Source organism: Hyalella azteca, unplaced genomic scaffold, assembly GCF_000764305.2.
Source record: "Hyalella azteca isolate HAZT.00-mixed unplaced genomic scaffold, Hazt_2.0.2 contig45, whole genome shotgun sequence".
In the NCBI taxonomy this organism is placed as follows: Eukaryota; Metazoa; Arthropoda; class Malacostraca; order Amphipoda; family Hyalellidae; genus Hyalella; species Hyalella azteca.
This window is the reverse complement of record NW_025930407.1, coordinates 23-72,111: the sequence shown is the minus strand read 5'-3', so window position 1 is coordinate 72,111 and position 72,089 is coordinate 23. Positions and strand designations below refer to the sequence as shown.

General features: G+C 38.1%; 2 protein-coding genes across 2 annotated transcripts; one reads left to right on the top strand and one right to left on the bottom strand.

Annotated features, from left to right (window-relative positions):
- The first annotated feature begins 30,802 nt into the window (after nucleotides 1-30,802).
- Nucleotides 30,803-49,530, top strand: LOC108670670 (tectonin beta-propeller repeat-containing protein). The gene is made up of 20 exons (XM_047879734.1): nucleotides 30,803-31,027; nucleotides 33,423-33,550; nucleotides 33,660-33,716; nucleotides 34,395-34,423; nucleotides 36,173-36,381; nucleotides 36,817-37,006; nucleotides 37,237-38,053; nucleotides 38,271-38,369; nucleotides 38,988-39,136; nucleotides 39,316-39,452; nucleotides 39,713-40,210; nucleotides 40,422-40,564; nucleotides 40,897-40,975; nucleotides 41,350-41,472; nucleotides 41,985-42,104; nucleotides 42,352-42,502; nucleotides 43,045-43,140; nucleotides 43,710-43,822; nucleotides 44,226-44,435; nucleotides 45,576-49,530. Exons 1-20 carry the CDS (start codon nucleotides 30,803-30,805, stop codon nucleotides 46,353-46,355), a joined length of 4,353 nt encoding a protein of 1,450 aa, XP_047735690.1. The 3' UTR covers nucleotides 46,356-49,530.
- LOC108670669 lies at nucleotides 49,516-68,544 on the bottom strand. The gene is made up of 21 exons (XM_018158152.2): nucleotides 68,058-68,544; nucleotides 67,653-67,736; nucleotides 66,733-67,007; nucleotides 66,372-66,498; nucleotides 65,984-66,076; nucleotides 65,123-65,710; nucleotides 64,523-64,783; nucleotides 63,128-63,153; nucleotides 60,871-60,973; nucleotides 60,397-60,549; nucleotides 58,789-60,061; nucleotides 58,454-58,473; nucleotides 57,432-57,771; nucleotides 57,098-57,214; nucleotides 56,417-56,533; nucleotides 54,798-54,923; nucleotides 53,990-54,145; nucleotides 53,043-53,207; nucleotides 52,695-52,820; nucleotides 51,141-52,173; nucleotides 49,516-50,886 (listed from the first exon to the last, which is right to left on the bottom strand). The coding sequence occupies exons 1-21, from the start codon at nucleotides 68,448-68,450 to the stop codon at nucleotides 50,076-50,078; spliced, it is 6,387 nt and encodes a 2,128-aa protein (XP_018013641.1). The 5' UTR covers nucleotides 68,451-68,544; the 3' UTR covers nucleotides 49,516-50,075.
- Nucleotides 68,545-72,089: the final 3,545 nt, after the last annotated feature.

The following is a 72,089-nucleotide window of genomic DNA, read 5'->3' as shown; positions in this document are numbered from 1 at the left end:
AGATAAATGGTTGTAAAAATAACTGGACATCAGGTTTAATTCATTTAGTGGTAGATTCATTCTAATGTACGTAAGTTTTCTTTTTGCCTAGAATAAATAGGCAAGTCTACAGAGCAAGTCAATTCTGTAGACATTAAGAGAAGGCCAGATACTATTCAAATCATCAATTACTCATATAATATGCTTCTGCACTAATTTATCTTCTTTAAAGAAGATACCGGTAATGAGACCAGTTTTTTAAACCTGGTTTAGATTCTTCAGGACGCGGAATAACTCAAGAGACGAACAAATGTAGACTTGCGCTTCACTCAAACTTAAACCTTAATTTTTAGGAAATTAGAAACAAGTTTTACTCTGTGGCTTTCAAAAGACTATGCAATGATGAATATTGCTTAGTTAGATAAAGATAAAACATAATTGATAAGAGTTTTACATTGATAAGAGTTTTAAATCTTGCCCATAAAAAAATTACTTACATCCCTAAACAGTTGATGCATAAGCAAAGTACTATAAAGATTCCCTTTCCATCCACAAAGATCAAATTTTAGGAGTTTTTTTTAAATGCAAGATGAAAAATATTTTAATATAAAGCAGTCATGAATCTTCAATTTGCGGATTATTCATGCAGGTGGGATCCATGATGAGCGCAATGAAGCACAAGTAAATTTGAACGAAAGGTTTTCTATGTAACAAGGAACTTGAGCGGTCTTTAACTCCGACAACGTCTGTTGCTAGCGTGCGCCGTACGAATAGCATGAGAATGCAGAGCAGTTTTGCTCTCTACCTGAGCTTATCATGATCAAGCGTCTGTGGGCGAGATCTGAACAGAAGGCTACTCTCGAGGTGCCTTAAAACTTTCTCCTGCCGAAAAATGGAGCAAGTGTCGTTGAAAGTTTTTTACGACGATCAACGGTTCGAAGGCAAGCTTTTTCCTCAACATTTCGGCTATAACCAACGAATTATTAGATCAATTGCAATTCAAAAGTATGGAAAGGATACATTAATTTTTAAAATAATGTTCGGTGCGTTCCGTTGTAGATAAACAAAACTATTAAACCTTGTCCAATTGGTTTTGCTTGTTATTGCGGTATTTCGTGTTCGTAGCATTTGTTGTAATATTATGCGTGGTGGCTGCCGAAAAAGTTTAAATTAAATTAGGATCATTGATAGAAAGACAAGTATTCCCAGCAGACATTGTTGTTGTACTTAAACTAGTGAGCTTTTGATCAAGCGCCGCTCTCTCGACGTGCAACGACCTGCGTCCAACGCCTCAAGTGTGAGCCCCGATCAAGATCTGTGTACAGGTCAGCTTAACTGTTAACGGAGGGTTTGCTTTGAACCCTTCCGTCAATATCGTTCACTGTTTAACTAAAGCGTTAGAACTACCATATAAATTGTGCAGGTGTTAAGCCCCAAACACCGTAAGTCTCTGGAGGCCATCGAGCAGCGGCTGGAGCAGCGCAAATGATCGACGTATATTGCGATAGACCGAGCGGCCGGCAGGCCTGGCGTCATGTCGTCTTGAAGATTTATTATTTCGTTGACGGTACTTCATTGAAGTGGGCAGAAGCTGGTGTTTTGGAGGCTCGTACATCTGTGTGATACTTCTTTAGTTGAGAGTTAATGAACATGGCTTCAGTGTCATGAAGTATTTCAATAGCTGCATATTGCATAATTTGACTCACAGTTCTCGATTTAACGAATCGTAAACACCCAAAAATACCCACTTTTCCACTCCTCCAACTTTATCTGTTCCTCCTTCTTTTTTAGTTCATGTAATCCTTTATTTTTCATGCACCTTCTATTTCTCTTTGATCCAACATGCCATCGTTACAGACGCAGTCTCCCTTCAGGTTCCTCTTCTCCCTCTCTTTCCAGGTTTATTTTCTTTTCCACGGGATTTCTTATCTCCTTCCTGGTTCCTTATTTCTCTTAGGACTCCCAGTTTTCCTCAGGAGTGTCTGGCTCCTTCTTCCCTATGACTTCCTGTCTTCCTCACTCCCCCAGGCTACCTGTCACCCTCCTGGCTTCCCCAATCCTCCAGGTTACCCAGTCACTTACCCACTTCCCCAGGCTCCAGCTCTCCCCTAAGACCCCAAGCACTTACTCAAGTCGAGCTCGAGGTTGGCCCGCAAACCGTGCGTTGTCAGCAGCGGTATCATCAGTTAGCTGGCCTAGCGACCGCCGCCGGATATTAAACTTTTCAGGCGATGTTGACCCACGCCGGATGCCCGTATCTATCGAGCCCAATCACGTCCGGTATATCAAGGCCTCTGCCGCCGCCCTCTTCCTAAAATATGGACGGCAGAGCCTGTCTCATCATTGCACTCTTCGACGTCTCTAAGTACATCTGATGAACATATTAATCCGTCGAGTTAATCACCATTCCGATCTCATCGCCCACTTGATTAATGGGTCCTTCAGATTATGGGAACACCAAGTCTCATGGTTAGACTGATCGAACAACTTAATTCACAGTTTGCCCGGTTAATAAGTTACATAGTTTGTCTTATTAAAAAAAATTCGAATGTTTGGAAAGTCGCCCGCTTCATTTGATCAGAAGGCAATCAGTTCATCTGATTATAATTAAGTCTAACTATTCAGGTGATCGTCATATCTCAAAATTTGCCGGTTTAACAGGTTTCACAGTTTTATTCATTACCAAATTTTACATTTCGACTGATTACCCAGTCTTACGGTTTGTCTGATTACCAAATTAATGGCACAGTTCGTCTGATTACGAAAGTCCCATCCCGGTGGTCTGATTATCAATTCGCATAGTTTAACTGATTTCCAAGTCCCACAATTTGTCAGATTACCAAGTTTCACAATTCGTATGCTTTTAAGTCTTACAGATCGTATGATTACAAGTTTCAAAGTTTGTCTGACTATCAAGTCTCACATTTCGTGATATTACCAAGTATCACAGTTCGTTTGATTACCAAGTTTCACAATTCGAATGGTTTTAAGTTTTACAGTTCGTATGACCACCGAATTTCACAGTTTGTCTGAATACCAAGTCTCACAGTTCGTCAGTTTACCAAGTCTCGCAACTACGTCTGATCAATGCATCGCTGACTGCCCGATTATAATCAAGAAATCGTGCTAAGCACGTCGCGTGGAATTTGAGAGCAGAATCTGAAGACTCTTCCTCTGTTTATAAGGTCGTAGCTGGAAGTCAAAAGGCGGGATTTCAGCGTCGAGGCTTTAGGTAATGAGCAACGACAGAAGGGTAGGCTATATATATTGAGCGATATCTGGCCAGCTTTGGTTAAATCTGCCTTCCATTTTCTGCAATTTGGCGAAAGCTGTTTAGCTAAACTGAGCTCCGTCCTATGATCCGCTCTGAAGAAATTCATTTTTGGCAGCAGAAAATCTATTGTGAATCGAGAGCTCGTTTTAGCTAGACCACTTTGTTGCAAATCATGACAAAAATGTACACAACGCGGTTGTACATTTGCATGGCAAAAATGTACACAAGCGATCACGAAAAACCGTTAAGCAAACCTAGTTGCATAGCCACGATGATAGAAGTGGGGCAAGTCAAGTCCCATAGTTCAATAAACTAAACTAGTTCTTTCAATAAGCCATCCAGAAAGTCGAATCTATGCAGCCTGTCCAGACAAGTCTGTGAGTTTAATGGCCACGCATCAAATCAAGAGTAAATTACATTGAACCCCGAAAAACCTAGTCACTCACCTCACCAATTAATCCAATAGATGAAGCCTAGTTAGTTTACATGCAATTTTAGTCTACTTTACATACTCTTTATCTACTTTTCATACTCTTTAGTCAAATAGATGTTAGTCTACAAGCAATTTTCTAAAACATTCATGAGCCCAGCAAGTCCAGTAATCACATGCAGTATTTCCTATAGCAACACCATAAATCCAATGGCTAGCCTTCATGCCTATAAGCAGCACTCTGCTATCCTGGCAATAAACTGAAGATGCATCACGCGACTTGGCAAAGCTATGCATGCAGCCGGCCCACAAGTGTCGTCGTCTTTCATCTTAAATGGACAAAACCCTCGCACCTTTTGGACACTCCGGCGAACTTAAAATTGCATTGCTATCTTCATTCCTACTGCATAAAAGGAACCCGGCACGTGAGGCTTTTCTGCACAGTCGGCCTAGTTCAAAAGAGCTCTTGAGAGGCTGAGACTTGCTTAGTCCGTTGAGTGCTTTCGAGGCGACAGTGCCGAAAGGAGAGATTCTGGGGGTGAAATAATTTAATTAACATTTTCCGAATCTTAACATCATCACACAATTGAATTGGGTGGCAAAAGCGCATGTATGAAACAATCTGAATTCAAAATGTCCTTGGTATTTATTTGCGCAATAGGTATCCATGTTCATGCTGAATGTAAGGAGTGAAATGCGCATGTAGCCATGTACCAGTATATATGTCGTGCAGAAATTTCGGAATTATGTTTAGAATCATAATGCGGAATGTTTAGAGAGAATCAGCATTTCGTTGCTGATTCAGAAAATAGGACGTTAGAGTTAGAGCTAGAACATAAATCGACAGTTATAAATTGAAAACGTTAGGTCAAGTTTGGTCAAGTTCCTTGATATTTAAATATTAAAAAAAGTACTTGGCTGACTGACCTAACCCCAGATTCCTATAGTATAGAAATGCTGATTCTACAGATTTGGCAAGATGGCTGCCGACTCCATAGAATAGGCAATTCCGTGATTTCGGCAAGACATATAAATATTTTAATATGCAGGGCGATTCATGAAAACTTCCTGTTTTGCATTTCGCACCAAGCACCATGATGTCATGGGAAAATAGCGGCAAGTATTTCATTTGAAAGGCAAGATCATGAAGTTTTGTGAGTCGTGATTTGCTGTCAGTTGCCTCTATTTTCACCCGCCTAGTCTGTTGCCACTATGTATTGGACAAGTGAGCAGCGTGCGTTTGGAGCAGCTTTCAAATCAGGAAATTTCCGTGAAATAACCCTGTATATGTGTAAAAAAACAGATACAATCGATTAAAATCATACGTTAATAGATTTATTTGTGTTTTTGGATTGTATTACTGCATAATATACATGATGAATATATTCTAATAGTCCCACCAGCTAAGAGAAACCATTTTATCTTTCTAGTTAAACTATCTAAAACCATCACCGTTTTCAGTTGGCCCTCTACCATAATTCGGAGCTGGGACCGCACTCCTTATCGCCTCTCGGACTGGCGTTGCTATTTGTTATTCAAAGACCAGGCTGCCGCTCTAGCCCTAAGGGTGAGAAGTGTCTGATTTATGGGCACATATTTCAGGAAAAATGTTGCCCGCACTGACACGCCTGCTTGCGAACGTCATGCCTCTTTTACAAACGGCCCACCTGTTCACCTTAATGGTATCATTAGCCAGTTTTGCCTGTGCAGCAGCTTGACACCTACAAGCGTCGTTGAACTACCTCACGTCACGTGTTTATAATAATTAGGAGTATGAATTCCTGTCAAAACTATTATGGTCAGTTTCTTAAAAATTTAAAACTCGTTGTCTAATTATCTCATAACTCTAAAATTGCTCTGACAGTAAATGAATTACATTTGATTACATTGAAACATTAGTCGGAAGAACTAAAAAAGATAACCTTAAAAAATATGTTCAAAGGCATGATTCACCGACTCCTGCACGACAGATAAGTCACATGACATGATTTACAAGCCTAGGCAAGTTGGCGCTAATCACTGAGCGACAACTTCCGATAAAACAGCACTAATTGTAAGGTATCATTTGAAGCTGACACTAAGCATTTGTTGGTAAGCTTTACTTCCTTTATTTCGACCTCAAACAGAAAGGGTAGCACTCATGAAGTCAGTACGGTACTCAATGTAATTCACGAACGCAAATGAGACGATGGATATCAAGCTTGCCCGACAAACCAAGCTTCTTTGCATATGAACGAAGCGGCCGGTGTTGCAGTCGAGTTTGGACGTAATTAGACGACTTCGGAGCATCGCTGTTGCTAAGTTTAGCCAATAGTATCGATTGTCTTCCACTTTCAGATCTAGCATCCAATTATCGGGTATTTGGGTATACTTGGATTACGCTGGAAGCATGATTAATTTATTTTCTGAGCGATTTATATTCTTGCGGCAGTTTAATGAAAGAGAGTAATCGTATTAAAATCACTTGTTTGCTTGAATCGCAAGTTAACCAGGAATTTAAAAGCAAAGAAAATACCACAAAAATTCACCATATCTTAACTGACGATGGAGCTGGACTCCGAAACGTTTTCTCTTATAAAGATAGAGTAATCGTAAAAATTCAATTTATATCTCACGGTCTCACGCCGCCACGCGAATGCTCTCATTTCTAATTATGATCACTAACAGAACGCAAATTATTCCTGACCGAGTTTTGAATTTCAGAATAACCTCATTATAACACGATCATATCTCCATAAAATTATCTCGTCGACATTAATATCGAAAACCTGCTCATGTGTTTTTTTTTTTATTTTCATAGCCCGCGACGCTGTCTGACAGGTGACTGACTTCTGATTAAGTATCGGATCCAATAATGATGTGTCTGATGCACAGCCCTGAGTACAAAGAAGCCACGAAGGGCCGTCAATCCCATGGAGATCTGGCCGGAAAAATTACATCGCGTATCCATGATTGAGCGCCTGCCGATAACGGCTTGGATAATGCGACCCCTAGACCTGTATTAGTCAATGCAACTGTGAGGGTCAGGCACTGCTTCTATTTGTATGGGTTTATATACGGAGATTAATACGCTGGTTCTTGATTCTCTATTTCTATATGCTTCTGATTTATGAAATGATGTACTTGCCATGAAGACATTATTACGATTCATTCACGAATGAACGAGTGATACGTAGATTAATGGGATTGTGATGAATGTTATATGGTTGAACATACATGATTTACTGGGCTGGAGCTGAACGATATAAAGTTTTAGGGGCAAAATTTATAGGCTGACGCTGAATGATGAAACATGTATGACGCGTAAATTAATGGCTGGCGCTAAATGTTTTAATGTGCCTATTTTAATTATACTCAAATTAATTAGGTTTGGAAAAGATTTTAAATTCAATGTTAAATTAATTGTTTGGTCACTATTGAATTTGAATGCACGGTGGATGCCGGTGGTCAATCGTATTCTATCGTTAATGATCAAATATACTATAAATATTTGGTCCAATTATTCGATTAGTCCCAAAACAGCCGTAGGTCCTTGTTTTTTACCTGTTTCTTTTCGAGTAACATAGCAACGATTCAAACCTGGAATTTTTTTTTTTTTGAATGATGCATGCAAGGTCAGAATTTCTGTGACTAATTTTTCTAATTTTCAACACGCGTTTGATTAATAAGAAATCACCAGCACTAAAATGCTCTAAATTCCCTCAGTTTTATAACCCTTAACCCGCACGATTGAATTTGAGCTAATTATATATTTGAAATTGGATCAATATTTAGTTAATTAAATTTAGTTGGATCAGTTAATTTTATATATTAGAAATTGGATAAAATAACTCTCTCCTGACTACTGCCGCATATTTTCAAGACAAATAACAAGATGTATCATATACGATCGGCGCTGCAAAGCGTCACATTTCTTTTATGCATTTGTCCTCCGCGTTATCGGTATAGCAGCTGCAATGGCACCAGCGATGACGTCCATTTCTTGGGTCAACAGAAAAGCCTTCTATGAATTATCGAAAGAATTATCGGAGGTATCTGTGATACGAAGAAATTTTCCGGCACTGAAACATCCGTAGGTTATATAGGGTCCAGTTGGACGCGCGGAATTGATTTTAGAAAAACTGAATACAGTCGTATTTGTAGGAATTATATGATAGAATAATAGAATAGAACATTAATAGAAAACACGCATTTAATAGAATGCCGCATTTAATAGAAAAACACGTATTTAATAGATTAACGCATTTAAATAGAATTTTTATTGAAATTTCAGTGATGTGATTTAGAAGCTATAAGCTGAAAGGAAAATTTTATCTGGTCTTCATTGTTGCATTCTTAGTTTAGTGGTCCTATTTAATAATTTAGTAATAATTTAAATGTCAATAAAAATCACCTGTACATTTTTCTGTTACGGATTTTGATGTCTTGATATTGATTGTAGGCGAAAAAAAAACCTTTCTCAAGGTTGAAATGAAGCCAAAACTATTTTAAAAAGCTACCTGCATCAACTATTATCGTTGTCAAATTATTTGTAATTTGGAATCTATAACTCCTTACTCGTTATCAGTATTGAGAAAGCACTTTAATAAACAGTTTCTTGATACTATATAATCTATAAGTCAATAGACATATGAATTAGATACTTCCATAGGAGCGAAATAATTCTTTAAAAAACATCCCACTGACGGGATAAAGGGGCTATTGCTCTCTAGGATTCCAAGAATCCTTTTCGGTAGGAGTTCAGGATCGGAGATTAAGGCACTCCCGCTGAGGTCTTTTTATCGAAAGGATTTGCAATTATCGGAAGCAACAATGAACCGCCGCTCCTCGCTCGATCGCTAATTTTTTGCGGTTGAGAACAAAATAAAATGTAATGATAGCTCTCAAGCCCCGGGGACTCGAGTATTCACATTGAAGTTGGAAATTTCGATTATTTTTCAATATTTTATCCATTATTTGTATTCTCTTTAGCGCATTTTTTAATTTATGGAAGAAAAGGCGCAATTGTGCTCGTCGTGTCCGTCCGTCCGTCCGTGACTTCACGTTTTCGTCGATATTGAGAAAATGCGCTTTCTGCTACTCACTGCAGTGAATACTGATCTAGTTTTTATATAAATAGAAGGATTTCGTAATTAGTTCTCATTATTGATTGGAGATAAAGAAACGGGAATTTACAGCGTTTCTCTCCGCATACAGTGCTACAAAATTGAATGAATTTGGCACATCATTTTTAAATTTTAGTTTTATAGAATTGTTTCAATTTAGTAGGTTAATTCGAAAACAATAAAAATCACTATTTATTTTAGTCATAGAACAACAATGTAGCAAATGTGCAATTGGCGGCGATTTGTCAATGAAGTTTAGGTTCTATAATTAACTAGGAATCTTAAAACTCTCTAAAACTCTATTTTTGACCTGGAGCCTTAATCAATACCAAAACTCGCTTAAATAGAATAGCGTCCTAAATACACATAGCGGCCGATTTCCCTGATATGAATGGTGTGCCTTGCTTCAAAACCCGTTGGTATTTGGCGATATTTTAAGAAAACTTTTTTTGTTGATGATACGACGCTTGACAGGTCACGTTTTCCACTATAAGTCTAATTATTCTAAGCGTCTTCTTCACAGGCGTTTTGCGGCTTTGTCTCCCGTGCTTGGATAAAATCTATATTTTTTCATTTAGTTTCTCCCTTCATTCCGTTTATTTATTATATATTTTTTATACATCCCCTTTTATTTTGTCCCGATCTCGAGGATCTTGGTCTCCTCAGTGACAAGTGTGACTAACGGCCTCACATTCCCCGGTTATGGATTTGAAAGTGTGAAATATCCGAGGGAATCTCACAGAATTCGTGTGCAGATTTGAACCTTTGATAAGATTTAAGTTCAAAGAGGAGAGCTTGCAGTGCCGTTTGAGCTTATCTGTGCAGAGCTTCGTCAAGTCTGCGCGCTTCTAAGCGAATTTGTCCGCTTCAATACCTGCGAACTTATTGGATGTGATGTGATATTTTATCAAGAAGATTTCTTGCCAATTTTAATAACTAGATTAAATCATTCCGAGCTATAAATGGGCTTTAAGTAGAAATAAGATATTAATGATTTTGTAATAAACTTGCTCCACGTTTTCTACGCAACTTAGAGATTAAGTTTCAGCTAAAATATGTAATTTTAGCAAAACTACTCATAAATCAAATCATATAATTGCAGGAAAAATTCAATCAATCGTTTTTGATAGCAGTCCTAGATTGTTTGGAACAAATTGGATAGATGGATTCACAGATCTATTTTTCCTTGCTGTAAATGTTTTTTCTCGACTTAGCGCCAAGTTTGGAGACCAAATAATTAGCAGAGGTTTCGTGCACTGCGCCGGAGGCCTCGTAACTGCAGAATTGCTGGCCGGCTCCTGGCCGCGGAAATATCAAACTTCCGGAGAAATGTTCCGAGCCTCTAGGGAACTCCGGGACACTGGCGCTGTTTTCTTTACGTTAGAACACTGGCACTGTTCTCAGTGTCAGAGAACACCGACGCTGTTCTCAGTGCCAGAGAACACCGACGCTGTTCTCAGTGTCAGAGAACACCGACGCTGTTCTCAGTTGCTCAGTGCCAAAGAACATCGAATACCGACGCTGTTCTCAGTGCCAGAGAACACCGACGCCGTTCTCAGTGCCAGAGAACACCGACTCTGTTCTCAGTGTCAGAGAACACCGACGCTGTTCTCAATGCCAGAGAACACCGACGCTGTTCTCAATGCCAGAGAACACCGATGCGGTTCTCAATGCCAGAGAACACCGACGTTGTTCTCAATGCCAGAGAACACCGGTGCTGTTCTCAGCGCCAGAGAACACTGACGCTGTTCTCAATGCCAGAGAACACCGACGCTGTTCTCAGTGCCAGAGAACACCGACGCTGTTCTCAGTGTCAGAGAACACCGACGCTGTTCTCATTACCGTCAAACGCTGTTTGCGGTCTATGAAAAATTATTTTGATTAGAAGATGTTCTCACTAACTTCTGGTGCTGATGTGTACTCCATTGAATTTCTGTATTCCCGGAGGCTGTTCTCATGGAAGACTAATGTCCATTGTTATTCCTTTAACATTAACGTATGCTGTTCTCATTTGAGCCTTGATTTGTCTTTTGTTTATTAGAACATCCATGTGCTATGGAACTCCTCTTTTCAATACCTGTTCCTCATTCCAACAAACTTTCTCGGGCTGGGAAGTTGTTCTCGTAGCCCATTAATTTAGCTGTTTTACTTTATATGGACCTTGTTCTAACTATTATGTAATTAAAATTTGACAGTCTGTTTCTCAACAACTATCTGTATGGTCTCCCATTCACAAGTTTAATGATTTTTTTCCGGTGTCATCTAATATTCAGTCCCCTACATATTGTATACAGTGCTCTTTTGCTTCGCATCCCGAAAATATGCGTGTGACATATACGTGAACTCATTGACTTCCATATCCATCGGCAATTATAATTGCTTCGTTACCTTCTCTGCAAGGAACATATTGTGCCAATCAACTATTCTGAGTGAGCTGTAAATCAACGATGTGTCTATGCACCTCCGACTTTCTTGCGTCATGTAGCGTCATGTTGTGTTGCTGTAGCCGTGAGGGCTGAGTGACATCGCCCTTGTTGTCTGTGACGGGACAGCCTTCTGAGAAGCTGCTACCCTCGGATCGTCAAGTTAGTTCTGCTAAGGCACAAACTTTATAGCAAGTAATTTTAAATTATAGTGTTCGTTGTCTCATGCGAATATCTTTATCAAGGAATTTTTGAATTTGATATTACGCGTCAATGTAAGTCGCGTCGTTATTTTATACTAAAGATTAGGAATAAAAATAGTATCGGAAAAGGAAATTGCATGGGATGAAAGATTTCACTAGAGTTGTCTGTCCTAAACGATTTGGTTTCATCACACCAACGCAGTGATGAGTCTCGTCATCAATACGCAAATTGTATACTAATGTATCGGTTAGTATTAGATGACAGAATTTCCTTGTTTATATTGTTCGATTCTTTAAGAGTTGTTCGACTCTTTGAAATTTTCAATGCATTCTCTGGTCATAAATTGTACTCATATTTTGTATAGATTGTATACTAAGGTATCAATTTTGGTGTAGTTTGGCAGAAGTTGTTCTTTAATGCAAGTTTCATTGAAGAATGAAATGAAAACTGCATTAATGTATCAATTGTATACTTTCTAACATTTTAGAAAGAATATTCCAATAACACAATATTTGAATAATTAAATACCTGTGCACAATGACCTGCTTTCCAATCTGAAGCGCTTGCGATCAGATCACACCTTTAAATTATGTGCAGAAAATGTATCGGCATTGTTTTATAAAATGTTTTAGTGACAACCATTTTTCGAATGGTTTGAAATTTTGTGTGTACAATATACCAATGACATGTGGTGCATGCTATACCGTCTGCAAACCAATAAATTAAAGATAGGAAAATGTATGCAAACCGTAGACAAAACGGCCCAATCTACACAAACGAGCGGACAAAGCTCCTGCATGAGTACGCAGCTCCGTAAAGGCATTTATTGATATTTTCCTGGCCAGCATCGCCGCCCTGTAGAGGACGCATGGGAATAAAAACGGCCAACAGAGACCGCCTTCGCCGCAACCCAGGCCCTTATCTTTTGTGACTCCGTATTTACGGCGGTGCATNTAGATATATATGCTGTCTCTTATACACATCTAGATGTGTATAAGAGACAGGTATTGTGCTGCACGTGTGTATTCGGTGCCAGGCCCTTATCTTTTGTGACTCCGTATTTACGGCGGTGCATTTGATACGTAGGACCGTATTGTGTTGCACGTGTGTATTCGGTACGTGGTAGTCCGCATCGCTATCTTGTGCTGGTGTGTTGCACGTGTGTATTCGGTACGTGGTAGTCCGCATCGCTATCTTGTGCTGGTATTTACTGTGGCAAACACAAGCTCCGAGATGCCAGACGAGATCGTTAATGAGGCCCAGGGTTTGATGATCCATATCACGCAATCGTGGTATTTAATGAGGCGTACAGTTAGAGTATACTGCTTCTCCTCATTTAGTGGGTTGTAAGATGTCCGTAGATAATTATTATTAGCTCAGCTAGGCACTCGCATATTCATCAAAATTCATTCAAGGGAGCCCTTATGTATGATGTACCATGCAGGATTTGAAACTTATAGTGTATAGTCACCCTCTCATGACATTTTTCGTAAATAACGTTTGTATGCTTTAGATTATTACTAATAATTTCATGTTCTCACAATAAATATTTTGGAAATGTTTGCAATTGCAAAGGACTCAGATTCTCCTGTAGTATAATAACATAGAATTCAAACATGAACGCTCGGAATTTGAATCGTTCTCAATGAGAAAGACAACGGCCAAACTATGTCGGCAGAATTGCAATGGAAGTTACTAAGGTTTCTGGGTTTCTGTTGGCATCAGCTTTGCAGCCAGATTTAACCGCAGACACTTGAATACATCAAAGTCTTCCTTTGTACTACCAAATGCTTGTGTTTGTCCAAGAAAACAAGCCCAAAGTCTTTGCTGCTTTTGAGATCTGCACTAAGTGCTGGACTCGCGCCTTCTGGTGCCGTGTCATGACATGAACTTTCATTGGATGTGCATAAAACGACAAATTTTGGATAATATATTATATCCTTCCGCCTCACGGCAATTACTTCTAAGAAATTGTCTATTTTTTCATTATTATTATTAATTGCATGTTAATGATCTCGTTGGCTATATCAATTGTTTATTATTACTAATGGTTTCATATCGGTGTTATTGGTCAAACGTAGATTCAGCCTCTAACCTATTTAGAATGCTATTCGAATTTATTTCAGTTTGCTAAAGTTTGCAGGAAAAAAACTTATAACGTCAGTTTATTAGGGCCAAAAAACACTGATTACCAATTTGTTGTGTACACAAAATGGATATAGCGACTTTATTATGGATAAAACACCAAAACTCAAAATTACTCAGAATAAACACTGATGACACTAGATCACTAGGGATAAAAAATCATCTTGAATGATAGTAAAGATCAATCAAGGCTCAAACTTAAACCTTGAGAAGCGGATTTCCAATTGCCGGGTCCTAATAATATTAAATACTGTACAGAACTTATAGCCATTCAAATGTTATTTTATTTCATTTATTCATGTAAAAACAATTAAATCCCAAGCGTCTCCAAGTTTGCATTAACATGGAGAAAATAATTGCTGCTTCCGGAGCAAATGCTTAAGCGCCACTCACCGTATCTTTAAAAGCGTAATTTTTATTTCTCAATTGAGCTTCAGCAGCTCATGCTTTATCTGAACTGACTATGAAGCATTTTTCTTTTCTCATATAATTGAAGCAGGCTCTCAGTCATACGGTAAGTATTTTCTTAGCATTTAATATCAATGAAATGAAAGGATGTGATTAATAACTCGACTCTTTCATGTCGTTCTTTTTGTGCAAAACCAATTCACCGAAACATCGCGTGGCCCCAAAACTTAAAGTATTTTCCCTTCGCTTATTCATTCCCTTTTATAAATGAGTTAAAGCTTAAACATGCGTTAATTAGTATTATTTTCTTTGAATGCATATTAAGTCCTGAGAAAAAGCTTTATTTTTACCACGAATACGCTTGGCTGCAGTGGGCATCTAAAATGTCATATTCAACTTATTATTAAAAGAACCTCCTAAAATATGATATTTTTAAAAAATTTATTAATAATGTACCTCTATTTATCTTGAATTAATGCAGCCATCAACTTTGGCTTTGAATTAATTAGACTTTAGTCATCAGTTTCAGAAACTTTTGCAGTTCATATTAACTCTTTACACTAGTTGATCTCTTGCAAGTCCTGCTTGCTATTTCGACGTTGAATTTAAACGTGGAGCCTGAGCGCAGTTATTAGCTTTGGAGGCGCTGGCCTCTGCCGGTGCATTTATGCTCCGGCTTATTATTTTCCGTGCTCGTTGGCCTCATAGGCCACGACCTTGTCCTTCTTAATTGCTATTAATTGAGGCCAATTATTGCCCGTTATCGTGCGTGCGTCAGTCATCGCAACTTCTGCCGTTGCGTGTCTACTGAAGAATAAATCGTTTGCTGGTGTATGTGACGTGTGAAACGTATAGAATTAAATTTGGTTCTGAAGTAAGTGTTCGTCTGAGCGATTGTATGCATCACATATGTTTCAAGTTCTAATAATAAAAACAAACAAACAATAATAAAAACACTGTTCCTAGTTCTAATAGTAAAAACAATGAAAGATGGAAGTCATATTACTGGAATTTTTGATAGCTTCTATATAAAACTATCTATTTATCCGAGTGGTCACTCTTCCCTTCGTTCCAATTGAAAACTTTGAAAGTTCTCTATAACCATTCATTACATGTTTTTCAAGAGCACAAACTATCACTGCACCAAATGATAAAAATATTTCAATTATTGCTTGACATTTAAAATTTGAATGCCGCATTGCAGTCCAGTTGATGACTTCCAGCGGATTTACAATACATTCTTTGCTTAGTGATTATATTGTCATGAACATAAAAAAGACTGTCAGTTAAAAATGTTTTTCTTACATTATTATGAAGATTGATGAGGTAGATTTTACTGCACCTATTTCGCATTCCTGTGTTCTAAGTACTGCATAGATATATATGTGTGCAGTTTGGTAGAGTGATTCCAAAACTGGCATTTTCTGGAAAAGCGTTTTAAAATTCATGTTCTTTTTCGTGGAAAATATCACGAGTGATCTGAAAAATATTCCATCTCTCCCTCACTGAAATGTGTTAGCTCAGAGTAAAAAAGCATTCAATGCAACACAATCGGACGAAACGAGCTTGCCGATTGGGGGTGACTGAAGTTTAAATCGTAACTTTATAGATTGTACAAAGTTCAAAGTTGATTTGTAATAGTTGATGTAGGGATTACTTGTGGAATTTATTTCTTTTTTTTTCTTGTAATAAGTATTGATTGACTTTTGATACCTTTTAAGGGCTATTCTTTGCTGGATACTTTTATTATGGGCAACGGAGACGAGACTTCGCTGGTGTCAGACATTCCATTGTTATTTTAATTCACATATAAAATATCGTGGAGAGCAGAAATAACAATAGGTTTACGCCAGCGATAACTTGGATGCTTGCCATCTCTCGGTAACAATCACTGATTTTTTCCGCTTATCGTCCATTTGTTCCCTTTTGTGTTTTTATTATAACGCGTAAAACATAAATAAATTTTACAATTTTGCACAAATCGTAATACATTTTGCACAAGCCATACCGAAACGGATGCCTAGATTTCACACTTTAAAATATTTTGCGAAGCGAACGTTACGTTAATGTTGATTATTTGCGCAATAAGTTTATCCTATGGAGTCATAGATCAATTAGATTGCTGACTTAGACTGTTGAACGTCAGCTTATTCTTTATAAATGTTAGACTCACCTTTACTGGAGTGTGTCATCTGAAGGTCAAAAGAAGCTCTAAAGGCCACATACAACTCCCATGTTGGACTAATTTATCAAGAAAATAATGAAGCATGAACTGAAACTAGGAAATTGGGTAAAATTTTAACCCCAAAATAATTATATGATATGTATTAATGAATTGCAATTACTGATGATTATGATTTGTTTTTAAAATGATTCTTTATTAAAATACTAACTAAGTTGTTGATCACAATTCATGATTTGTCGTGAAAACAGTAATCATTTTCAATTGCAACGTGAATTAGGAAAAAATTTAATTTATTTACATAAATATAGATATTTTTATCAGACTATAACGAGGACATGAATGAACGCAAGAAGTAAAGTAAAGCCAAGAGTCCTGACAAAACAGACAACACATCGAAAAAAGTCTACGGGATATACTCTGAATGCGTCACTAACCCTTTAAAGCGATGATCCCAAGTTCACCGACGTTCTAATGGATTTTCACAATGAATAATGTAGCTAAAAATTTACTCGCCATTTACGTTGCATATTTCCAAAGTATTGCACTATTTCTTCAAAAAGTTTTTACGAGTGAATCTTCATAAATACTTTATTGGATTAAGATATTAACTTATTATACTTTATTGAACTTTATTGAACATATACTTATGATACTCTATTGGATTAAGAAATTAATATCTAAATAAGATAATAGACAATAATAATAATAATAGCTAAATTCTCTCGGCTTACCGCGTCAGAATCAGCAACAAACTTTCTTTTAAAACAAAACTAAAGTAAAATATACACGACGTATCGTACTCACCAATGGACGATAATCCAGCAAGAGGATGTAGACGTGACCGCGAGAAGGCAGGCGTAATTAATGGAGTACATTTATCCAGTTAGTTGAATAAATAACAATGTAAGATTTTTCTAGGATTTTTAATATAAATAATTTGTAGACGGAACCTGGAGTCAATCTGATAACTAAAGGATTCACATAATTATCAATAATGCTGGGGACAATATGTTCATTAGAAATGAAGTCCGTTTTCTTCGAATGCAAGACATAATCATTAAAATAAATTTCACTACATTCTCTGATGCTCAGATTAAAAAGTCATTGTTCCTAAACTGAACTATTGTTAGCAAACTATTTTGTAGAGTAGAATGAAAACAATATTTTCAGATGAGACGTTAATTTATTTCCAGAAATTTACATTTTACACAATCGTAGGATATAACGAAGGGCTACAAAAGGTTTATCCTTGGAGCTGTTGAATTTTCTTCTCAATTCTGCCTCTAACCCAATCAATCGAAATAACCAAACTAACGCTTGCCTCAACGGACCATGAATTTAATACGTGAATCAATCTGAAAAAAATCACAAATTAATTTAAAATATTTGACAGCGACTTGACTGTTTGGTATGCAAACATTCAAAGCAAAGCAGTTAAAAATTACCGAACTTCGGTCTTTACTTATTGTCGAATATATGTTTTAACCTCGTTCATAATTGAATATTATAATTGAATATAACGTCGGCCTCGAATGCCAGCACGGAACCTAGATGCCTTTCAACATCAACGAGCTCGTCCAACCTGTTTGAAACTTGGGCAAGTTGGGTTGGCAAGTTCTTTTAAAAATCTGATCCATTTGAAGTTGAGTCGACAGGCAATCGCAGGCCCAGTGTTTCTCGCTCACAAGTTTCTTCTCCGATCATGAACTGGGGAGGCCAGGGGCTGAGTTGCCTTTTGACTTTTGAATGCAAGTAATCCACAGGCTCGACTTTTGGTAGAATAGTTCTCGTAAGTAAGTAACAGTAATTACTGCAGTGGGACGACTTTTGCAGGGATAGTTTTGTCAAGTAAATCAGTCACTGTAATTTGTGCACTGGTATTACTTTTGCAGGAAAATTTTGGTCAAGTGAGTCTATAATAGTAATTACTGCTGTGGTACCACTTTTGCTGGAATATTTTAGGCAAGTACGTCATATAACAGTAATTGTTGTGGTATGACTTTTGCAGGAATAGTTTTAGTGAGTCAGTAACAGTGATTTACTAATTGAATAAATAAGTAGCAGTAAATATGATTTATCGGTTCGTCTTTCATCTTCTCGAAACTGCACTATTTGAATCTCTAGTCTATCAGGAGCACGAATCTTTTTAGCATATCCTGTTTGTTGTGTGTTGTACCAGTAAGTAGTGATGTTGCACATCTTTTATTATGGTTTTTCGCAAACGCTACCATTTTTAACATGCAAGATGAATTAGAATGAAGCATCATGTAAATTCCAATGACGATTTGCTGCTTGCTATGCTGATTAAATCCTAACTAGCAGATTTTTTATTGCATTTTACGTGCGGATGCCTGTATAACCAGTTAAATATTATATTGTGCATGCAGTCGTCAGGCAGCGGGCAGACGCGCGTGGTGCTCGAGGTGGGTGAGACAAACTGCACACGTGCCAACCCATGATCATGTTGTTCGTAAACTAAGTCTGTAAAATTTCAAACATTGAAATTATGAGTTTTTCATTTCTCAATTAGGCTCTTTCATTTTCAGATGAATATTAATTTTGATAAATGAAAATTTTTTTCTTCTTGAATGTTTAAGATGATTGAGCGTGAGGTATAATAAAGCGCTATTAATTGTGAAAAAAAAACAAAGCGCCTTATTTTTCATGGGCTTGCGGCATCAATCTTTTGGTTGTTCTAATATTTATATTCCACTTAGAAACAGAAATACTTAAGGAAAAGTAACTCAAATTAGTATAAGGATTCATATTTGCTGTTAATTGAAAACGAAGCCACACAACACTAAATTCGGATTTCTTTATAGTGTGAGGAAAAAACATGTGTAATGGCTTTATGATAAATGTATGCCACATCCAACTTCGGATATTTGATAGACGAATATTTATAGACGAATCTCTACTTAATGAATTACTGTTTAATCTATAATTCAGAATCTGTGCGTGTGATTGTGTTTGACGCTTGTGATTCTGAATACGACCTGATTTTATGTGAATATTTATGAGAATATTTATTACTATTTAATGCGTGCCTAAGAATATTAGCGATGCTACCGCGGATTTGCCTCAAGGCGTTGCTAATATAATTATTTCCCACATTTAGGTTCATAAATGAAAGCTAAATAAGGATTCGTTTTTAAGGAGGTTTCAGACAGATCTTTCGTAAATTCTCAAGTTTTAAATTAGAGAATTTTAAAGACGAAGGATTTTTCTCCTAGTCAAGAACCGGAAGTCATAATATTGGCTGCAGCTTTGATGGTAAAGATAAGTTTAAGAGTTTTTGGAAGTTTATGAGAGCGAGGAGATGGAGTTTAGGCTTCTTTTAGTAAATAATGTTTTTTGAGTGAGTTTTTTAAACCCATCGAATGGAGATAGTACGAAGTTGGGATGTTACCGTGATTTTCATTTTTATTTTAATGGGCATAAGTAGATTAAATAATACGATCAATATACATTTTAAAAAATGTACGAATAAATGTTATTTTTCGTTAGTGCTGGAGAAAACCTGAGAAGACATGAAGTGGTAAGATAACCGAGATTAGAGCAGCGAATAGCGGGTTCAAACCTCAGTTAAGCTGAAGAAATTATGTTCGAAATCGGCGAGGTGACTCAGTGTTTAAGAACAGCCAGTTTGGAGCCGTAATTTGCGTGTTCAAAACCCAGCTAGATGTAAAATTTCGGTGATGTCTAGAAACGGGAGCAATTATCAGGCCTATAGATAATCTTCAACTCCAACACCACCATATTAATATTATAACCTCTCAGTTAACGCTTGCTTCACCTGCTGTCTAGGTTACTATTCTACTTGTAGTTACTCGGTGGGCTTAATGTTACAATACGCTTGTAATCTAATTTTAACATAGAATCATAAGGCACTATAAAATCGCTTGTGAGTTTCCTTGAAAAAATTATATGGATTTAAAATTTGGGAAGTGTAATTTTGTTCTGAAATTTAAACTTTAAGCTTGAGAATGCCAGGAACGGTTTCCATTACAAAGTTTAAATCCGGAATTATATTTTCCTAATAACAAATTACAAGATTGGTAAATATTAGTCTTTTTAATTTATTTTACATTTAAAATTTTCTTACTTATTACAATTTTGCAGAACTATTAGAACTATCTGGAAAATAAAAATAACGACTGTTAAGATTGTGACTGAACGAATAAGTATTAAAAAATTATTGTTGTTGTGCTCATATGCAGGTATTTCTACTAAAGAAATTTGTTAGGGATTGAATGCCTGACGTATGATTCGTGAATCTTGTAGGCCTTCATCCAAAGCGTCTGTAAATTGCCGTTCATTCTAATGGATACATTTTGCGTACATGTTTTTGGTTTGATTCTCTATTCACTTAAAACTTTATTTTGCTTTTGTTATTTAAACCTCTTGCTTTTTTACAAATATATTATTTGAATTTGTATAGGCAAATATTGATCAACATGTTCAAATAAACTTCTCGCATAGTAGCTTTAATATGGAACAATAAATTTATTAAGAATAAAAGACAATAGATTTAAAATTAATTCTATCCTAGCATAAATTTTGGTTTTGTGTCTAGTGCTACATTCAATCTTTCTGCATTTTGTATCATAAAAAACACTTCGCAGTTGTTGGCATTACGGCTTCTTTCATCCGATCAATCTTCAGTTAATCTCAGCAAAAAAATCAGAATTAGAAAATTAATCACGATTGCCAATAACTCAGTCATTCATGATTTTTTAAAACACAATCGCGCATTATAACTAAATTCAACTATTACAAAGGAGATAATTTCTTTCTTACAGCGACGCAACTGCAGTACAGCTCCAGCATTGCGGGTGTAATAATCTTCAATGCCTTTCATCTCGCACGATCGTCAATAAATTTTATCGCATTGCAGATACACTTGAAAATATCCAGTCTGAACATCACGATGGCGTGCCACACTATGAAGCTAATTTAAAACTTTTAATTACTACTCGCAAAAAAATAATAAATATAGCAGGATATAATTGTCATCTAATTTTCCGACTGTCACGACACCAGAAGTCGAGAGTTGCGTTAGAGTCAAGCAGCGGAGTAACGCTTATTCGCACCCTCCCTCAGTGGCTGCTCACGATCAACTGTGCTTTGCTCTGCACGGAAGGTCATGCAAAACTTCGAATCTCAACGGGAAAAAAGCATGGAATTCTCATACTACATGTTAAATTTTTGTGGTAGAACACCATTGATAAAAATGGCACCGATGGTTGAATAAACTGTTAATTTAAACTGTTTCTTGATGTGAAGCTCGAAAATGATGACTGCATTTTACTTCGCCATCATAAACCTAGAGGGCGCTGACGATTGATGGTTCTTGGCTACGGAGCTTTCGCTTCTATAAATCCCTCGTTGGACAGTTATCAAGTTCATATCCTTTGTCCGACTCACTTCTATAACACCATGAATATTATATTTAGTGCCGTGTTTCCATTAATCTGTTCGATATCGTATTGAAAGTGAAGAGGAAACTTCGAGCATGAATCATACATTTTGTAGCGTGCGTGGCGGTGAATGATGCGTGAGTAGCGTGATTATGATGTCCTTCTTATACTACGACCCTCGGTTGTATTCCTGGAGCAATTTTCTATTTGCGGAACATCAGTCGTGCCGCAGGTCACGAAACTTTTTATCAAGGGAGCCCTGTGGCTGGGCATTAGATGAAATAATATTATCTAGCCCAGGTGCAGGAGTTTTCTTCGGCGATATGGGAAGTTTATTATTATAATTCTGTAGATGAAAAAAATTTACGACAATCATGGAGAAAATCTACGGATATTGCTCCAAATATTCAAGTATCTTTTATTCTCAGCTAAAATATCATAGATAGATAAGTATTACCTCATTTTGTGGGTTCCACTGTCAAGGCATCAAATATTTAGTAAAAAAATTCATCAGATACATTTAAAAGCAAAAGTATTTATTGAATTATCAGCTTTAAATGAGTTTAATAATAGAATTTAATTTACGCTTTCACCTAAAATCGGATTCAAAGTGTCAAATTTTAAGTAATATTTCAGTGGTCTCGTCAATTTCAGTTTTTTATTATTTTGTTCGTATATAAATGGTTCTCTGTCGCGCATTTCTGACAATCTGTGCAATCTAGCGGGTGGGCTCTCCATCACCACGCTCAGGCGAGCTAGCGGGTATTCCTGAGGTTCCATTAGCAGATTGCAGGCCCGACAGCAACGCCGATAAGTTCCGACCACAAACGGCAAACCTAGGCCTTCTGCAACTCCTTTCTCTTGCTGGCGCGACTTGCGCAGTTTGAAGAAACAAAATGCACTCGGAGTAGTTAAAAAAGTATACAAACTTCTATAAGTTCTATTATACTTCGTGACTAATCTTAAAAGTTGTATTCGTTTCATTCAAATATTGGGAACTTTCGATCATAAACCTTAGCCCCTTCCGCAACATTGATTTTTTTGTAGCACGACTTCTGCGGTTTCATGAGAATGCCGTAAAAAAGTATTGGATTTTTTACGAGACTATTCGCCTTTTTCTAGATTTCGTGCGCGATTTCATAAAAAAAAGTATTCATCCACTCTTTAAGATTGGCTTTGATGGATGCTGTTACCTACTTAAAAATATTCACGGGAACCAGAGTAAATTATTATTATGACACGTCGATGTCATGTACGATGAAACGTAGTATTTACGCACCACAAGACTAATTTATTCTCCACATTTTAATTTCTTAGTAGAGCCCTGAATTTCGGGGGCTTTGCTCGGAGCTAATTCATGCATGAATTTCGGTCACATGCTGAGATCCGAGTATTTTCATGGTATATTTTTTGTGATAACAAAGATAAATGTCTGCTCGGAGCTCTCGTTTGCCCGCCTCACCCTTGTAACCGAGTAAGGCATGTCCTAATTGGCCGTTCTTGGTCGCCCAATATTGGTCGTCAAATTTGTTCCTGTTACCAGGGAAGTTCTTCAACATACCTGAGATACCGCCGCCAAACACAAAGATATAAAAATTGTATAGCGGTTTCAGCGTTTTTTGTTTGATGTTTACTGCTTTAAAGCCACATCAAAAAGATCTCACTGCAGTGTTGTTGTTTAACTTGTTATTCTTAGTCTGATTAATGGCAACGTATAGTATTAATTTCGCAGGACAGACACAAAAATAATAAAACGTCTAATTTTGTTATAAACAAAAATGAGAAGTACGGAAATTTTTACATTTTTCATCAACAAAAATACGATGTACAGGAATCAGTATTTTAATTTTGCATTTGTGGTTGTCATTCTAAATTCGCACCGTGATTCAAAATTCGAATACATTTTTTTAGGCGAAACCCAAGAGCCCTTTCGCACGTACCATCTTAAACCACTGGCTGAATGTTTTGCAACCTGAAGAAAATAATGTTAATAATGATAATTTCTCCCAATTTGACAAGAAAGAAAGCAATTGGAACAACTTTTGTAGTATTTAAAAAACAGCAGTCATACATTTCATTTGGATCCTGTTCACCAAATTGCTTTGTACAACGGCACTGCACAAAGTTTAAATTTCAATTCTCACTGTGACATTTGTGGTATTTTTACACTAAATTCCATCTTTGAATTAAGCTTAAGATTTGTCGAAAATTTAAATTTTATATTTCCCTTCGAGTGGACCAAAATGTACGACTCGGCAGACAGGAGTTTCGTTGGTCACTCGTCACGTTACTTATTCACAGCTCGCACGGAGGGACGTGTGGTGCACAATCTTCTTTGGGTTGTCTAAAACGCCGGTTGACGTAAAGTCTTCCAGAAGAATTTCATGCTACTGCACTGCACTTGAATCGTCAGTCTTCAGTAGGAATTTAAGAAAGATCTATTTTGCCAACAAAACTCCACAACGACTTACTATCGAGGTCGAAACTCGGTTGCCTGAAACAGCATTGTAATTATTAATAAGTGCTTATGCGTGCCGTGCGTTAACAAGTATAGTGGCAAAGCAGAGAGTTTTTTAGACTCTCCCTCAAGTTCATTTTTGAGTCCTACAAGTAGACCAGTAAAGTATCCTGGATTCCTGGATACCAGTATTATTATACTCAAGAAAGTGGTTCAAATCTTGAGTAAATGAGGAAATTAAAAATGAACTGATTCTAAAAAAGCTCTGGTTTGCCACTATGGACTTACAACCCTTCAATTCTGATAATGTTTATTCTCAGTGATATTTCTCACTTTCAGTCTCACCCACGGGCACGGCCACCCGGGCCACGGTCCCACACTGACACGGCCACAGCCACACCCATGACCCACGGTCACCCACCCTGCCCACCCAGCGTCCCAGCCTGTGTCCTGTGAGGCTGTGACCCAGGACCAGGAGGGCCAGGCTTGATGTGATATTATTTTTGAGGATATTAACACGTTAAGTGCGGCACGACCCACCGGTGGGTTGTAGCCAATATCCCTCTGCTGCGAAACGACCCACCGGTGCATGGTGGCAGGGAATTATTGTGAGTACTTATGCGTTTGCAAGAGCATCGACCGGTCCGGCTCAGCGGGGGGGGGGTCTCTTATACACATCTAGATGTGTATAAGAGACAGTCTTTGACTCGTATACTATGGCCCTATGGGTCTAGGATTTCAAATGGATGCATGTGTTCAAATTCAAATAAGGCCCGCCCACGGCCAGTGTCAGCTCAGCTGACAAACCGCCCCTTTCTTCAGAAGCAAGAAAGCTTTTGCCGGGTAAGGTTGTGTTACATGATCGGTCCTCGGTCCGTAAAGAAGTGTCGATCGGTTCAAAATGACATAAGACCAGGTTCTTTTGAATAACCTATAGAATTGCACCATGTGCCGCAGTGGCATGATAAATCTCACTCTGGCTGCGAAACGACCCACATGTGGGTCGTGAATTTTATTGCGCTAACATGTAGAGCACATTGACAAACATACACACACAACCTCCCGCTTCAATGTCTGGAGAGGCACTGATGATATAGCAACCCAAACATAGCCGCACCAGCGGGCAGTCGGCAATTTCGGCCCCCGCACTTAACTTGTTAATGTGATATTACCGTATCCATGAAGCCCAGTGCTCAATTATATCTATGACATTTTATGCACAATTTTGTGATGGCCACTGATGCATTAATTTTTTGTTAAATGAATTTTTTTGTGGAGTGAGGTAAATGTAATCAAAATTTTTGTTATAAATTGATTTTTTTCATTAACTGGAGCCTGTGCTAATCAAGGTTCTACTGTATATGCGTTTTTGGGGGGTGTCCATTACCCCACTTTGCAAAAATGGCCACAATTTTTTTAATGAGATACACCAATTCCGTTGATCATATTTTGTGCGACACTTTTGTTGATTGACCTGTGCAATTTACACCTGTGTGCAACTTTTATGTAAATAAAAATTTGTTAAACGGTGAGTATTTTGTTTGCTACAGATCTTCGCAGAAGTACTTTTTCCAAAATCTCACTTTTCACACTTTTTTCAGCCATTTTTAGAGGTAGTAAATATAGGATTTCTTAACTTGATTTATGCTACATAGATAGTAAAAATGTTGAACCTTGTGCCACAATTTTTAGTTATGCAATATTTTTATTTGTTTAGCTTCTACAACATTTCTATGTGGGATGACTCCCGACTTGAAAATATTCTGATTTGGTCAAAGGCCTAATTTGCAGTCTGTAGATACTGTACTACATGATTATCTTTTGTATTTAATTTGCTATCTGTCACTAAAGAGAGCATCTACCCTAAAATTTATCTTGGCTATTTACAGACAGATCTTTCTGAAACTTGGTACACTTGTGTAAAATAGAAGAAAAAGCTTTTTGTTCATGTGAATTTTTTGAAATAAATAAAAGAAAACATGAAATTTTAAGAAAATGGCCAAAAAAGGGGTGCCATAGAAATCTATCTCCTCCTAGGATTTTCAAGCTATGACATCGAGACACATATCATTCGATGCATGAGGATCATATCTACAAAACAGTGTAGGCATTTTTTGAAATTCTAATTTTTGTGGGTGGGGGGGGGCCAATTTTGTAAATTTTTTAATTTTTTCATTTTTCCCCATTTTTTACTAAATAAAATCCAAACTATAACAAAATTAGAAAAAAATATAACTCAGTACTCACTGCAGTGAGTGACAGAGAGCGCATTTTCTCGTTGACAAAAACTTGAGGGCACAGACAGACGAACGGACGGACATGGCAAGCACAATAGTGCATTTTTTCCATAAATGAGAATATGTGCTAAAAAGGCCTACACAACTTTGTAGATCTTTTATTTGCAAATTGAATGATATATGTCTCATTGTTGTAGCTTCAAAACTCTAGGAGGAGATAGGTTTGCAGTGACAATAAGTTAACTTTTCAGGAGAGCCCAACAAAGTCGCACACGCCTCAAAATAGACATTCAAGAGTGCAAGGTTGCAAGACTAGACAATACTGGAGCTCAATTTCTGTCAAGGATGGTGCAAACGCAGGCATGAGAACTATCCCATACAACTGCAGGCAGATAACTGAAGCACAGCATGTTCAGCCTAGCTATTTAGGTGGACTGCTGGTAATTTCAGCCTATCTTAAATGTTAAAGAACTCCACCTCCCCTAACCCTTTCGTGATATGCCGTGAACACATAAATCAACGTACAGAGATGGTTTTGGTACCTTTGGTTAGGTCAGAATGTCAGCTTTAAGATGAGACTAAAAACCGGAAAAGCCAAAATCAAAAATTTTAGGGTAGATGCTCCCCTTAGATAAAGTACAGATAATGCAATAGTAACTATCATCAAACAGGTTAATAAGGGATGGGTGGGGTAAATCAGGACAGTCCTCCCACATTTCGTAGAAATGTTGTAGCAGCTAAACTAATCAAAATACTGCAAAACTAAAAATAGTGGCATAAAGTTCAACATTTTTACTATCTATGTAGCATAAAACAAGTTGAGCAATCATACATTTACTACCTCTGAAAATCCCTGAAAAAAGTGTGAAAAGTGAGATTTTGAAAAAGTATCTCTGCTAAGGTCTGTTGCAAAAAAATATTTGCCATATTGAAAAATTTTACTTCCATAAAAGTATCACACATGTGTTGGCTTACAAACTTGATTGATAGAATTTGTGTGTCTCATTCCGAAAAAAATGGTGGCCATTTTGGCACGACGGGATAACAAAGGACACTCGCCCCGGGGTAATAAGAGCTAGACACCTCTAAAAACACATTTACAGTAGAACCTCAGCAAAGGCTCCAGTTACCCAAAAAATCAATTACCAACATAAAAATTTTAATGCATTTACCTTGCTCAGAGAAAAAAATTTCATTCAACAAAAAATTAATGCATCATCAGTCATCACAAAATTGTGCATAGAATGTCTGGATAGAATTTTGCACAGGACAAGATAGAGTGAAAAGTAAATAACCTAAACTATGATTTATTTTTCCAATAAATAAGATGGTTGCCACTAAAATATTCCTTCCTGTTTCAGGTATGTTTTTACAATCTTCTTTGCTATAGTGAATTCACTTGACCCAATTAAAATGGTGTGAAAGCACAAGCCATCCTGTAAGCTTACAGATACAGAAGAAATGCTATATGGCTGCTGAGATGAAGCTTGCAGTGGACAAGATTGATGTCAGTGCTCAATGGCATGTCCGTGGACACAGTAATATCTCATCAATAATACGATGATGTGTGGATATGGTAATATCATATCAATAAAGGAAAACAAGAAAAAATCACAGAAAATATCACAGAAAATATCATTTATTCCACACCTACATCATCTGCAAAGGAAGAGGAAGACTTCATAGTACTGTTAGTAATGGATGAGTACACTTTGCATGCTTCAAATGTTTTAAAATTGAGTTTTATTGCACGTGTCCCAAATTACCCTGGTCCCAGGAGTAATTTGGGATACTTTTATTTTGCATCTATAATTTTACGAATAGCATATGGAATTTTTTGGAGATGTCATTCGATAGCTCTCACAAAGAGCTTTAAAATGAGCCTAAATTTGTTTTTAAAATGTTTCATGGTAAGAAGTTACTAACAAAAAAACACTCAAAACTGTCCCTTATTTAGAGCCCAACAAAGTTGCACATGCCTCGAAATAGACATTCAAGAGTGCAAGGTTGCAAGACTAGACAATACTGGAGCTCAATTTCTGTCAAGGATGGTGCAAACACAGGCACGAGAACTATCCCACACAACTGCAGGCAGATAACTGAAGTACAGCATGTTCAGACTAGCTATTTAGGTGGACTGCTGGTAATTTCAGCCTATCTTATATGTTAAAGAACTCTACCTCCCCTAACCCTTTTGTGATGTCGTGAACACATAAATCAACATACAGAGATGGTTTTGGTACCTTTGGATAGGTCAGAATGTCAGCTTTAAGATGAGACTAAAAACCAGAAAAGCCAAAATCCAAAATTTTAGGGTAAATGCTCCCCTTAGATAAAGTACAGATAATGCAATAGTAACTACCGTCAAACAGGTTAATAAGGGATGGGGGGGGTAAATCAGGACAGTCCTCCCACAATTCGTAGAAATGTTGTACCAGCTAAACTAATCAAAATACTGCAAAACTAAAAATAGTGGCATAAAGTTCAACATTTTTACTATCTATGTAGCATAAAACAAATTGAGGAATCATACATTTACTACCTCTCAGAATCCCTGAAAAAAGTGTGAAAAGTGAGATTTTGAAAAAGTATCTCTGCTAAGGTCTGTTGCAAAAAAATATTCGCCATATTGAAAAATTTTACTTCCATAAAAGTGTCACACATGTGTTGGCTTACAAACTTGATTGACAGAATTTGTGTGTCTCATTCCGAAAAAATGGCGACCATTTCAGCACGACGGGATAATAAAGGACACTCGCCCCGGGGTAATAAGAGGGGTAATACACTCGCCCACCCCTAAAAACACATTTACAGTAGAACCTCAGTTAGCCAAGGCTCCAGTTACCCAAAAAATCAATTACCAACAAAAAATTTTAATGCATTACCTTGCTCAGAGAAAAAAATTTCACTCAACAAAAAATTAATGCATCATCAGTCATCACAAAATTGTGCATAGAATGTCTGGATAGAATTTTGCATGGGACAAGATAGAGTGAAAAATAAATAACCTAAACTATGATTTATTTTTCCGAAAAATAAGATGGTTGTCACTTAAATATTCCTTCTTGTTTCAGGTATGTTTTTACAATCTTTTTTGCTATAGTGAATTCACTTGACCTGATTAAAATGGTGTGAAAGCACAAGCCATCCTGTAAGCATACAGATACAGAAGAAATGCTATATGGCTGCTGAGATGAAGCTTGCAGTGGACAAGATTGTTGTCAGTGCTCAATGGCATGTCCGTGGATACAGTAATATCTCATCAAAATACAATGATGTGTGGATATGGTAATATCATATCACTAAAGGAAAACAAGAAAAAATCACAGAAAATGTCATTTATTCCACATCTACATCATCTGCAAAGGAAGAGGAAGACTTCATAGTACTGTTAGTAATGGATGAGTAGTGTGCATGCTTCAAATGTTTTAAAATTGAGTTTTATTGCACGTGTCCCAAATTACCCTGTTCCCAGGAGTAATTTGGGATGCTTTTATTTTGCATCTATAATTTTACGAATAGCATATGGAATTTTTTTAGAGATGTCATTCGATAGCCCTCACAAAGAGCTTTAAAATGAGCCTAAATTTGTTTTTAAAATGTTTCATGGTAAGAAGTTACTAACAAAAAAACACTCAAAACTGTCCCTTATTGCCCCATTTGACAGTAGTATTATTTGTGCAGTGAGATTTTTAAAGCTATTGCTTTACTATTGTTAACATAACAAAATGAATTTTTTAAGAGTAGCAGGGAATTGCAGGTGAGAAATATATGACATGCACTAAGCAGCACTACAGCATGCACTAATAATAATTAAATGCAACTGCATTGTGTGCCAGTATGAAATAACCTTAATGAAAATTTAAGGGAAGAGAGGAATGAGCTCAAAGAATTGCATTTTTGCTGGCAATGATCCCTCCACTCCATTGAGGTTAGGTATTTTACCACCAACTAACTCCTGACTCAATTGTGATCACAATTGATGGAAAAAGGTTTATTTAACTAACTGGTTTAAACCCTTAGTAAAATATCAGGATTCTAAGTACCTGCATATTAAACATGTATAAATATATGAATTCACCTATTAAATTTTCAATTCCACTCTAATCTCCACTGGAAGTGAAAGTAAAAAATATATGAGTTTTTCAAGATTCTTTATGAGTAGAAAAATTCCATGTGGGTGTCCTATAATTACCAATAAAAGAGTTTTTACACAAGTTTGGTGACCTGAACTATTGTGTTCTTTGCAATGTTTGAACTGCTGAGGCATGTGTTTTTGTTTATTTGTCAAAAACGCTGAAATTTTATTTATCATGCATTTTTTCCAGATTCATCTAACCTGACTATGCTGATGAAATTCAATGTTTCAATCCAGTCATCATAGTTCTTAGTTACTTAAACTTTATTTCTATTTTTAATGTTACCTTAAATTTTATCTCCTGCAAATTTTTGCAACACCATGCAAATCATTTGTCTGATTCTCTGAAGGAAATTCATTGCGACAGTTGTTGAAATTATATAAAGTATTATCAAGATGCCATCCACACAGCTTTTTGCTGTTAATAACAGTGGACGAGTCTTCACTTTACTGACTGATGGCAAGAAATGGCAAGAACTTGAGTACTTGGGCATTGAGTTCAAGAAAGTCAGTGCTCATGAGTTGGTTGTGTGGGCCCTAGGTGGTGATCATCAAATTTACGTCTATGTGTATGGCACTACTGTTCCCATCCGTGTCTCTGAAGAAGCATATGAAAATCAGGTAGGCTCTTTTGATTTTTTCATTTTGATATGATTTTACTAGTTTTAAAAATTGCATCAATGTTTTTTTACAAGGTGAAAGCTACATTAGGTGTATTGTTAATTATTGTCTTCATTCATTATTTGTTAGAGATTATGAGCTAAATTGTCACAGCTGCAAATTGTTGTCTAAACTGAGCATTACCAGTAATGCTCCAGCGAGACTTACAACTCCCAGTCTTGAATCTTAATTGCTTTCTTAGCAGTAAACAATTTCCCCATTGCTTTGCTCAAAATTACCAGCTTAAAAAGAACAGTATCAGATTTGATAGATAATTTAGCCTTGAACTCTGATATTTGTTTATTCCACTAACAGATGTAAGACATCTGGATGGTTTGATGAATTTTCTTAGACAATTTTGATTCGTTTTTACTATTGCTATTTATGTGCTACTTATGATTACTATATTGTTCAATTTTAACAGTTCACCTTCTGCACTACAGCTAAGTGTTAGAATGTAAACACTTCTTTCCAATGATATCTGATTTGATTGGAATTGAAACAGTTTATTAATAGATAATTTTTCAATTTATCAATCTCTTACTTAAAGTCAATCCAATCAACTATAGTTGTGTAAAAGTTTGACCATTCACATATTCAAAGTTAATGATGTGTTAGCATCAAGTTCAAGAAAATGCCCACTTAGAGTTTATGGTGGGTTTTGAATTATTTTTGACCCTGATGCAGAGATGGCGACCAAGTGATGGGTTTTCCCACCACTTACTTCCCACTGACCGCCCGGCCTTCTCATCCGAGGATGGTCTGACTGAGCGCTCTCTAGCTGCCATCCACCTACCCACTCTTGCATGGCAGTGGGAGGGGCCCTGGACCATACACACTACATTCAATGGGCAACAGCTTCCTCCTGAGGTTTAATATTACATTACATTAATATACATCTGTCCTGTTATGTACCGTACCTATATGTTAATAATCTCTAGTTGAAAGCTTCATCCCAAAAATTTGAAATTAATTATACTGGTAGTATTAATTCTAATTTTTATGTCTCAATTTGAAAGAGTAATTTCAATTTGTTTTGTGACAGTCATGTTGATTTCAAAGTTGCTTTATTTAGGTTTCTCTCCATAATTGAATTTTCATCATAATTAATGCTTGTGTCACTATGGGCATAATACCTATAAAATTATTCAACATTGTCATCACATTAACAAATTAGTGTGACCTGCACATTTGAATCAATTTTATCTCTAGTTAGTTTGCATAAAAGATGGACATGGACCTGTACATTTGAACCAGAATTTTATCTTTGACTTGTGTGTACCAGGGCTGGACGTATGCCTTGGACTTCCCTCGCTCATACAGTGCCAGTAGCTGCTGGAACTCGTGTGTGAGGCGGCGGCGGTGGGTACGATACCGTCGCTATATTGCACTCGACACTTGGTCTGCTGTGCCGTCCATACACCAAGACCACACTAAAGTCAGTCTCATTCATTTCTGTCTCTCTTTTCAGCATGAATGGAAAGGTTGTTAAAAATGTTTTTTTTTGCATTTTTCTTCATTTTATTTTGCTATTTATTGTAGGGAAGTACCTACTCTAATTATTTTATTATCTTTTAGATTGAGAAATTAATTGTTGAATGCATTTTAATCATCATACCGGTAGTAAACTTACATTGTACTTTCCTTTTTGTTATTGGGAAATACTTTAATTACCGTATCATTTATTGTTACCTATTGTTTTCAGGATTAAAAAATTTACTATTGTGACAGTCTTGTTCTTTCTACATAGTTTTTTTTTTTTGTAGTCATTTAATTTCTTTTCAGCATCAGGACAACACTATTGTCAATCTCATTTATTGTTAGGTCTTTTTAGACTGATTGAGAAATTAATCAAGCAAGAAGACAATTGGAGTTTTGTTATTGGTTTTTATTGTTATGTGAAAATAGTTTTTTTATTCTCTTTAGAGAAGCAGTTCTACACCTTAAATCAACCTCATTTATGCTTGTTTCTTGTTTAGCTTCAGAAAGAAAAGTCAGAGCAATTTTTGAAGACTCTCAAAATCCTTGATTTTTGGGCTTATTTTATAAAAAATTTTCTATATATGGGACTGATATTCAATTCATGTGAAATACCTGCAACTGCAATTGACTTTCCAGATAAAACTTAGTTTTTCTTGAACATCCACTTTTGTTGCAGGGATTGAGTATGTTTTTGTAGCTGAGATGTAAATGTTCTTCATAATAACTAAAGAAATTGAGAAATACTTCTTTAATGAGGCATATGAAATTAATTAATATTAATCAATTATTCATTATTATCATATTAATCATTAGTAATTATGTTAATTTTTTGTCAATACTAAAAATTATATTAATGCGGTTTGCCTATATTCAGGAACCCTTCATAGACATCAGTGTTGGAGGTGGTGAGGTGCCAGGAGCTGACCTGGACGCTCTCATGGTGTGGGGTGTCACTGCTCTCGGCAAGGTTTATTACGGTTTTATTTACAACCGTAAAATGGGGTAACTTAGACCGGCGGGGTAACTTAGACCACTTTTCGTTTTTTTAACAAAAACCCCCACAACTCAAAAACTATTTGACATAGAAAAATTTTGTCAATGGGTATTAAAGGCCTGGACGCAGCGGGGCCGTGTGGGCCGTGGCGTGGGACGGCAGTCTGCTCGTCAGGACGGGACTCTCCAGAGACCATCCCAGAGGTCCCGTATAATTACTTACCATTGCTATGAAATAAATTTTCATTTAATTGTTCATCAGTGTGTTGTCAATATATATCCTCTAATAATTAGTGTGTTGTCAATATATATCCTCTACCTGATATTTATGATATTCTGATTTGCAATTCCGCTACATTAGCCTTCTTGCAACCGTTTTTTTTTTCATTTTTGTTTGCAATGTAAAACTAGAGTTGACAGATGTGACTCGAGAAAAATTATCATTTGCAATAAAAATGAGTAACCTTGAGTGTTTTGCCTAATCTTTGACATATCCCACCTCATAATCCACTCTTGCCTATGAACTCAGTTTTGCTTGCAGCTGAACCGCCTTTAGCAATAGATTCTTTTAACCCTGTTACTTTCATCAAAATTCAACCTACTGAAGCTCAATTAGTGATTTTCACACATCAATTAAATTTTAGTTCTGACACTGAAATGCTCTGGACAAATTGGTGTGCAAAAACACACCTGAACTTGGGTATAGCCAAAAAGTCAAAATTAAATTTTTATTGAATTCTATTCTCAAAATTTGAACCATAAACGAATTTTTATCAATAAAATTGCAGTGAATAAGCGATAACAAAAATATCTGTTTTAGTTACAATGCGTGGGACGGCAGTCTGCTCGTCAGGACGGGACTCTCCAGAGACCATCCCAGAGGTCCCGTATAATTTCTTATTATTGCTGTGTCATGAATTTTGATTAAATTAGAGCAAACTCTGTTTTAGGCTGTTTGCTTTTAACAAGTTGAAAGCTCTATTTGATCTTTTGGATTGTTTCTTCCTCGAATTTAATCGTATCAGTAAAGAAAAAGAAAAAAAAGCTCTGCGATAATGATTGTCGCCAGCTTTCCTTCTGTTGACCTTGAGCGGTCAGTGTGGTGTGTGCAGTTTGCTTTTCTTTCAATCGCTGATACGCACTAGCCCCAGCTGGTTGGCGCCAGCTGCTCTGGTGACTGCTTTGCATCACCATCTTCTCCGTGTATCACCAAGTGCAACAGCAGACGACTCCTCCTGGACGCACACAGGATCCCCAGTCACCTGAACGTCTGCGCGGACGCCCTCAGCTGGAAGGACCCACGCCCGGCGGAGTGGGGCCTTCCGCAGGAGACCTTTCAAATGATCACGGGCTGGCACGGACCACTACAAGTCGACCTCATGGCCAGTCCACACAACAACAAACTACCCCTGTACGTGTCCGCCTTCTAGTTCCTACCCGGGGGCAGTGGCAACGGATGTCCTAGCAGTCAACTGGAATCAGTGGCAGGGGGTGTACATCTTCCCCCCACCAAACTTCATACCGCAGTTGCTACCCAAACTGCAGGACTACAAACATCACGGGGTCATTCTATCGCCACACAGACCATCAGCCGGATGGTACCCAGTCCTCCTCAAGAGCTGTCTCTTATACACATCTAGATGTGTATAAGAGACAGAAGATGTATTTATTAGTAAACTACTGGCATCTTGTACTTAAACATTGCCTTTCTTGTCTTTACTCTGTCTCTTATACACATCTAGATGTGTATAAGAGACAGCGTATATCCTCTACCTTATATTTATGATATTCTTATTTGCACGTATGCAACATTAGCCGTCTTGCAATCGTTTTTTTTTTTTTTCTGCTTGCAATCTAAAACAAGAGTTGTCAGACGTGATTTTTGACATATCCTTATATGCCATATTATCGTATATGCCTTTGACATATTCTTCTTATAAATGAGTACAATTGAGTGTTTTGCCTAGTCTTTGACATGTCCCACCTCATAATCCACTCATGCCTGTGAACTCAGTTTTGCTTAGGGCTGAAAATCCTTTAGCAATAGATTCTTTTAACCCTTTACTTTCTTTGAAATTCAATCTACTGAAGCTCAAGTTGTAATTTTCACTCATCAAATAAATTTTAGTCCTGGCACTTAAATGTTCTGGACTTATTGGTATGCGAAAACACACCTGAACTTGGGTATAGCCAAAAAGTCAAAATTAAATTATTCTTGAATTCTATTCTCAAAATTTGAACCATAAACCAATTTCTATCAATAAAATTGAAGTGAATAAGCGATAACAAAACAAATCTGTTTTAGTTTCAATTGATTTGGTTATTTAGATGCCTTCTAATTCGGCTGATAAAAAAATTCAAGATCAAATTAATATATCGAATCAAGAGGACTTGGGAAGATAAAGTTGGTAAGATGTAAAAAAAAAATATTTTTTCTATGGCGATGTCACAAAGACTTCTTTGAAATAAAAAAATTTCATGCCTAAAGCTCTACGTTGAAAAACATTTTTTTTTTCAACCAAATTTTGAATCGCGATGTTCTGAAGAACGTTTCAGCAATGCAGAGATAAAAAAAATCTTGCTTTCATTGCCTCGTGTAAATTTTTATTTCACACAATACAATGTTTACAGGCACGGCTTGGGTGACTGTGGAAAGCCCTAGCGGCTGTCCTCTTCAGAGCGTGGCGGTGGGCGTGCGTGCTGTGTGGGGGTGTGGTCGAGACCACAGCGTGTGGTTCAGAAGGGATGTGGCTAGCCCACAATATGGACCCACAGGATCGTCCTGGCTTGACATGGCCGGTCAACGACTGCTCGATATCAGCGTGGGCCCTGAAGATCAGGTACTGTGACGAATTTTGTGTGCCAGCTAGAAGAGTCAAATCTGTGGAATTGGATTAAATCGAAATCAATCAATAGAAGATCAAATTACGTTACTTTTGAATTTTTGGTTAACTTGCGATTCAAGTAAACCATTATTGTATGTACTTATTTCTTTTATTAACGATCTGGTTAGGCTTGAGATAAGCTTAGGCTGTATCATGCGCTGGATGGTGTTGAAGTAGGCATGCAAGTGTAAGATAATTCTGTACAGTTTTTGGTCTATATTTATAAATCCTATTTCAAGACGGCAAAAATTAATGATCTTGCTCATGTTTCACAATTTACCTTAACCTCTCATGTCTGAAAGATATAGAAAAATAGTACCTACGTAACTCGTTAGTAACTGATGTCATGTTATGCAATGAGCATTGGTTTGTGAATGGTTTTGTGTTCAGGTGTGGGGCGTGACGAGTGGGGAGTACAACGTGGTGGGTCGGTATGGTGTGGTGCCCTCAGAACTCACCGGTCAGACCTGGCGTGTTGTAGACCTGCCCGTCGTGGTGTACGATGCTGATGCCTCCCGTCACCACCCGCAGGATGACAGCAGCGAGGAGTCTGAAACACCTGTTGACATGACGCCGCTTGGTAAATGCTATTTATTGCCTTTGTTAATCTTAAGGCAATGCTTCATAAATTCGGCAACAGCTTTGTGAGCTCTATGACTTCCTCTGAAAATTTTTTGATGTCAGGAACTAATGAGTCTTCAACCCTGTTTGTTACTTTAGTTACTTTATCTTGCCTCCACCTTGCATATTGAAATTCCATTTTCTATTTCATGAGTTAACGATGAATTGATAACTAATCTCTCGTTACAGCATGCTGCATTGAAGGCCAAGATGAAAGCAATAGTCTAGACAGTCTTCACCGCACCATGACAGCTGAGCTGTGTGAGCGCTGGGAACCTCAAGAAGAAGCCACTGAAGGATACCAGGAGGCCGGCGACATGGACGAGATGGCGTCTAGTGTTGCGTTGGTCTCTTTATCCTCATCGAATATTGTCAAGAGTGACGCAACATTGCCTGCTTCTGAAAAGAACAACGTTTTAAATTCAAGTGATGTCGTTGCTTCTTCTGCAGACGCGGTTTCTGATGAAATATTCGAGAGCGCATCTGATGGCAGCGGTAGTGATGATCCCGAAGATGATGTTTACCTGTCGACTAAAGATCTGCTTGACGGTGCGTGTGCTTCAAAGTCTCTGACCAAACGTAAAAAGAAGACAAAGAACCGAAAGAAAATAGCGAACGAGACTTCTGCAAAAACAAGTGTCATCTTATCCAAACAGACGACTAATGACACTACTTCTCAAGTGTCAGTGCCGTGCATCAACAGCTCTGTATCTATTAATCCTACAGTTTCGCCTGCTAATTGGCACGTATCTAGAACTTCTCATGAAAACCCAGTAGATTCTACCGTTCAAATGAATCCGTCCTCGCCGTTACACCTTACACCACAAAGTCGTTCTCGCCACGCTAGTTCCAGTAGCGACAGTTCCCACGCCGCTCTTCGTGAGGCTTCTGCTCTTGGGCTGCGGGACGCAGCGTCAAGTGAAGCATTCCCGCACCTGGAGGAGCATCTCTGGCTTGGAGTATCCGGTGGAGGCTGCTGGGTTTCTCCTGCCCATTGGCCTGACTGGTGTGTAGCCTTTATCCCTCGTTGGCTCTACTCGTGAATAGCAGGAAATGTATAGTTACAAGTGTTCTTGTGATTTTGCTAAATTCATTGCCATCTATCTACGACTGAAAGATGTATTTATTAGTAAACTACTGGCATCTTGTACTTAAACATTGCCTTTCTTGTCTTTACTTGACGTAAAGACGACCCATGTGAACATATTTACTCTTGTTGCCAGGTTCAGCGGCGGAGGCGAAGGTCTTCACGGGGTTGGTTGGAAGGAGAATATCAGCTATCAGCTCTACCAGCTGAGCTGTCAGCTACAGCCTTTCAGAGGGTGAGACATCAATTTCTTTGGCGATAGTAAAATTTTACGTCAAAACCTGTTTTCTGAAGGAACTTGAGAACTTCTTTTTTCAGTTCTCTCAGTTCTGAGAGAACTTATTTTATGTCAGTTGATGATCGTAGATATCAAATGTATTCGAAAAATCTCGCATAACAACAGTAAACTGAATGAAATTGAAGCTTCGCACTGTAGTACCGTATGTAGGCATTTTTCCTCAGGCCTTGTGTAGGAGACGATCATGTGTTAGTGATTTCTTTTTATTACAACACTTCTCTTTAACTTCACTTTTTGTTTGTTTGCTTGCTTGTTTGTTCGTTTGTTTGTTTGTCTGCTACAAATCTTATAATTGATATTTGATATTTAACACACTTCTACCTGACCAATTGATGTAAAATTTTGCACACTTGCGTAAAGTCGGAGACAATGCATGAATCAATTGACACAATAAATAATTTTGAAAATTTAAGTTTTTTCATATAAATAAAATTAGAAATTCATTGTAGGTGTGTAACATCGGAGATACTGTATTCTTTAGAAGTGTTGTCTTTAAAAATTAATTTTTAAACTCATATTATTACCACTGTGGTACACATTTGGCCCTGTGTTCAGGAAGTACCGTGAGGTGGTGCACAGTGGTAGCTGGACGGTGACGGGCCGGTGCCGTTGGTTGACAGGAGGTCACTGGTACCCGGCAACTCTGTACCTCACCATCCCTGATACCTCATCAGCTTCCCGTGATCCCGCTCATCCTAGCGAAGGTATACTGGCACCATGTAATTAGGAACTTCACATGAATTGCTAAAAATATTTCTTTTCAACACGTGATGTTATCAATCAAATTAGTTACTTTTATGTGTCATTTCGTAGTAACTTTTATTCATAGTTACTTTTAAATTTACCAGAAACTCATTCTATTAAAAAATTTTAATTGGTTCAGAAGAAGAAGAAGAAGCAGGGAATGCCGAGGGCGATGAAACCAACGATGACACAGAGGCTTCTTCTAAATCCTCCACCAAAAATTCTTCCTTTGAACCTGTCTTGGTCGTCGAATTTTCCAGCAACTACAAGAAGAAAGTAAGACTTTTCTCTAGCACATGTAACTTTTTCTGTAACTGTAAGATTGTCGTGTGCGGTAAAATAACTTAATTTTGTGATCTATATGAAGTTATTGTTCCATTGACTAAACATTTTTTCTTATAAATATTTTTTACCTGTTTGGACGGTTATAAATTATTATTATTAAATTAACGGTTATTAAATTAAGGGTTATAAAAATGTTATTACAATGTGCATAACGTAATATGAATTAAATACTTGCTTTTCCTCCCCCGCAGTTTTCCATAAGCATGGGAAGTATCTTGGCTATGCGTGTACACGTGCTCCCTCCATCCCGGTGCCTGATCGCACTGTACTGCACACCACAGCCACACGAGCCTTGCTGCCTGCAGTTCAACAGCGAGCACACGGCCGAGGAATGGGCAGATTATCTCGCCACTGCCATGTGGCAACTACGACAAACCCTCGTGACGGACCAGAAAAATGTCACTGAAGACACAATTAATCAGAACAAGCTTCCTGAAACTTCAGTCAGCCTCAAATCTGGAGTGAATTCAATGCATTCCTCCAGCTTGCGCAAAAGTATGAACTGTGAGACTCTAGAGAAAGGATCACAAGGAAGACAAAGTATGTCATCAGGAGACTCGTTGCGGGTGAAGTGGGCAAATGACAAGAGGAGTGCTGAACTCATCCATAAAGCAAGTGATCGAACAGTTTGGGCAACCACCGCAGACGGCGCTGTTTACCTGCATGACTCACTTGCTCAACCTATTAAGGTTTGCTGAATTTAATTATAAGCAAACATCTCTTTGAATGTTATTAAATTTAAACTACTTTAATTAAAACTAATTTAAACTTTTGGACTTCTACATGTGTTGTACGCTATTGTTTTACTTGAAAAAATTAATTATTGCAATCTATTCCAATTTTTAGTGCACTACGCCATTCTTGATTGAGTTTCTAATTAAATAATGATGACCTCTGCAGCAATGCTGCGCTGCAGCAGCCGCGGAGCATCGCCTGGTGTTGCCCCCGCGTTCGTCAGACACCCTCGTGCTGCCCCTGGCGGGAGGCTTCACTGAAGGCTGCTCCGTTGCTCTCACCTTAACCGTCGATCCCGACGCTGTCAGGTCATAGCCGCGACTTTGTCATTGGTCATTTTATTATTATTTGCCATGTTACAAAATTAGGTTTATTATTACATTGAACCTTCCTTTTTAAGAGGTTTTGTCTCACGCCTTTTTAGAACTAAAAAAACTTGTATATATACTGTGAAAGCTATTGGGTCTGAATGTCCCTCATTTCGATTGCATACGCCCCAAAAAAAATAGGTATGGAGTAAAATATGTCTTTTGCTTGAGGTGTATATGCATCTCTCATTGTCTAATATTTTTGGTATAAGATTTTAGTCATTTGTTCAGTACGTTTCGCTTTCCAATTTTGATCAAAATTTCAATTTTAGATTCCATGTGAACTTGGCGGTTTCGTCAGCTGGGTACTGCACGGTGGCATTACATGTCAATCCCAGAATCTCAAAAAAGGTGAAGTTTTTAATTCAGAAATTTATTGTGACATTTTTATCATCTACATGTTCTATTTCATCTCGTGGCTAAAATGTAAGTATGATCATATACATGGGTTTATTATGGGGTGATTTTGGTAGCTCTGATAACATAATGGAATAGGAGATTATCCGATAAATTTTTGTTCATTATGTTAAAGTTCAAGTAATTATGGGAGTAGTTTCTTTTTGGTTGTACATCATAAAATAATGATTGATTTACATGTTAAAATAAAGGAAACGTACTCTACTCGCCTCACCATTACGTGTCAAGCACCATACATACAAATACGAGTACAAAAACTGATAGCCCCTTGCACATGAATTTCTCCTGATGGTTATCGCGCCCTTCAGGTTGTGGTGCTGAATAGTTTCGAGTGTGGCGAGTGGCAGGAGGAAGAGCGACACAAGCTGCCTGGTTTCTTGCCGTCGTCTCGCAACACGCTGACCATCGTGTGCGCTGCTGACACCTACCAGGTGAAGCTCTTGCTCCTCTACTCTCGCTGACCACTGCCAGGTGAAGCTCTTGCTCCTCTACTCTTGCTGACCACTACCAGGTGACGCTCTTGCTCCTCTACTCTTGCTGACCTCTACATTGATGTCCCAACCTTAGCTCACTCCGATTTGCTGTATCTCCAGCGATCTTGGGCCCTATTCTAATGATTTTTTGGCTGTGATCCAAAAGCTTAATGCTGCTGTTAAATGTCTGTTACGCTAATTTCCGTAATTTTAAACGTTATTTTTCTGCAATGATGTTACGTTTATCCGTTTGAACGGAAGTTTTAATGAACAACTAGAAACCCAGTGCAATACAATACCAGTGACAGAAATTTTATTTCAGATCGGTGTTTTTTATTAAGATAATTACCGGCGCTTTGCCGAATTGCTTGAACATTCTGACAATACTGAAGCGTGGCGAATGTCCGGTGATAGGATTTTTGAAGTTAAGTTGTTTGCCGGTATAAGTTTATTGGTGTCTCACGTTTCAGTTGCTGGTGAACGGGCGCAGTTGGCACGCGTTCAAACACCGGATCGCGGCGTCGAGCGTAACACACGTGCACGTCGGTGGTGACGTTACCGTCACCAGCGCCACCTATGCGCACGAGAGGGTTAGTCTACACGCTCTTCATTATTAAATATTCTTCTTTTAATTTTTCGTGTAAGTTCATGCGCCACTCAGTTCTGTATTGTCTGATCTTTTATTGGATGTCTCATAATTATGTACACTTATCGCCATTTTGTATGCTGTTAATTATATTTCTTGCCGCTGATATTCCACCTCTGAGAAGGATGATTTCCGATAAATGTTAATTAGTCCCTTGTCAAAGAAAGTGAATGAAGGAATTAATCGTGCAGCCATCGTTGTCGCTGGACGAGTGTGTGTGGGAGGCCGTGGGGGGGCACATGGTGGCCGTCGCTGGAGGTGCTGGAGGCGTCGTGTGGGCGCTGGCCAACGACTGCCACGCCTACGCCTACACCGGCGGCAGGGGCGGGGGCCCATACAAGAGTAATGTTCTTGTGTTGTGTTAATACCTGCTAGAGTAAGACGACTTGTGTTGTGTTAATACCTGCTAGAGTAAGACGGCTTGTGTTGTGTTAATACCTGCTAGAGTAAGACGACTTGTGTTGTGTTAATACCTGCTAGAGTAAGACGACTTGTGTTGTGTTAATACCTGCTACAGTAAGACGTCTCGTGTTGTGTTAATACCTGCTATGGTAAGGTTCCTTGTATTGACATTCTTGTATAACGATCCTAAACTATTGGCATTCGTGTTATTATCAACGTTATATTGATTATTTGAAGGAATACTCTGTGAATACTCTCTGTTCCAAGTTTTGGTGCCAAAGTAACAATGCCGCTAATATTCTTTTTTTATCTTTGTTTGTTCCTTAAATTGAACTTATTGTGGACATTCTGATCGTTTATTTCTGGTTTTATGAGCTAACAGAGTTGACAAAACTTTATGTAAACGAATCAAGCGTCTGAATGTAAATAAATTAAATTAATTAAGGATTTAATAAAAGTGAAGTAATTCTCATAATTTGCAGCGCTGGGCAGCCTGACATCACCAGGGCTTGTGCATCCCATGAGTGACGTCGTCCACGACTACCTGTGGGAGAACCAGCGGTGGAATCCTGTCACTGGTACGTCTTGTCCGTCACTGGTACGTCTTGCCCGTCGCTGGTACGTCTTGCACGTCACTGGTACGTCTTGCCCGTCACTGGTACGTCTTGCACGTCACTGGTGTGTCTTGTTCGTCACTGGTGCGTCTTGCCCGTCAATGGTATGTCTTGTTTGTCACTGGTACGTCTTGTCCGTCACTGGTACGTCTTGTTCGTCACTGGTACGTCTTGCCCGTCACTGGTACGTCTTGCCCGTCACTGGCACGTCTTGCCCGTCACTGGTACGTCTTGTCCGTCACTGGTACGCCTTGTCCAACACTGTTCCAAGTATTTATTATCCGCCTTTTAAGTTTTTTTATCCTTATCCCTCCGCCTTCTTAACCATTCAGGTGGAATTGAATAAAAAAAATCCCTTATATTTTTAGGACAGTGAGGAGTGAACGCACAAAGTAATGAGTGAGTGAACTAAGAAGACAAAGTGGTATTAGCGGGACATTTTTGAGGCAATTCAGGTAAGAGACGCATTGAAAGAATCCCGAAACTCTGTCATTTGAAACGTTAAGTCCGTTAATTTCGTGTGTAAATTGCAGGGTTCAGTGTACGCGGGTTGCCTACGGACAGGCCGACGTGGACGCGCTACAGCCGCCCTGCCGAGCCCCGCACCAGGGAAGAGGTGCGCCTGCCGTCCACACATTGGGTCTGGGTGAGTGAGGGGAGGGGGAGAATTGGAGGGGAGGGTGAGTGATAATAATTGAGTAAGAGGCAAAGGCGGGATGGGTGAGTGGGGAGAGGATAGGAAGAGATTTGAGAGCGAGGATGAGTGGGAGATAAATATGAAAAGTGTGTGTAGTCGTTAAAAAAACGATGTGATCATTCAGTCTGAATGAGCGGTCTGTTCAGTAAATGAGATAAGCTTTTTTACGTTTTGAATTTAAATCAATGTAAATGTTCCAACTATGTTTTAAATTATCAATATGCCGGAAAGGATTTTGATATATGGGTGGTTCTTTCCTGTCCCTCACCTCAGCAAACGAACTAGGGTCGCATGACTGTCGTGCAGATATCTGAACTGACGTAAAATTTCTATACATTGGTTCACGTACCAGATGAGCGAGTGGGCTGTAGACTACCACCCTCCTGGGGGCTGTGACAGCGAAGGTTGGCAGCACGCCACTGACTTCCCCTTGAGCTTCCACTCACACTGCTACGTCACCGACCTCGTCAGACGACGACGCTGGAAACGCAAACGTCGTCTTGTCACCTCCGGGCCTTGGCAGCAGCTTGGCAGGACCCTTCTTGTGCATGTGGACATTGCCGTGAGTTGAAGTGATGTCGCCTGTAGCAAATTTGAAATTTCCTTGAAGAGCTTGAATGGATAGTAACCCTCGGGCCTTCTGAAACATTTGTTTGCTCGTCAAAACTTTAGCTCGTTAAAGCGTCCATTTGCGTGTGGTTTTTCTATGTTGTATGTAGGTCAGTTGTCAGGTAATATTGTAGTGTCGGTTACGATTCTTGCAGGACGTATAGGTGAACAAGGTGCCGTGAAAGCCACCACTTGTGTGGGTGTATTCGTTTCTGTTTTTTTTTTTTTTCCTTCGTTCATAGTCTCTCTTCGGAATTCCAACTTCAGGTCTCTCTCGTCGACTTCAGCCTTTCACGTACCAGATGAGCGAGTGGGCTGTAGACTACCACCCTCCTGGGGGCTGTGACAGCGAAGGTTGGCAGCACGCCACTGACTTCCCCTTGAGCTTCCACTCACACTGCTACGTCACCGACCTCGTCAGACGACGACGCTGGAAACGCAAACGTCGTCTTGTCACCTCCGGGCCTTGGCAGCAGCTTGGCAGGACCCTTCTTGTGCATGTGGACATTGCCGTGAGTTGAAGTGATGTCGCCTGTAGCAAATTTGAAATTTCCTTGAAGAGCTTGAATGGATAGTAACCCTCGGACCTTCTGAAACATTTGTTTGCTCGTCAAAACTTTAGCTCGTTAAAGCGTCCATTTGCGTGTGGTTCTTCTATGTTGTATGTAGGTCAGTTGTCAGGTAATATTGTAGTGTCGGTTACGATTCTTGCAGGACGTATAGGTGAACAAGGTGCCGTGAAAGCCACCACTTGTGTGGGTGTATTCTTTTTTTTTTTTTGTTCCCCTTCGTTCATAGTCTCCCTTCGGAATTCCAAATTCAGGTCTCTCTCGTCGACTTCAGCCTGCAGGCGATGTAAGATCGTCCATCTTTTTATTGTGATGAATATTTTTCCATCTTTTATGAAATTTTTGAAGGTTGGACCATTCGTCGTGTCAGTTATGAGTTAATTATTTTATTTCGGCTGTTCTTGGAACCAAATCTTAGTAAATCTGACTAGTAATTGGGCGGACCATCATAGTATTAAAGTGGCAAGCTACAGGCGGAAATTACATCGCACTATTTTATACTTCATCATGTTCTACTATTTCAGTCGCGAGCTGCCAGCGACGGCACGATACCGGTTTGGGGTGTGAGTCTGAGCGGAGAGATGCTGTACCGCGCGGGAGTCACGCCACAGTGTCCGGAAGGCACGGCATGGACCATGATTGCCACGGACCACCCCGTGTCTCACGTGTGCGTCGACATGGGTCCCTGCGTCTCAGGAGAAGACGGCGGGACTCCAGACGACACTTCACCAGCTACTGTGATACGGGACGGCAAAAATGAAGGACATTCTCGTAGTCTCGTGGCTAATTTGTGTCAAGTCTGGGGTGTGGCAAAGGATGGCCGTGCTCTTCTCAGGCTTGGTGTGACACCCACCAACCCCATGGGTATCCAGTGGGTTGATGTGGACGCCCCAGGAGTGCCTCTGAAGGCGGTCCAAGTTGGAGCAGGGGCTGTATGGGGACTCGACCAGCAGGGAAGTCTCTATCGTCGGGCCAGAACGCAGCCTCTCTTTCCCGAGGGCACAAGCTGGACGTACGTTTGCGGTGGAGTCGAAGAAATCAGCGTTGCTGCTAATGGGGAGTTATGGGCAGTGGTCACTCTTACGCGCGCGGCTGAGGATAATGCCAAAGAAAAGACAAGTTCTGGGGCATCAGGCAAGGGCGTTGGAATGCTCTGCAGGCGAGTGGGTGTCACTACAGCGACGCCATTAGGTGACAGCTGGGCGTTTGCTGCAGGCGCAGGCTGGGGCGGCGTCAGTGCTAAAATGATGTGTAGTGCGCAGTTCAACAAAGGTTCCGAGGAGACAGATGAATTTCTTAATTAATTTATGAAAGCGGGAATATTCTTTTATGCTTTATCCCATGCTAACGTTTTCGAGGTTGAATTTTTAACTTGAGTTTTTACCTGTAAATTAGAAAGCATTTTGTGCGGTACAGTTAAGAAGCATGGGACAAGTTCGTAACTCGCGCGAACGCTTTTTATACTCTGGACCATTCATAAAATGAACACATTTACCCAGCTTGACAATAAAATGTATGATTTTCCGCTGAACCAACGCGATTAGCATTTACTCGCCACAACGAACAAATTAATCTCCTGCAGCTCACAAAACTAAATGAAAGTGAATGACAAACATTTATCTTCAATGTTTGGCCCAAGGATGATACCATTTGGGTTTTACTCCTGATTATAGAATATGGTTTTAATTCTGATTTACCAGTCTGTGTATATGCTGCAAAACTATCACATTCGCAATCAAATCGCTGCTATATGAACAAATTTAGTCTTCAGTTCATCAGATTCAGGAGCGGAGTATCAAGTTTCTGACAATACTGTAATTTATGTTCATAATCGAGGCTGTCGCTAGACGCGTATTAATGATGAACTGATTTCTCTATGTGTACTCTAGTCTATCTTTCATTGCTGCGTCTTGAGTTTGTCATGCGATCAAAACACGTAAACCTCCTCGCTCTTAATACAGCGTATCATTATTGTTCTCAAGAATTTAGGCATCCTGCCTCCTATCGCCCGGAGATTTTTTGTACTTTTGTTTCATACTTTTAAACGTAATGATTATTTTTACCAGCTTGTGATCTTAGTTGTAATTATTAATTGTACATCCCAAGTTAGTCTTCCCATGGTCACTAGAGAAACACATTTTAGTTTTTACGTACCAGTGCGCTGTAGTGCAATTCATTTATGTTCATTTGAACGAATCTTTTCCAGCATAAGATAAATTTTATTCCTTCCTTCATATCCTCTGTGCTCATACATTCCATGTATTACATAAAGTTTTTGTGTAATATGTATATATGTGTGTGATAGTGATGTCTTTTCGCATTCTCTCATGTACAACTCGCCGGTAAAATGTTACACTAATCGTCGATTTTTACCGTTAATTCATTCGACTGTTAAAGGCGAATCAAGTGTCAGTATTTTTTTATTCATATGGACTCACGAGTAGGATTAATTTCGCGAATTATTTTCAAGGCGGACGAGTATTTGACCTTTGCCGGACATTTTATTCTCCTTCCAAACGTCTGGGCATCTTTAATTAATCGTACTACTGCCTCTATTGAAAAATGTGAAGTTTCCCTTAGACATTTTGAATTAGATGTGTTATTGTATAATATATTATTAAAGCGGGATCGCAAGCCTGGTGCTCGATTTAATGATTAATTCCATTCTAGACTATTTTAAATTCTCAATAATGTTTAATGTGGGAGTAATTCTACCCAATTCTTCGAATTTCTCTTTGGGCACGAGAATGTCTTGATAACATCATTTGATAGAACTTTTTTTACTAATACTTTTTCAATATTTTGGGATTCTATTTGATCAAAGCAGCCTCTACTGTTGGTTTTGTTTTAGAACGTGAAAGATGTGGTGCTCACAGTGTATTAACTTTTTTCATTAATATAGCTAACTATAAAGCCAGTGAATATAATTGAGAATTTATAGCATCAATGGCAACTAATTTTCTTGCATTGAAATATTAATGTATTCACAGAAATGTTAACTTTAACTGACTGCATTTTCAAGCAGCATTTTGTCTCCCTGAAAATATTTCAGCGCCGTTCCAACATTAACCACTGAAACGTATAACGATGACGACAATAACCCGATTTTGTGTTCATATTGACTTAATTTTTTTCGCGTCCTTAGCTCTCGCCTTCTGCATTTTATTGAAGCCAATATAATTTATCCTCGATTCATGCGGGATTTTGATATCAATTATTAATAGTTCACACATTTTATACTCAAATATGTAGCATTTTTTAGCATTATTACGTTGCTCATTTGTATATACTATAACCCCAGAATGTTATGCTCTTAATAATTCCAACTGAATTTCTTGCGATAATAATACTAATAATGCTAACATTCCGTTTGCAAAGTCAGATTTATACTCTCCTGCACTGATTGATGCACGACGGCTCTGCTCTCCCTTTACTTTCAGATCTCCAGCTGGTGAGGATCTAATTTCCTGGAAATTAATTCTTTGTCCATTATTTATTACCAAAAGTGAATAGAAACATACGGATGTATCGCCGAGGTGGAAAAAGGTCAGGTTGACGCGAATACTATCTTGGTCAAAAACCAACTTTATTGTTCGAACGCCGCGGTTCTCCTTCTTGATTCCATGTCGGATTACAGCAGCGTAACTTGCCAGTCATATTTCTAGTATGGATTAGAATTTATCAATTGTATTGATGTGTCCGAAATGTTTGCTATCCATGTTTAGTCTAGAAATGATGCATGGGCTAGTGTTATACAAGAGCTCTCTGTAGCAAGATAATTTCTGCTGCATCCTAGCAAATAAGATATTTATTTAGTTGGCGAAAATCTTCTTCCCATAATTTCCATTGCATGAAGTCAACTTTAATTATTTCATGATGCAGTGCATGATGTAACGGTATTTATAAAATACCGTTAGTAAATACGGTATTTATTCAATTTTAGGTAATGTCACTCTGTTGTAAGCATGAAAACCGTTTTAAAATCAATTTCTAGTTTGTAACAACAGTTGTTGCTTAATGAAATCATTTTTAATACTTGACAATAGTGTTTACTGACGTACTTGAGCATACGGAGGCTGTGATAAACTCATTAGCTGATAAATTGTTTATAGACCTGAAATTTAGGACGTGGTTAGTTAAGCCGCATTATTTCTGATCATGCAAGTCCCGCATGTAAGAACGTAATTGCCTTGTTTGTGAATTACGTCGTGCAAACGAGGAGGTGACCAATATGATGGATCGTTCATTGCTGAAGATGAATGCCAACAACGTGAGGAGAGTTTCCGTGTAGATTTAGTAATTCAGTTTTTAAGGGCGGAAGATTTGATCTACTTGTCTATAAATCTTGCTTTAGTTTGAGTATTTTGCAATCAATTTCGTCAAATTGATGTCAACGAGGTTGATAGGTGGCCGTTATTCCTTTAAGACTTGTTATTCTGCAAATATAAGGCTTAAAACAATACAGAAAATGAATCTTTACTTGTACTTTCTTACTTTACTGAACTGATTGAAACACCATTTCGGACGAGAATGTTAAATTGCCGATAATTGCAAACGAGTTTACTATCAAATACGTAGTTACTAATAAGGTTACCTCAGCAAATCCTCCTTAGTCCGTTCAGTTGCATCATTTTACAACTGCACGAGCAATTTTTTGCTTGCGAGTGTTATATTGTTTGTCCCACTTCACACCGAATGATGTGCGTGTGAGATTAGTGCAAAAAAGCTAACGAGCAAAAGATTAATGCAGTAAAGTGACCTCGCATTTAGATATCAAACGGAATTCCTCATAACTAATGATGGCTGATAGAATACTCCTTAGGTTATATAATATTAATATAAAAAAGATCCTCCTTGGCTACAAATGAAGCAGTTGCATTAGCTTGCTCCTCAAAACTTATCCATGCTCAATCATTGCCATTAAACCAAATATGTATACTGACATAAATCATTGAATCGTACCATTAAAATAATTGCGGCACTTCTTGGACAACTTCTCAGGTAGCATGCGTACAGCAATAAACTCAGATCGAAAGTTCTTCCTGGACAAACTGCAAGTGAAGGTCTGCCACAGCGGAAAATATTTTCTTGAACATTTCATCGGCTCTCGGAATGTTTTTGTCTCTGATGAGCTGCTTGATGAGGACGGCCAACTCCACGGTACTCAACCCTCGAGTCCGCTGGGCCAGGGTTGTCGGATCCAGATCACGGTCGAGCTCCTGCAATGTACTGCCATTATTACCGATTGCTTCACTTTTCTGCACTTTCCAGTACGACTCATCCCTCGATGTTTGGGCGGAAGAACCCCAGGATGCGTTAGATGACTCCCCGTGTGGCTGAACGCCATATTGTCCATTCGAACTATTTTGACCTTCAGATGTGTATGCGGTTGCTTTCTTAGCTCCATAGTTGTTGCTATCGTTACCCGACTCATGATAGTATTCTGATTTATTTACAGAAGCATAACCAGGCCATTTGTTGTCCGAAGCACCGCCGTAACCAAGCGATTGGCCCTGCCTCCCAACGCTACTACCCATGCTGGTGCTTCGTGACGCTCGGTTAGTTTTGGCAGCAATGAGCCCATCCTTGCGCTTAGTGAATTCCTCTTCCATGAGATCGTTTACCATCCCTTTCCATACGTTGTTCCACTCCTGCTCTACCGTAGATCCATCTTTACGCCTTATTTGTTCGTCATAGAGATCCATGAATACCTCGCGGTGCTCGCAATAGTTGGGATGTAGCTCGGGATTCGTTACATACGTCTGAAACTCGACTTCCAGCTCAGATCTTAGACGTGATTCTTCATCAGACGACAACGTTAGGTCGTCGGACGATCTGAAACAAATATTTGCTGTTATTTTCGGGCAATGAGTATTAAGCATAACAATATTTATGCCTTTTTCTCAGCATCTTGCTCGTGAATGCACATAATTCTAAAATTTACCGACCATCAGAATTCTAATAATAAGAAAATGCCGCAATGTATGAATCTGACGATTTTTAGCAAATTGGAAACATCATATATTGTGGTTGATAACAATTCAATGTGTAATTGTATGGATAACTAATGAATTTGTCAATAATCTGACCTCGACTCAATGTCTGGGCGAAACTTCTTCCCAGCATCTTGCTCATGAGATGAAATAGTCTTGGAACGATCGCTGGTTGGTGACTGACTACGAGAACGGTATCTCTTCCTTGTGTCCAAGGAGTCTTCAGATGACTGGTCATATCCGAATCCGCAAGTCTTGGTGGTAGTTTGTATCATTTTTGCTACTGTTGATGCACCACTCGTACTTGGCATTCGAGGATACGGCGAATTCCATTGTGACGTTTGCGGCCGAAACGGTTGGTTAAAATTTGAACTCGTGCCCGGAGGTGGAGGAGGAGGAACGGATCCCAAAGTCGGCCATGTTTTAGAACCTGCAGGTTGAGAACCGGACTGGAAGACGAAACTTCCGCCCGTATAATTCGGAGGTCTTGCATTCATCATCGCCGATGGACCCACACCAGGTCGAAGTCGAGGACCCATGGACGGTGCAGGAACTCCACGGCCTACGGAAGGTGGAGGAACTCCACGACCCATGGACGGAGGAGCAACTCCACGGCCCAGGGACGGAGGAGGAATTCCACGGCCCATACTCGGAGGCGGTACTCCAGGGCCCATAGTGGGTCCTCGCGATCTGTTGACGAAGCCCATTGAAGGTGGACGTGCATTTGGAGCGACAGCAGGCGCATGCATACGCTGTCCATAACTCATGCTTGGCGGTCGATCTCCAAGTCTCATAATTGTCGGTGGACGGAGCCCAGGACTTGTAAGCATGGCAGGAGGCCGGGTGCCAGGAATCATCATACGAGTATTCGTCCCCATCGTAGGTACCCGAGGCATGGACTGTGGGTTGACACCCGCACCCATGATGGGGCGGGCACCGGGCTGGCGATACATTACGTTCATGGGAGCATGAGTTGGCATAGCGGGACGGTTAGCTTGTCCAGCAAAGTTAGGCCATCGCCCCACGGCAGATGATGGTGGATTGCAGGGCCGATTACCCGGGCCTTTGCTGATGCGAGGAGGAGGGTACCCGCTAATGGTCACCCGTGGCAGTGAGCTGGGGTCGTATGCTGAAAAAAGGAAATTTGCAATTAAATTCCTTTCACGTAATTACAACAAAAAATTGCATTGTGGTAAAATTTTTTGTGCCACGAAGCATCGAACGTCGTTCAGTAACCATAAAGTTAAAAATTATAGTTCTTGATTGCTGTCTCTAACCTATCATAAAAAAATCGATTCCAGCAATAAGATTGTGTGTATTTAACACAAAAGTACCTAATTTTGAATTGAAATAATATTGGCTCTGCGTTTCCATATATTTATAGGCGAAATGAAATACTAGTAATATAACGAAACTGAAAATCTGTTGCTAGTGTGAAAGATCACTCAATTCTAAATGTATAAATAAGATATTTCACGAATGTACCTTAAAATTATGTAAAGCCGAAGTAAGAATAAGCCACATTCCTTCTTGATTTTGCACATTCTTCGACGTTACTTGAAAGCCAATAGTCTATTAATTGCAATTTAGTTTCAACAAGATATTGGTAGTTTGATCAATGCCAACAATGGGACGTCGTTAATACAGCACCTTGCGTGATGGCCGTCCCGGTCTCGGAGCGCGTGATGAGGCGCAGCTGACATCCGAAGAGCGCGTTGGCTCCTGACAGCTCCTGCTGGCACGACTTACGACTCACTATCACTGGGCGTGCTCGACCTGAGACGATTAGTACAACTTATTAAAAATCTACATTTTGTTAACCGCAACAATAGAGAAACAAACGCAATTTGATAGACAAACCAATGCATGCCCCAAAAAAAGTAATAAATAATAATAACCGAAATTAAACTAATATTTTTGGGTGTATACCCGTGGTCGAGAGTTGTCCGTTTAATCAAGTTATGAGTTAGACTAGGTTGAAAAAATCGGTTTGCTCACTGTTTGTAGCCCGCATCCAGGACACAATTTCCAGGAGGGGAGCCTTCTCATTCGAGGTCATGAGGGACTTGAGTTCCTCAATGATCAGAAGCTGCAGACAGCTCGGGTCTCCACCACTGCGCACGATACCCAGCACGAAACGCACCGTGCCGATAACCACGTTGCCTGCAGCGAAAATATTGCATCACTGCTGGCAGTTAATACAAAATATTACAACACAAGTCGTAGTAGGAAGAAATTTAACGGTTGCAATACAATTCTTATTAGTCTAACAATAACGCAAGTTATTGAAATTTGCTAACATCTTGAAACTGGTGTGCTTGTTTTGAAAGAAAGGAAATGTTGAACACAAGAATCCCGTTAGAGGAAAGTAGCGCCCGCGGAAATTCTACAATGCGCTGAATATAATTAGAACTGTCTTCTAAGATTTTTACCAGATATAGAGACCTGTGTAATTACAAAATATATTAACAGATGGTGAAGCCGCTTACAAACATAAACATTTTCAAGTGAAACTGGATAAAAGTTGCTTATTTAGATAAGTGTGAATTGTAACATTGTATAACACATCATATTAGCTAGGAAAACAACATGTTAAACAAGAATAGAAGGAAAAATATTCCGTTTTTGGTTCAAATTAAAAGTTTTGCACATCTTTACTTGCTTGTATAAGATCTTTACTTGCTCCATAAGATTCAAATCGAGAGATCAAAAAATTTTCAAAGAAATTACACCTGATTGATGTCCGTTTTTTTTTTTATTTTCAATCAAATTCCACCTTATTATGTCCGTTTCCACACTATCGAACACGAAACCTGGAAATAAATCACACGACTGCTTCATTCGAGGCGTCAAAGAATAGAAGAGCTCGGTGAACATCCACAAACTTATGGTCTTCACTCACAAAAACTCGGAAAAATAATAGATGATTAAGCGACCATTTTCACCTGAAGTTTTCTGAGAATCTCTGGTGACAAATGAAAGCACCGCGGTGCCAGGGCCTTGAGGAAAGCGCGTGGTGTTCAGCAGGGATTCTTGAAGAGTGAGGCGTAGGATGCTGGCGTCTTCAGCGTTTTGAGTCACCACAATCACCAGTATTTTGTCTGAAAACAATCGTTAGCAGTGCACTGCGCGGAAAAAAATACCCCTGTGCGTAATCGCGAAGAAAGCGAACATTGAAATTTTCATCAAAATTATTTAATATGCCGATTGATATTTTAATATGTAACTTAAGATATGCAATATGATCGATACAATATGAAACTAATTCATCACTAAGAACTTATTCTTCATGAGGCTCCATCTGGCCAGCATGCCAAAACAGCATTTGCAGCAAAGAGAGAAGAAAGTGGAGATAAGTGAACAGAACCAAAGAAAATGGTACGAAGTGTCGTTTTTACGGTACGTCGGGCGCCGGCACCAGAGAGACTGTGAAGTGAAGTGCACGGAATCTTGCCTACATAACGTAACCATAAAACGGGGAGCCGCAGTCACTTGCCCAGAGCTCTCTGGTGATAAGCTAAAAACATTGCACGACTACGGGAAACTTATTTGTTTCTCTTTTGAGCGAAGACCTGCGTCAGCCGTCAGATGATTCATACGAGAGAAAACAGGACAACTTCTCATTATAATCTCTTATTTTAGAGACAAACTTCAACATAAACCAGAAAAATTATTTCTTTATTGCCGCGTACTGATGCTAAAAACCACATATGAAATTGACTAGACATCATAATGCCGCTGGGGAGGCCATACCGTTTCTGATGTGCTGTTGATGGTGATGGTGGAGGTACTGCAGCTCTCGGTGCAGATACAACAAACTCGCGTCAAGGCCTTCCACGTAATCTTTCTCCTCCAAGCGGTTTTTGAAAAATGAGTCATCTGTGAAAGAAAGGTAATTCAAAGTTATGAATTAGATTTATAACTAAGAAAAAAGGACTTACAAATAAAATAAAACCCCTCATTCGTAAATCTGACACCTGTTATACACTGTATGTCCCGATGTTTAAGGGGAGCGTCTGGCCACTTTTTTTTTCACGGCTATTTACAGGCGGATCACTTTGAAACTTGGTACATATAGGTAAAAACCGAAAAATGGACAGCTTTTATTCGTGTCAATTTTTCGAAAAAAATGAAAGAAAACGTGAAATTCTTAGAAAACGGCCAAAAAAGGGGTACTGTAGAAATCTATCTCCTCCTAGAATTTTCAAGTTACAGCGATGAGACATATACCATTCGATTCGAAATTAAAATATCTATCGATTCAACGTAGCCTCTTTTTGAATTTCGAATTTTTGTGGATTTTTTGCAAAAAAAAATAAAAAAATCCCCTTTCCCCTTTTTTTCTAAATATTTTCAAAACTATAGTTAGTTAGTTCAGTGGCCGTAGTTGCTAGCGCTTTTTTCAAAACTATAACAAAATTCGAAAAAAGCTACGTTGAATCGAAAGATATTTTAATTGCGAATCGAATGGCAATCTCTCATTGCTGTAGCTTTAAAACTCTAGGAGGAGATAGGTTTGCCGTGACAATAAGTGTGAATGTTCAGAAAAAGCGCGACCAAGTCCCGCGCGCACCGGAATAGCCACTCAATGTAGCAAGGATACAAAACTAAACGTTACTGGAGCTTGATTCCAGTCAAGGATGGTGGGAGCGACTGCATGCTCACCACACCGTACGACGACAGGCGGGTAACTGAGCTGCAGCTCAAGAAGACACTCTATATATAGAGCTCGGCAGCTAATTTCCCCCTATCTTATTTGTTAAAGAACTCCCCCACCCCTCACCCTTGCGGGATCTGTCGCGAGATGATTTTGGTACCGTTGAATGCGTCAGAAAAGCAGCTTTAAGATTAATAAAAGAACTGGAGAATGTCATAATTGGCCGCTTCACGTCAGACGATCCCCTTTATAGTGCCCGGCCGGGTAATTCCTGCCTTAACTTTACTGAAGGGGCCCGGACACCTCCCCCCTTACGGGATCTGTCGCGAACGCATAAATCAACGTACAGAGATGGTTCTGGTACCATTGGATAGGTCAGAATGTCAGCTTTGAGATGAGGATAAAAACCGGTAAAGCCAAAATCCAAAAATTTTGGCCAGACGCTACCCTTAACACTGAACTTCAAACACCTGCCATTACCAAAGCAGCTCACATTTCCATTTCTAAATTAATAATATTGCACAAATTTCAGGCAGTGGTCTCGACAGGTTTTCGATACCTGTTATAAAGGAATAGCCCTAAGTAAAAGCTCCTTCCTTGAACTATTAGCTATAGTGATCCACTAACAGTCACTATTAGTCTCAACTATTAGTTTTAGTGACCCACTAACAGTCACTAGAAGTCAAATAGAATAGTCAGAGAACAATAAACCTACCAAGTTTGATTTGTTCCGTGTATTTATTGTCGCAGGTCAGGAAGAAGAGCTTCAGTTTCGGGAGGAGCAACTGCTGCAGTCGCTGTTTCTCACGCAGAGGGCAGGCAGGCAGCGTCTCTGCTGACATACATGCATTATAAATTATTTAAATAAATAGTATCCAGAAATTACACAAAAATTTGAACAAACGAGGCCATATATGAAACTTCACTGATTATCATGCGTACCGAATAGATTTGTACGTTTTAATGGAAACTAGCCTAAATCCAGAAATGTAAGGTTACTGTTATTTGTTAAGTCCTAGCCTATTATCAGCCTATCAGGGTTTAGCAACTATAATTATAGTACCTAGCACTTATAGTCATTTAATAGTGGGGAATCTATCAATACACTCCCTTAAATTATTTCAAAAGGTAATTTTTACGTGCTAAGAAAATGATCACACAAGTCGGCGCATTATATAAAGCTGTAGATATCAACAATACTTCGAACTATACACCATTGCAACTTCAATTCTTCCGTTTAGTCAAAATATAATAATTTGAAGCAATACAAACGATATTCAAACTATTACACAAGGTACGACAGTAGCACTCGAGTGTAGCACTCGTAACAACATGAGCATGTATTGCGCATCGTAACGTTTGAACGTGATATGCTTCAAGGTTTAAGTCAACTCACGGCCTTCAAAGTCGGTTACGGTGACGGTGATGTGAACGAAGCAGCAGCGAAAGTTGTGGAGCAGAGACACGAACAAAGCCGTGCGGATGGTGTCAGGGAGCTGCACTTTGTAGCCCCCTGCCAGTAAATTTAAAATCGTATTCATTACTTGGAGGAAAATACAATAGGTCACCTGAGGCGCTAATAATACACAAGAAAAATGTCAAGTCAGATCATAGAGGAAGTTTGATCAGGATACTTATTCTGATGAAATTATTATTTTCTAGTTACAAGCAGATAATGAACAACATTTAATAATAAATTACTAGCGATCACGAGTTGATATAATACTAACGGTGCTCAGCTTTGGTCACTTCATCAAGAGGCTCGAAAGGCGCGACGAGAGCGCACACGAACGAATGCGGCAGTTCAACGTATCCACTTTGAATGACGACCTCCCGAGGTTCACCAAGGAACCCCGAGTTCTGAGAAAAATCCTCCGAAGTTTCCTTAGCAGCAGACGACGAGGCGGAGTGATTTGACATCGGTGAGCAGGCAGGAGATGGACGACCTACGGAGCCAGCAGATGCGGAGGCGCCGGTGGTCTCCGGAGGTGGAGTTGGAGGTGCAGTTTTTTCCGGGATACCAGCGGTGGGATGAACGGCGGTCTTGATGGACTCGGCTTTAGCAGAATCCTGAACGGTATAATCATTGCTTTCAGACTCAATTGTCTCAGGCACATGAGAATAATGGCCTAAACTTTCAGTCGAATAAATGTTTTTTTTTTCTTTTTTCATTTTTGTTTGATTGAGCTTAGTGAGCTGTTAACGTTCACACGATCTTAATAAACATTAAAAAATTTGCCGGTTTTAATTTTAAAATGAGTGTGAAAAATTGAACGTACGATCGATGCAATTCACTGGTCTTTCGTACGCATGACCAACACGTTTACTGACTGTAATATTACATCATTTTAAATCATCATAATCGTACCAGCGTAGGTACAGTTGTACCTACGCATTCCCATAAAATGATAAATGTAGATTTAGCAAACAAGTTAAAAGAAATCAAAATAAGTGGAGAGTTGCCCGCATGTTCATCTTTAAACAATTAGGCAAGAGGGTAAGAAATGGTTGTAGTAAAAGGATCAAGAATTTAGAAGCTTAAGGGAAAACCATAAGGGGGAAAATAGAGGCCATCATTCTCAACGTTAAGACAGCAAACGAATCAAGAGAAAAAATTTTGGTGCACGTTTGTATAAGAAAATTCTGAGGAATGGATTTGAATGGATCTGAAGATTTAGGTGCAGAATGGATAGAGAATAAGTTGAATCCCCGCAGAAATTTTGAGGACTAGTGGCAATTGCTCGCGTCTCACCTCTTCAGACACTCCGCCAACTGTAAGATAATAAATAGATAATGTATTAGGCTGTGATAATTATTAATGTTACAACAAATTCACCACGTGGTTCTGCCACATAAGAGACATGGAATTAAACATATGTTGCATTGATTCCGTTCAAAAAGTCATAATTATTTCACAATCTGGTAATAAAATGCTTCATGTTTCAAATTTCTTGCTGAGAAGTCATTGGTCCAACCATGACTATACTCATGACAAGATTTGAACAAAAGTATATAAATACAAATTTAATACCTAATCTTGAAATCAACAAAATGAATAATTTAAAAACACATAAAAACTAAACTCACCCGGGAAGACAAGTTTGAAGACCTTGGTGAGGATGTCTTTCATCAGTAAAAGCCATTGACTCCTTTCAGGAAAACTTTCTTCAGAATACAATCGAGGGTTGTTAGCGCAGTTGAGCGTGAACTCCACATCGTGCAGAAGCGGCGCAAAGACCCCGGTAAGTGAAGGGTCCATTTGATACTCAGGCTTGATCAGCTCCTGGGCCAGATTAAGATAAATTCGGTCCCAGGTTTCCTTCTCTCCATAGGCCATGGCGTTTCCAGAATCCGGCGTCCAGAAAGTCGCGTGAAGAAGCGTGTGATTCCAGTAATTTTTTTCTTCGCTTTGAAGCAACAGTCGATCAGGAGCACCAGGCAGAAGTAACACGCTGCTTTGGTGAGGCAGTCGTTGCTTCACACTTAGAAGTTTTTCTGATACAGACTCGAGGGTTGAGTGCACCAAAGACTGTACGGCAATGTCGTCCTGCCAGTCCACTGAGGCATCAAGATGACAGCGTTGAATTTTATTCACGCAGCGTTTGCTTTGGCAATCAGGATAGGCTCTTCTGTCGGCGAAAAGTGTCACGTCCACGAGGAACAACAGCAAAACATTGGGGGGTTGTGAACTGAGTATATCAAGCAGCTCGGTGATGGAGTCATCTGAGAAGGAGATACTGGGCATCAGCTGCAGGCGGTCGTCATTCTTCAATGTCTCTCCCACTTTGGACCTTAACCCCAAATCGCCGATGATGAAAACCTTCTTGTACCTACGAGTCTTGGAAGACAAATCCGCAAGATGCGTGAGACTGTAATAAGTGTCACAGAACTGGAAGTCATCCAATGTAAGCAACCGCTGTGTGGGGCACCCGCTGCACACAGTAAAGAGCAACTCGTGCAGCACGCGACTGTACAATCCAAAAAGCGTCGAGCAAACGTCAGGATAACTCTCACTTTGGGAACACATATCAGCAGCCAGAGAAGTTTTTCCACAACTTATTTCTTCAGCAAAAGCTTCTAGAGCCTCACAATGCAGCGACTCTTTGGATAAATTGGCAAGGACTTCATGGCATACAGCGCTGCTGAAGGAGCGATACAGGGCGTGGGCGCGGGATACACTTGATTGTTTGATCTCGAGTAACTGGACGCCCAGCGGCAGAGGATCGTCCATGGATTCCTCAATAGATTTTGAGTCGCTGAGTACACAATGCAGAGGGAGACAAGGAAGAAGAAGAACACTCGAGTTTTCAGGAATGCTACATTCCAAAGCCCGCATGAAGGATTTTAGGCGCTGGATGCCCTGCGGGAAAAAGCAACTTTTACAAGTTTTGTCACTGCGCAAAATACTCATAATAGTCTTTACCAATAAATTTAAATGACCATTCGAATGCATTTACAGTATTTAAGATCCCATAATTCAATAATTCAGAAATGAACAATGCTCGTAATGGAGGAAAAAACTAATTACCATCAGAACACCAGAAAAATGATAAAATTAATTTAATAGACATAGCAAATTGAAAATCTGCCACCATTGTTTGGATCATGCATTAAACAGAGTTTCATCTGAGAATATTATTGGAATCCGAACAAACCTGGGAATCATACACAAGATAATATTTAAAATACTGGCACCTTCTCAACATCTTGGGCCCCCGAATGGCCCGGCCAAATGCCTGATAGCCAACTTGGTACCACCGCCACTAGGGTGCGCTGGCTCCCGCCTAGCGAGTTGAGGATGCCGTCAGTGTGTGACGAGCTCCAGTCGGGGACGGTCGTCACCTCAGCCTTAAGAGAAAAAATGAAATTCACGTTACTTGTTATTAGGAGGCGAGTCATTCAACTAAATAATTTAAGTTAAGATTGGAGATATCTGTTTTAATACTGACTCAAAAAGACCTTGCAATCTCAATACTTTCAGAATAAGTAGCAAACCGTTACTTCAACACTTCGAATTTCCTTTGTCAAATAGGAAAAATTCTAATTAATAAACTAATTTGTAGCTTCTCAATCAAGCTCCATCCCACGTTTTAGTAGGATCCAATTTTAAATTTTCAAATGTTTTCGATGGAATCAACCCTTTTAGACTCACGGCTCAAGTCAGTTTACCTGAACCTGCAAGCATCGCTGGTGGAGAAGCTTCTTCAGGGCCGGAGCGAACGCGGTCTCCACCACCAACAGCGCTCGACTGAAGCGTCGCAGCTGAGGCACTCTGCACATGATCAGTCTTGGTAAATAAAGTAATTCACTTGGAGGAGATAACTTCGTTGAACCCTGCACATGATAAATTTGAGTCGAGGTAAACAGAGTAAGTCAATAATAGACAGAGTAAGTCAATAGAGTAATAAGTTAAGCAATGGAATATGCAGTGCTTCATCAAGAGTTCAAAGCGTTGCGAATTGATTGCTATGTTTGATGCTTGGAAAATCACTTAAAGTGATGTGAATTAATTGATCTTTTATCAATTATGAGTACGAGTGTACATATAACAAATTGAATTCTGTCTCACCGGCAGAAGGTCTCAGTAATTTTTTTGAATGATCATAATTGATTACAAGATCCGAATTCAAGTGATTAATGGGAGGTGCTATAACAGTGGTTTGCTGTCTTTTGTCAATACATTTCTTTTCAAAAAATTACATGTAGTTTTCGACATAATTTTCAGATATCTAAGTTTTGATTTTCTTCATCTCTAACTATCCGCATAGAAGAATGCTAATAGCTCATTAATTCATGCTTGATACAAAAATTTTCTGCTCTTGATAAATAATTTCATCAAAGAATTCGAATAACAATATATAATTGTTTGAGTTTTAAGTACCTGTGATTAGTACATGATATGGGTAAACAAATGCAAATTTGTTGCATCAAACTGCATCATCACCAGAAGTTTTAGTTAACAGGTTCATCTGCAAGTTAGAGTTACCTCCTGCTCTTACAACATATTGTTCACAAGAATGGTAATCTAAAGCATCTAGCAGCGGCTCACGACTTCTTATTCAAAACATTCTTTCCAACCCATAATGCAAAACACGACCTTGAGAAGATAATACAGTACTAGACATTTTGATAATTATATAACTTGACAAATCAATAGCATTGCATCGATCTAAAAAAACGATAAAAAAACTAAATTAAAAGGACGCTAGGCTTTAAAGCATAATTTTTATGACCCATCATGTAAACTAAGAAAAATTAATTATTCACATTGTCCAAATAGTGACACTGATGAAAATGGTTTCACTGTTGGAAATGAGAAAGACTTATAACTTGTCATATTTCCATATCCCCATTCTATATACATCAAATAGAACGTGGTTTATAATGTTCATGATATCTTATTTGTGTCATGAACATAAATGAGTTCAGTGAAAACGAAGCCTGAAACAGGAAAATTAATTAGTGCCTGAAATTGTTTCATATAAATATTGAGATTTTGTCCTACCGATAAGAATTTTTACTTACGTCCTTCATATGCACAAATTAAAGTTAATAATAAAATGTAAGTGATAGAATCACGGCAGTTACTAAGAAGTATAGCATATTTTCAACAAAATGTTATCTAACTCTAACAAAGCTTAAACTGTGATTTTAATGTAAAATATTTTTCCACTTAAATGTCTTCGAAAGGTCTTTACTCTTAGCATTGTGCACAAAATTTGGATATGAGCCTAAATTCAAATTATATATATATTTATTATTATTTAAACAATTTATTAGACTTAGAAAAAGCAAACATCTTCATTTACTTAAGAAAGATACAATATATTCTGATAGAATAAAAAGTTAAGGTTATGGTAGTATTCATAAATAATAATAAATATTACCTTACACAATATTATTCCAAGGCATCACTTCTGGCACATCTCGAAAACAAGAATTTTGAAGCTCACAAGAGGCTATTCTATTTATTAATGGGAGAGATTTTAATCAGTTAGTATTCTTAAAGCTTGCCCCAATTAATATCATGATTATAATAAATTCTTTCAACCATTTTTAAGACAATACATGTATAAATTTTCATTGATATATGGATTTGAATTTCTTCACTGGTAAGAAGGCTTTCACAAATGTGTACAAATTTTTGTTTATATTAGTATAGATTGGCAAAATTTGTTCTTTTAAGCAGGTTTCATTGAAGACCAGAGAATTCGTTTTATTGATAATTTTCTTATTAGTTTTTTTCAATAGGTCGAACAATATTTTTTGTTTGCAAGAATTATTATTGAAAAATTAATTATTTATATTTTAATAAAATTATTGTTTTGTGAAAATTGCATAAAGAAGAATCTTCGAGACTAGCCAGGTCTGCACACCATCTTAATTAAGACATATTCATCATCTATATTAACTTAAGATTAGTTACCTTAGCTGAGCTGGACGTTCAAAACTCTGTAAAATAAGAATAAGTGTTTAGCCAAAGGTCATTTAAAAATAAAAATTATTCATATATAAGGTTTCATTATTATTCTGAGGGCGTTTATGCAATAGAACGTGGCACCTTAAAATTAGTTTGCATCTTAATATCTTGTATTCATAAAAAAATGCAAATTAAAAAGAACCAAATCAATCAAATTTACGTTTAACAATGTCATGGTTCCAATAAATGAAAACTTAGTGTCTTAAAATTATATGCTTTTTTTATATGCTGAATTTAAAAATCAGTACTAGGTATAAAATATTTTAAAAAATTTGGTTGATTTGCAGGAGTCCTGAGCCAATAATAAATATAATCTTTAGAAGTAGTGAATTGTTGCAAGTTTGCAACCCAATTTTCAGTCAAAAATTAACAATTGATAATTGACCAAACCTTAACCAAGGGTCTTGAATGGGACTTTTGAAACACAAATATTGAGAAACGAATCGGAAATTCTTACATTCAGTAAATTACGGATGAATTTTGAATAAGGAACTGTAATAATACAGAACTAGTCACGTTAACAGTTATACTACTGACTGTTGCAAATACCAGTTGAAACTCATTTCTAGCTTATTGCATATTGAAATGATTACTGCTTCCACATAATTTAATATATATAATCATGAAAATTAGAGTATTAAATATTCTTAAGAACAATTATCACAAAATCGTGAAATACAAGCAAATATTAACAAAGATGAAAATATAAAATAAATGTTCTTGGCGAAAAGATGAAAAATATTTTAAACGAGTGCAGTTGTAAGAATATAATGAGCAATTCCAACAACCTCACCAATATATATAAAAATTTATTATTTACCGAGACTATTTTACGATCTATGAATTTCTAAATTATCATTGCCCTTTCAGACTTAACATTATTGACCCTCATATTTATAAGCCAATTAAGGTATATAGTTAATTTAATGTTTATTGGCATTTATTTAATTAAATTATTGAATGAAATATAGCTAATGGTTTTTATTTTAGCACAACCGGTAACCAAAAAATCAAGAATGTTAACTACTGTATTCGCCTGCAGCTCATAAACTATTTAGCCAATAATATTTAGTAAATAAGGTAAACTATTTAGCCTGAAATTTACCTTAAAACCATTTTTCAACAATCCCATTTTTAAGAATGATTAAACTAACCCGAGTAAAAACGTACCAGCTGTGGTCACAACTTAATCAGGAAAAAAATATAATATTGTTTTTTGTCATCACGGTTCGATTTACTGGTTACCAGTAAATGACATTACCAGTCAAGGTGGCAGAACTAACTCACTGGCCCCAATTTTTTGCAGTAAATTTTTAAAGGGGGTTAATATTTTTCACTAACCTGCTGAAGCGAAGCATCTCTCTTGACGGTGTTGACGAGAGCCGTGAGGTAGAGGGTGAGTTCGGCCACAGAAGGCAGCTGGGCGCTGATGTCTCCCATTTTCATAGGGGCTTTAGGTTGCTTAACAAATGATTCAAGCAATGAAAGATTTTGCAGGCGCCCAATGGCAAAATTTTGCATGTAGCACCAGCGGTTGTACTGCAACGTTGCGCACTGCACGATGGCGTTGCAGGATGGTCCTGAGTGTTCAGTCTCACATGCCTGTGAAAAGATGTGTTAGCACAATGACAGGCTACAAAGTGTAGTGAAATATGTGAAAGACATCCACATAGATACTTGAATTGATGAAAGAATATACATTGTGCATAACAAAGAGCTGCAAAAAAATGTTCATCCATTAAAAAAAAATTTGAGTTTATTTTTTTGATATATTAAAGAAATTTTAAACAAAACTTTCAACGGAGAACTAAAAACCGAGCAAAATCAACAGAAGATATTTGTAAAAAATTAAGAATAGTATGTCACGAAATTGAAAAAACAGTGCATTATAATTTTGTAAAATATTAGTAAAAAGTAAAAGTAAAGCTAAGTCCTTGTCACCTTCATGGGCTGACTTGGATGCTTGCAGTGCAGTTTTGCACTCGCATCAGAAGGTCGCGGCAACGCCACAAATGCCACATCAGAATCCTTAGTGCCACACAGCACTGAACGCCACAAAGTGAGAGCCGAATCAATCACATGGTTAGCTAGAGCAGCACCCATGTCTTCAGCAGGGGATGCGTCTTCTTCTAAATTGAATGCTTCCAACTCTGGTTTACATTCTGAGGCATCCATGGGCTCAATATTTTGAACTTCATCGTCATAATCAGCTTCCTCATCCCCATCACGAGTCTGTGACGAGCAACGTTCAAATCTGTTTCTGTGTCGAGCCACAGGTTCGGACTCATGTTTAATTATGCTGCTTTCAACGACTGTTCCGAAACAAGCCATGACCACAAAAAGAACGCTGTCAGTTGCGTAACGAGGATGCTGTTCAATGGCCGTCAGAACCCCAGCTAAGTCCATATTTTCTTGCACGAGGATTTCGCACTGGACGGATACAAGCCGCGTCATGTCCAAGCCAGGGAAGAGCCGCTGGTCCAAGATGATCACCACACGCCAGGGTCGGCGACCACGACCAAGAAGTGCCTGTTAAAGCTAATTTGTTACTGGCGTTGTGTAACAACAATGTGAAATTCCGAGCGTTGCTTATCATGAACTTTTGATATTTGAATGAAGTCTTATTAGGCCAATGGTTATATCAATTCCGAAAATAATTTCGTGATGAATATAATAACTATAGATACCCTCATCAACATTATAATTGGTTTACTTAGGAAAGTGTTTATGATGAAACCAACCTTTTCAAGCAACCTATAATATATTATATATATATTTTTATGAAATTAATAAGCTACTCACAAGTTTCTGAGCAGCAATGCCATGGGGCGTGGTGAAAGAGTCCCTCAGGTTGTAGTATGGGTTTAGAACGTGTATGGGTATGTTCTGAAGAACCTGTAATGATGAACAAAAATTAATTTAAAATTAAGGGATTGTGCTACACACAACATAATAGCATAAATATTTACAAATACGCTAGGTAGCATCTAATTGAGAATTATTTATAAGACCAAGCTGTCCATGAACAGTGCTGGTAGTACCATAATTATTTATTTTTTTCAACCTAAACAATTCAGTTGGACACTGTGAATGAATGAAAAAAAGTGATCATGGAAGTTGTTTTAAAACATTAGTTTAAATAGATGCCAGAAATGTAATCTGAAAATTGATATTGACATTAAAGTGCAACCTGAGGGAATTTGATGAGAGGGTTGGTAAGGCAACCGCATTTGGTGTGAGATGAAGCTGGCTTCGTAACAAAGATGTAGTTCTTTTCCAGAAGCTGCAATAGAGGCTTTGCTGAGCGCAGAACAAATCTGAAAAAATTCACACACATTTTATGCATGAGCAGTTAATTCTCCATCCTTTTTCAATACTTAATAAGAAATTATTCAAGCTATGAAGAGTACAAAGTTAATATGAACAGGTACCTACATTATAGAAGAAAATGAAATAGGAATTATTGTAATTAGAGTGGCTTCAGTAAATAAAGTTATTTTTGTGTTATACAGTATAATTAATTACAATACAAATATGGCCAAACTAATAACCTGCACGAAAAAGCCTGTAGAATTTTGCAATGATCAGTTGTGAAGAGCAAAAGTTGGCTACCAGCATACAGCCAGCCATCCTTGGAAAACAAGATTCCCAGATTCACAGTAAGCTCTTTCAACATGTCAACATCTTCCTTGGTGAAGCCGAGATCACTTGCAGCAAAGTAGTCCACTATTTTCCCATCGAAATTTCTTAGAAGAAGATCAGACAGTCTGGGGCAATAGCTGGCAAGCTGTAATATTTCCGAGTGGATGGCTTGCAATTCTGGAGCCTGTTTGGGAGAATAAAAAATTTTAGGCCAGTAGAATGGGTGCAAATGAAGAAAAAATTTTGTCTTGACAAAACTTCGTAACATCAATATACTACTAAAGCTAAGAAAACAGAAATAGAACAATTTGTGACTATCTTAGCTACAGATTGAATTTTGATTCACGTAGTAGGTATATCTTTGATTAAAAATATTAGAATCACTTCTAATTTTCGATTATGAACCGTATCTAAGATAGGTACCCTTTGTGGGTACTGTACTTATGTCATTTCCAAATATCTATGTTAAGCATTGTAAATAACTTTTCACCTACTTGATAATGAATAATACATAATCAAAATTTATAAGTTCTGTTAAAATGTCTCTCAAAAACCTTATATTTACATTTTTCCATCCCACAAAAATCCTGATTTGTCAAATAGAGAAAAGCAATACGGAAATCATCAACAAGATATACTCTCTGGTCTTCAATGAAACTTGTTACAAAGAACAGTTCTGCCTGACTACACTAATATACTATATATATACACTTTAGCACAGAAGGAATTAGTCATTAACAAATTTCACATTGACATGGCAAAATAAGATATGCACAATTTTAAATAAGCAGATACAAATTACAAGCAATAAAATTAGTGATAGTATTACCAATTTCCAGCCAAGCAGAGCTACTTCTCTCTTGAGTTCACTCAAGCTGCTACAGAATCCCATGCCACAGTTCTTGAGAAAAGCCTGGAAAGAAATATCACATAACTTTATGCAATCATCAGTGAACCAAAATGTCAAACAAGTAGGTACTCAAAACTCCAAGTAAAATTATACAATCACCATGCATGAATATTACAGAGAATTGGTAGAGACTAGAAATTTGTAGTGACTAGAAAAATTAAATTATGACAAAGTCAAATAAATTATTCAAGCAATAGAAGCTGAATTTTGTGCCACAAAAATAACATGAGAGGTACAAAAACTTCCAAAAATGCATCATGTTGCTGAGGGTTTTATTCATTTATTTAAAAAATGTACGTAAATACTTTGACTCGGAAAATTTACATTGGATGGGAATGTGAAGTCTTTTGCATCCACATCAGTGCTGGAAATGTTTTTGGGCTTCTTCAAAATAGACTTTGGCTTTACTGAAGAACTTAGAGCAGCATATTCAAAACTTTCTTCTTCCAATTTTGGCAAACCCTCTTCAGTGTCTTGTTCAAATTTTTCATCTTTGATAAAGTTTACAACATTGTCAGTTTTAGACTCAGTTTCCCAGCTGATGTCCAAGAAACTGAGGTCAGCCATTTCAAACAAAACATTGGACTGATTAGATGCCAGCGTCTGTGATGCAGAGGAACCTGTAGTAGCTTCATCTTCATCTTCTTCCAGCAACTCTTCTCGCTCATAGTCAGGGACATCCATTGAAAACTGACTCCTACTGGTATCTGTATCCATTGTCACACAAGCAAGTTCAAGGATATTTTGTTCATCCTCTCAATCTGAAAATGTATGAAATGACATGAAAAACTATATTGCAATACTTAAATAATTCACCTGAGAGAAGGGTGTAATTAAAAAAATGGTAATTGTACATTCAAATTCAATCCATCCTTGTCACTTATATATTCATATACTTTCTCAAAACTTCCATACTTTCTCGAAATATGTCATCCAAAATTAACATAATGCAAAGGTACAATATCAAATTTACTGATGAAATATACCATGTGTACTTCCACCTGCAAAAACTATGAAAAAGAAAATGCCCAGACTGTTGATTATAGCATTCGTATTAAGAAAATTGTCTTCATTAAAGCTATCCATCAAGCCATATTGACCTTAAATTGGAATACATTGGTAATTTTATACTCAATCAAAACAAGTCGATTGATTAGTTTATACAGTGTAGTTGCCAGCCTCCAGTAGAACCAATGCTTTTTCAAAGAATGAGTTTTGAAGTTTACTTGCTTCACCGATAATCAGAACATCATCTCTGGCATCTCTTCATTCTCTTGTACTGGACGAGTCTTGGTGTCCTCTTGAAGAAAGGGATCTCTAATGGTTTAGAATTTTTTTAGCAACATTTTAGAGCCCAGAGATGCATCATATATGAATGTGGCCTGTTCCATTAGGATGCTCTTATTCATAAAAAGCAAAAACACATTGGTAAATTGGATGGTTTTGAAAAATGAGTAAATAATAAAAGTGTTTGAAAGCACCATATAAGTAACCCAATATAGGGATCTTCAAAAAAAAACATAGGTACCATATACTTTTTAGATTAATAAAATTAAAACAGTACCGTAAAATGGGATAACTTAGACCACTTTTTTTTATAAATGATGCCAATTTTTTACTAGCTAAATTAAACTTGAATTGAAACATGCAAAATACAGGTCTATACTCTAGCTGCTAGAGTATAGACCTGTATTTTGCATGTTTCAATTCAAGTTTAATTTAGCTAGTAAAAAAATGGCATCATTTAAAATAAAAAAGTGGTCTAAGTTACCCCATTTTACGGTAAACTTTACGCGCTATATTGTGAGCCTTCTAAAGTTTTAATAAAGAAGAAATCACAAGGTTCACAGAATTTGAAGATTTAAATTCTAAATTTTTTATTACTCTAATCTAGTCAATCAACTGAGTCGTTCAAGTGTCATGTCGTTGTAGTGCATTGCCTTTTCTTTGATAAGTTTCTCCGATTGCCTATGAGTTTCTCCTCAATTTGAAAGCTGACAAAACAAATAGGTGCAATAAATGTTTCTTATATTCTATTTGAAACCATTATGTTAAGAGTAAATAGTATTTCCTTCTGTTATTCTGTAGATCCCTCCTGCACATCTGTGAGTGACATGCAATTAACAATGTTAGGCGTGGGACGTTCTCTGTGTTGCCTGACGTTTTATTCATGCCATAGCCAATTTCTGACAGCCTGCATTAGGCTGCAAACCTGTTTCTAGTTGCCTGGAACATTTTTTTCTTAAGGCAGAACACTTTTTTCAAGTGAAACACTAATCTTAGAATTCCATCCTGGCTTTGGCCCAATTTTCTGCTCAGGCAAATCATAGTAGAGATTTAGTGTGAAATCATTAATTAGATTCTAAAATAAAATGCAAACAGTATTTTCACTAATCACAACTCTGAAATATCTTTAAATTCTTTAGACCCATTGAGCCTGAGGCATAGTGTCAAAGAAAAGACTTTTTACAATTACATCACTTCTCTTCAACTTCACTTCTTTTTGCTTGTTTGTTTGTCTGCTACAAATCTTATAATTGATATTTTATTATTTAACACACTTGACAGGTTAACACTTCTACAAAGTTCTATCTGTCCCACTGTGCAGAGAGTGAATGAATATTGCAAGTTCTTTGGCGATGCTTCAGTAACAAAATCTACGCCTTCTGAAGATCTTGCCAACACATTTAGATTGAAATTCTTGCATTTAATATATTTGTCAGTCTTCGGCCAACTATTTAGAAAAAAGTAAGGTTTCCGGTATGTTGGATAGATCAGGATGCAGTGAAGCTTGTCCGTAAATCAGTTGCGATGAGTTCCCGCCAAAATATCCTAGGCACATGTAAACAACAAGTCTACGATTGCGTAGTTGCGGTCACATTAGAGCGATCAGACTGCATTATTGCATGTTCAGTTGACACTTGCTGTACAATCGGACTGTTTTTAGGGTAAAATTAGTTATTTGGGATAACACGTGCATGCAACCTTGTAAATAAGTTTGTGGCTTGTGAATAGTTTTTCATTACTCAGCATGGTGGCATTCCATAGTATAAATAAAAGAACATGAGCTTTTGGGAAATTGGAGCGCTCTGTCATAATTGGAGCATCAAGGTCACTACACCTTCCCCCACGAATTCTACTCCACAACTGCGGGCGGGCTGCGTGCTGCAGTCGGAATTTGGCTCTAGCACGAGTGTGGATTTTAGGGGAATACAGTATCGATTATGATCATTTCACAGATTTTCAAAAATTGCTGCTGTAAATGTGCAATTTTTCCCATTTTTTACAGGAAAAATACTAGAAAAGGTCTAGGAGCAGGTGACACACCTGTAGTGGCAAACAAGGGTTTTGTTAGACTCAGTTTTGTTCAAATTGGCTGATCTAGTTCAAAATTTTGTTCACTATCATATGGGATAAAACCCTCAGAACCAGAAAAACATTCAGATAAACAGAGTGTCATCAAAAAGCTGTCTCATATGACACTTTGACCGGTGATTTACACGACACTTTCACAGGGTTCCACAATAAATTTTGAACGGGAACAGATCGGAGCAGGCAACTATAGATGTTATCTGGTCGCTGTCGCGAGGAAGAATGAAAGTAGTAGATTGCGTAGTTGCGGTCACATTAGAGCGATCAGACTGCATTATCGCATGTTCAGTTGACACTTGCTGTACAATCGGACTGTTTTTAGGGTAAAATTAGTTATTTGGGATAACACGTGCATGCAACTTTGTAAATAAGTTTATGACTTGTAAATAGTTTTTCATTACTCAGCATAAATGGCTTTTCATTAAAAATTACCAGGCGACGCATCTTGAAAATGGTTGGAGACGCTTTGTGCTTAAAAACCCATATATTGGCGATGCTGCTTCCACCCTGTGACCCTCTGCACCCTGACCCTGTTATCTGTCCAATTACCAAATTTGAAATTTTGCACACTTGCGTAAAGTTAGAGACAATGCTTGAATCAATTGACAGAATGAATGATTAAATTAATTAAAAATTTTTCTCAATTAAACATAATCAAACAAATAATTGTTTTTATTATTTAAAAATAAATTAAGAAATTTTCTGTATAACAGTGTAGGATTATATAATACATGTGCAACATAGGATGATCAGAGACAGTGACCTCTTTACTTTAGAATTAGAAGTGTTGTCTTAAAAAAGTAATTTTTAAACACATTATTGATTATTTAGACTCCTCAAGTTTATTTTTGAGTCCCATCCATAAGTAGGCCACACATGCCACCACTAGGTGGCCTAGATACCTACTACTTAGTACTCAATAAAATTGTCACTATGCTGAGTTTGTGGCAAGCCGGCAGTGGCACCACTATTTATTCATAATTC

Coding starts and splice junctions, on each gene's coding strand:
- LOC108670670 (XM_047879734.1), top strand. CDS start 30,803: ATGCCATCCACACAGCTTTTTGCTGTTAATAACAGTGGACGAGTCTTC. Junction 43,141..43,709: donor GCGGTGGAATCCTGTCACTG/GTACGTCTTGTC, acceptor TGTAAATTGCAG/GGTTCAGTGTACGCGGGTTG. Junction 44,436..45,575: donor TTGTGCATGTGGACATTGCC/GTGAGTTGAAGT, acceptor CTACTATTTCAG/TCGCGAGCTGCCAGCGACGG.
- LOC108670669 (XM_018158152.2), bottom strand. CDS start 68,450: ATGGATACAGATACCAGTAGGAGTCAGTTTTCAATGGATGTCCCTGAC. Junction 60,974..63,127: donor GAACGTCCAGCTCAGCTAAG/GTAACTAATCTT, acceptor GATCATGTGCAG/AGTGCCTCAGCTGCGACGCT. Junction 52,174..52,694: donor CGGGACGGCCATCACGCAAG/GTGCTGTATTAA, acceptor TCCTTTTTTCAG/CATACGACCCCAGCTCACTG.